The sequence below is a fragment of the Acartia tonsa genome, chromosome 13, assembly GCF_053477335.1.
Source record: "Acartia tonsa isolate MP-2025a chromosome 13, ASM5347733v1, whole genome shotgun sequence".
Classification (NCBI taxonomy): domain Eukaryota; kingdom Metazoa; phylum Arthropoda; class Copepoda; order Calanoida; family Acartiidae; genus Acartia; species Acartia tonsa.
The window spans coordinates 29139682-29193248 of record NC_137272.1 but is presented as its reverse complement, the minus strand read 5'-3'; the positions used below and the strand labels follow the sequence as shown (position 1 = coordinate 29193248).

The window sequence follows — 53567 nt, the reverse complement described above, 5'->3', positions numbered from 1 at the left end:
AACCGCTGAACCGATCGGGTTCTCCTTAACAGGGTAGCTTCTCATAGTTCCCGGGAAGGTTTTTAACTATTTTCTTGGGGGGTGGGACACCCCCAACCCCGCAAAAAATGAAAAATCCCCCACCAAAAAAAAAAAATTTATTTTTTTAACTAAAATTAAAAATGGGGGGGGCCCCCCCCACAAAAAAAAAAAAAAAATTTAATTATTAATTTCGACTCTCCTCCTCAAGTGCCCCTAGAGGCCTCTAGGGGCGTAGCCGCTAGTTATTTCATAAAGTAAACTCTTAGGTATATCTTAAATGAATTATTATTCTTGCACAACTTTCAATGCAAATCATACATCTGCTAGATATACATTAAAAATTTAGTTTGATAAAATTAAATTTTAATTCATTATCTTAACGCCTAGCGGAATATTTTAAAACTAATAATTAATAATATAACATGTATTAATCATAAATAGATATAAAATACGTAAATATATTGACAGGTAGAAATTGTTCATCAATTTATTGGTCACTTCGTTCATTCAGTAGGAGGGGAGCGAGTTATTTTATTTTAGCCAGCTGTGAGTATAACTTTATTAGAGTACATTAAAATCTGGTGCAATATCCAAGAAATATTATATCAATTTAATGATGTAACAGGTGGATAGATATTATTTGTGGATAAGGGGGATAAATAAATAAAAAGGGAAGGCTAGTTTAACAAGGATGACAACATCCATAAATAGAAAGTCTAAAACGGTAGGACAAACGGACATCAACTTTTATATAGTGTCAGAAATGAATAATCAGAATAAAAATTTATAAGAATAAAAGCAAAATTGTAAGTAAATTTGTTGAAAAACTTCTTGATACAGGATAATGTTTATGGACATACTTACATTATTAGGATTTGATTATAGAGTTGTTTTGCTCATAATATTATACGTTGTTGTCCTAGGTATCAGTATACCAAAAATCAGTACCATCAGATAATTAGATCACATAAAAATTTGTTTTTAAAAAAAGTAAAAAATCAACATGTTTAAAATGGACGTACAGACATTTTGGTAATGATTATAGAGTTGCTTCGCTTTCTAAATCGTACCTAACTACTACAGGAATCACCATGCAAAGTATGAAATCGATAGGACAATTCTAAAATGCATAAATTATTGTTAAAAGCTATCAGTCTCGGACGGACTGATCGACCCTATTTACAGAAAAGCTTTCTTTACCCCATCCTCTTTCCTCCTATTCCTTGATAAACTGCCCGACCAATAACTGCGGGGGGAAATTGTGACAATTTATTTCTCGTTATATCATCCAAATTAATTTTGCATCTGATTAAGTTAAATCTTAATCAAAGAGTATATCCTTTTATAATGACAGGATATCTATCTGTGTGTGTAAATCGCTGAACCAATATGGTTCTCCTTTACATTCTTATATAGGACCTGGTTAAGTTTTTAACTATTTTGGGATTGTATCACATCCCTTCCAAAAGAAATCGCGGATCTTGGACAAAGTAGCTTCAGGACATTTACTTAAGAAAAGTAGCTTCTTAAGAAAAATTATTCTCCAATAAAGGTCATGGCCGCAGCGCTCGGCCCCCTAGCCTATAACCTAACCTAACCTAATCTGTTAGCCTCGGGACATTTATTTAAGCAAAATATTCTCAACTGTTAATACATAGGTGATTTGGAATTTCATGGATTTTACAAAAAGTGGTTGGTAGATTTTTACAATTTTTAATATTGTTTTTACAAATTTTTATATGATGTTTTTACAAATTTTAGGTTAGGTTAGGTTATAGGCTAGGGGGCCGAGCGCTGCGGCCATGACCTTTATTAACAGTGGAGGCTACTTTGCCCGAAGCTACTTTGTCTGAAGCTACTTTGTCCTGAAGCTACTTTGTCCTGAAACTACTTTGTCCCGAAGCTACTTTGTCCAAGATCCGAAATCGCCCTATATAAAACCACCTACAATTTTAATTACTTTTTCTTATAAATATCTAAATGGAAAGTGGGAGAGGTGGATCTGCCCGCCTCATCTGAAGTGTCCCTAGAGGCAACTGGAATACCGTTTAAACATATCATGATTAAGCAATGAACAATAACATATCGAGTTCAAGAGTAGCTTTGCCACTAAAAAAACACCACATTTGCCATAATAACATATATTTTACGCAAAAATCAGTTGGAACAGAAAAAAAGGTAGAAAAATATATGGGCATCAAAATAATGCAGAAAAAAAAACTTGAAAACAGCTTTTTTTAATAAACAAGAAATAGTTTACTTTAAATTTCGTTACATTATGATTGATACATAGTACCCAAAGTTTTAAAACACATTAGCTTGTACGTTGGTTTTTAAACTTTGGGTACTTTTAATGAAATATGATTGATTTCTCCAATTCTAGGTGTCCAAACTTTTGAACCAATAAATTTAATCTAAAAAAGGATTAACTTTGTCATCTTTGGGGATTTATTGTAAACTTTTGCTTGCTTAAACCATGCTGTAATTGTTATCAACAAAAAAATTAAATTATTGGTCTGCTTTACATATTAATAAATTATGTTCCTGGAACTAATTTATAATAAATATATCTCTCATTTATTCATTTTTTTACATAGATTATCAAATTGTTTTATTTGTTGTACGGGTCAAAATTAACAAAATAAAATTATTCTTGGTTTTTTTGTGTTATTTTATGGTTTAACTTTTCAGTTAAAACTGAAAATTTTATTTTTGAATTAAATACTTTCTTTAATAAATCAATTCCATAGATGGAACTTGAAAAAAAAAACTTTTTTAATTCACATCCTATTGAATTAATTTTTATTGTAAAATATATCCTTTTTTAAAACATTACTTTCTTTATATTATTAAATAAATGATTTACAACATTTTGTACTTGAAAATTAATGAAATAAGTAACATTTATAATTTTCATGATTTTTTTAGTTTTGCCATATTAGTTGCTTAAAAATTATTTTAAAAGATTTTTTGCAAACATTTTGGGAATTGTAACAAAAAAAATTGTATTTGGCAACTTTACATGAAAAATGATGATTTTTAAACAACATGAAACATATATTATGATATATGAATGAAATAACAAATAATTTCCCCCAAAAAAAGTAATTTTATTTTTAATTTTCATGTTTCCCGTTTTTTTTCTCTCAAAGATTACAATTACTTTTGCATAAATAAGAATATTTTTTTCACTTTTTCATAAATATTTTATTTACGGTGGCTTTTTAGTGCTTTTTAACTCAAAAGTTTTAATAATCACTCTTATAGTTTCTTTCAATACAAAAAATCAGTATTTTCTGTGAAAGTTTTTTTAACATTTTTTTCTGCATTTATTTGCAGTCGTCTTTATAGGGTTAGGTTGGAATTTAACCCTTTAGGTAGTTATTGTTTTTATTTTGAAAAAAAAGATTTCTTTTTTATAGCATGTCTATATAAAGATTTTATAACAAAACATTTTTATAAAATGCTTGTTACTTTACTTTAAACTTTTAACGGATTTTTTTTTCAAAAAAAATCTCCCGTTTTTTTTTCTCATGCACCTCCATTTTTTAAGGGGTGATGGAGTTCAGCTTGTTCTCTTATACGGATGGAGGGGGCGGAGCACCACCTGAGGACTGGGTTCCTGAAAAAATAAAAAAATTTATTTGGGGGAGAATTCTTCTTAGGACAATGGCTGACAAATTTTTCTTTGTAAAACTGTCGGTGGTATAATTAATTTACAACCCTTATTACCCCCCCGCCCCTCCCAAAAAAAAAGACTGAAATTTAGTTGTAGAATTTTTTGAGGGGGGGGGGAGCATTGTCCCATCCCTGAATAATATAATGGTTGGTATACAGGTAGGGTACTTTGGGTACTCAATTAACTTCCCCAATGTTTTAAACCAAGATTTTACCAAGGGGTAATTAGTGGGACTTAATATTAACTTATCATCCATTGTTTTATCCCTTAAGATCCCTATATACCACCTAACGTAACCTATATAAGGAGCTACGAATGCCCGATTTTGATGAGGGTAAGCAAAAGCTTAAAGATATAACTCTTTGATTTCTAGGTTTTACTTTTTGGCCCTTAGGGATCTTTGAAAAGATAGGTTTTTAAAAATTGAAAATATATGTTGGGGTGGGGGGGAGGGGAAAGGTTCCAGTAAAAAATCCGTGTAAGTGTGTTTTTAAACAAATTATTGAACACTGAGGGGAGAAAGGGTTAGGAACTTAGATTTTGAGCATTATAATTTTTTTGTGGGGGGGGGGGGGGGTTGCTATTAGGGGAGTTATCAGTCACTTATTGGAGACTAAACAGGACATTAAAAGTGTACTATTTTCAAATGGGGGGAGAAAGGGTTGCGGACCAAACTGGCCTGTAAATATGTAATGCATAATACCTATGAGATCAAGTGGTTTGAAAGTGGTGTATGAAACTGTATTTCTGGCATCAGCTTCATAACATAAAAATAATAAGGGTTAGGTAGAGTCATACACAGAGAGGGTTCAGGAGCCCCGCATGATGCAATTCTGAAACCTTGCAGGGGCTAAAAACAGCTGTAATCGGTTTCATAACAAAAAAACACAAAATATTTAATACATACAAACGCCAAAATGTAATCGGAGATGCCTGGAGTTAAACTCTAAATATTAAATAATGTTCAGTTCAGACGTACGAAAAGGGTGAATTATAAAGTAGCTTTTTAAATAATACAAACCTATATTTTTTATTAGTAGCGAAGCTACTCTATAACTAACCATATGTTTGTACGTCCGTCTATAATTAATTTGAATAGCTAAGCTGCTTTCAGAAATTAAAGGCTGAAATTTTCATGTCTAATAAACATTTACTCTGCAAAACACATGTCCATTGTTAGGTCTGTACTGCTCTGTGGGCCAATAAAGAGCTTCCAATTTATAAATATGTATGACCGCCTTTTACACTATGCTTAAGCAGAAGAAATATATAGTGATATGTCATTTACTCGGCTGGTTTTTAAGGACAATTATGTAAAAAATTTATGCAATAAAGGGGGGGGGGGGGGGCGAAAGTGACACTTTTTGAAACCAAAACTAAAAGTCAAAGGAACTCAACTAAAAAAAGAGTTACAGGTCTGACATTTTGCATGGCAGTTGCTTTATAGAGGTACAATATGGAAATGTGAAGAAACGGCGGCGCAACCGCCGAAAACCGACGAGAAAAGGCAACAAAAATTACGGCGGGAAACGGCGGTTTTCGGCGGTTGCGCCGCCGTTTCTTCACAGTTCCATATTGTACCCCTATAAAGCAACTGCCATGCAAAATCTCAGACCTGTAACCCTTTTTTTGGTTGAGTTCCTTTGTTGACTCTTAGTTTTGGTTTCAAAAAGTGTCACTTTCGCCCCCCCCCCCCTTAAATGATTAATCAGCACTTCTATAACTTATATTGTCCGTCTGTCATAAACTAACCTCAGACAGATGAAACTGGTAGCAAGGGAACCAAAAAGGACTTATTTTAAATTTTAAAATGCGCCGACTAGCGGCAAATTTTTGAACTACAAACCTGGGGGCAATGAGACTGGAGGTGGGGGACCGGGTGGAGCACTGGTAACACTAACACTGTGTGGCACGTCGTGGCTGGTCGTAGAGTGCGCCTAAACAAATCAATCAATCGTATTTTTAATATAAAATTAGATTTTTTAATAGAAACTTAAAAATATTTTTGGGAAGGGTACCACTAACCCCCCAAGAGAAATCGCCAAAAAAAACAAAAAAGAATATAAAGCGCCATCCAGCGGTTATATTTTGGAAAACAGCTAATCTTAACATAGAAAACTTTTACGTGCCCATAGAGACCTCTGGGGGCGTAGCCGCTAGTATATACATACCGAGGGTAGGCCGGCGTAGTACCCGCTGCCGTTCAGCCCTTCCGGCAGACTGCTAGTTGTCTGGAAATACTCCTTGTTGATACAGTTACGCAGGGTCTCGGGGATACGACCAACAATGGCTCGTCGCACCTGCAAAAAAGTAAAATATAAGAATGAGGATTCCTGTGATGAGTAAGCATTACAAACATTGTATAATAATTAATTAAAAAGTCAATTAAAGCTGATTTTTGTAGCATTTTAGACTCTTAAATTGTATAGGATTAAATTATTTTTATTAATATCACGTGGAAATATGATTCCTAGGACTAAAAAAATTATGTTATAAACGTAACATCTCTGTAATTGCGTCAAAATAAAGGTTCGTCCATATTAAGCTGTGCTATTATTGTGCCGTTTCTTACCTCGCTAGCTGCCATCTCTCGCAGCTCAATGGCGGCCGCCTCGCTGTAGAAGGCGGAGTGCGGCGTGACGATGAGGTTAGGCACGTCCTTGAGCGGCGAGTTGCCGCTGAACAGGTTGTACGGTTCGTGCTCGTGAACGTCGATGGCCGCCGCCCGTATACGATTCTCCTAAAAAAATAGAACATTATTTTGCTATTTTCTCAGCTGCTGTTTAAGATTTTTGGTGAAGATTCCCTGTATCAATGAGCAATCATCAAGTATATAATTTACTTGGTCCGTCGGTCTGTCAGTTATGCATCAAGACAAAATACTTTCTCTATGATTAAATTTTTCTGTAGGTCTAATTTTATCATGTCTATACATCTATCTGTTTATCGGTTTGTTAGTTTGTCTGTCGAACATACCTTTAATGCCGAGGCAAGTGCAGCCTCTTCCACAAGTCCACCGCGTGCAGTGTTCACGAGGAAAGCACCTAAAACAGAAATATAATAAGCTATTTGTGAAACACCTGTCATATACAACAACAAACAACATTGGATTATGGATAGAAAACCAAGTAGCAGATTTCGTCGTATACTTACAATAACTTTTCTTCTATTTCTAACCTCTGCGAGGCCAATTTCCTAACCCAGCGGGGCAATCATTGACATTACCAAACCTAACCTATCAAAAGCTATTGTGAAAATACGACGAAACCAGCTACTTCATTTTCTTTCCATGATCCAAAACATTCGACAATTATGATAGTAAAATTGGGAGATTGGCTATACTATTCACACGTTTTAAGAAACTGAAAAAATTAGTTTAGTCCATTGTGATTTTGGAATTAAACAAGGGAAAAAAATTAAGTCCCCTATCTTTAATAACAGCTGAGATAGATAAATTGCCTCAACAGGAATAGAGGGTCTTCTAAGGGATTAAAATCTGGTCATTGGACAAAATTCTTTGTATAGTAATGCTTTTTGGTAAGGATAGCCTAAAAAAATTAATCTTTCTATATAGACAACAGAGTAACTCTGTGCTTTTTTTACAACAGACAGAAAAAAAGAGTAGCAGTGCTAGGAAGCTACCTCTCAAGGACATCCAAGCTTTTTTGTGGAGGGGTGTAAAAAAAGGGTATTCAAAGGTCTGATAGGGGGTAATCTAATGGTCTTTATTTCAGGGGGGTAAAATAAGGGGTTTAAAAGTGTACTCACCAGGTCTCATTTGCTTAATTGTGTACTCATTGATTAAATGGTGATTGTGCTCGTTCAAATTACAGTGTAGACTCACACAATCACTCTTGAATAACAGATCCTAAAATAAGAATTTATACAAGTGTGATTAACTCGTGATTTACAACATAATACAATATTCTCTTTAGTTCAAATGTGTTAACATCCTTATAGTAAAGTAAAAGGATGTCTTAGGGATATGATTAAATATTAGAGATTGGGGAATGGGTCAAATAGCTGTATATCCCCATCCCAAGGACCTTTTGCCCACTCTCAATTGAGTCTTTGAAAATCAACCGATACTGTCGGGAATATAATATTAACACAGCTAAGTAGCAGAAAACAATTCAGACGAAAAAGGTCCTTGGAAAAGGGGAGGGTAGAAAGTTATCTGTATATACATCTATACAATAGATATTTGTCGATTAAATTGTAATTATACTTTTTAGATACGCAAATTTAACAACAATCTAAACAGTATTAGAAATTGATAAAGTCTGATTAAGTTTAATAGTTAAAACTTTTCTTATTAAACTCATTTGGCTGTTAATACACTAGTCCCCAAAGTTTTAAAATAATGTTATCTTATTCATTGGCTTAACAACTTTGGGTACTTTTATTTTGATTGGTTGGTATATTAAGTTAAGTGTCGAAACATTTTAACCACTGATTGATATCTACAGAAAGGTAAAATTTTGTGTGTCATCATTGGAGATGTACATCAATTTATTGGCCATTGTCTTATACCTTTAGATACCTAGTTTGTCCTACATACCTGTAAGGTATAAACTCGCTCCAGGCCAAGTGATTTCTCAATTCCATCAGACAGGTACGGGTCGTAGAAAATTACGTTGAATCCAAATGCCTTCGCTCGCAGGGCCACGGCCGAACCAATGCGACCTGAAAAACAAAACATTTTGTTTCAATGATGATTATTTACACTAGGTATCTAAAAATAATATAAAAACGATCTAAAACCTAACTTGAGCAGTTTTAGGCAAAGTTTGAAGTCGGAGGGGGGTAAATTATAAACTTTGCCCCCCTACCCCCCTAAAAAACCCTACGCAGCCACTAGTATATAAATTAAAAGGAAAACTTATCTTAAATATTAATAAAAACGCTGAGACTAAACTTTCATCTTTCATAAGCTTTGAATCAATGGCTTTCAAGCCATGATAAACTTTAATTTAAAGGGATGTATATATCAAATTAACAAGGACAATTACATCTAATTGTACCGAAGATCTATTTCAAAAAAGGTAGTTTGGTATTGCTACGCTACTTACAGACAAATTAATCCTTGTTTTTTATATTTCTCCCTGCGCCTCCCATAGTTTGATTACATTTCCAAAAAGTGCAAAAAACTTTGATTATACTAATTAAAGTTGACCCTTTGGCGAGCTTTTTACTTTCAAAACTTTTGCACCCCCCCCCCCTCTCTCTAACTTTCCTGTTATATACATGCATTTATACTCTATACACCCCCCCTTGAAAAGTTTTTCAAGCCTCCCCGTCCCCCCGGGAGGGGAGGGGGCCTTCTGTGAAAGTTGGTGCCAACTTGGAAAGTTATCCAAAAGTTAGACATAGTTGAATAAGATGTGGATTCCATCTTTCAACTTTTAAAGCTTTGCCATTCCCTTGCCGGGGTATGGCAAAGACCGGTGGTGTGCAATCACAGCCGTGTATTTTGTCATATTCGCAAATAGTTTTATAATATTTGCAAAATATAAAAGTATAAATTGTCCGTAGCTTAAGATTTTATTATTACAAAGAAGTGTAAATTATTGTCTGAAGCAAAGATAATGAGATGTGTGTTTTGATCTGACAGTGTATTTTCAGAGAACAAGTTATGGTAGGGTTTTTGACTATTTTTCTTTACCCTGATATTAAGTTCCAAAATACAAAGTTAAAAGCAAAATGGATCAAAGCTTTAAAATGAAGAAGGAACAGTTTATGCTGTAGTAATAATTCGTAATGTGAAATAATTGGTGGAATTAATTGAACACTCAGGAGCTATGAGGCAAGTTCAAACTTTAATTGGGGAAGTGAACATGTGGGGGGGGGGGGAAGAAACTTTGAAATGCCGGTGCAGCAGTAAAAAGGGGAAGGGGGGTGTTGAGAATTGGGTAAATAATATTGCAGAATACGAAACTGAGTGATGGAGTCACGAAGAAAGGGATCAGGTTAGTCAGGGAGGGAGAGATAAGGAGTGTTCATAAAAATCTAAAGTTCTTGGAGAAGTCGACTCCCCACTTTCAACTTTGGTTTTAATTAAGAATTAAATAAAAAAAAGTGGAGATTGGATATTTTATTCTAGGGGTGATTTCTCATGAGAAATGGTGGTACACTTTCCCAAACTAGTTATAAACCTACTTAAGACCTGAGAGAGAACCTACACTTTTAAGGAGAACCATATCGGTTAAGCGTTACAGAGATCATTCGGTACACAGACAGACACAGATCATGTTACTTTTATTTAAGTATGTAGTCAAACATATTGTAACCAGCGCACACAATAAAATTAACAATTTTTCTGTACTTTTGCTATTTTGCCAGATTTTCTTTAGCAGAAGTGAAGTGACACCTTTGAAGTTTCCATAACTAATCTAACTTGTACCAAACTAACTTTGGATACCAACACAGGTGTGCATACACTTCCGCATAACATCATATAACAGGGATTCAGAATCGCAAAATTACACAATAACAAATGAGTTGATGTTAAAGCCAGAGTGAGAATTTGAAGACTTTAGGGAATTAAGTTGAGTGTTCAAACGTTTTAATCTATAGAAGGGGTAATTTTGTGTATCATCATTTGGGGATGTATATTAATTTATCGGCAATTGTCTTGTCCCTTTAGATCCCTGGGAAAAGGTGTCAGCTAATGCTGTTATAATAATATGCGCCTATTATACTTGTATTAAAGAAACAGACTGTCCATCTGTGTGTACTGAAGGAGCTTGCGTACCGCTAAACCGATATGATCCTTCTTTATTATGTAGCTTCTCATAGGTCCTGAGAAGGTTTCTTACTACTTTCGGGAAGGGTAAAAACACCCTTTCAAAAGAAATCACCCCTAGGAAAATTTACGACCCCTATTTAAACAAAATAAATAATAGGTGGATGGTCGACTACCCTCTTCAAAGCCTCCAGGAGGTGAAGCCGCAGTGATTTTATAATATGATACATGTGAGAAAGTGATGGCATACCACAGAAGTAAATATATATAATATATGTATTACCCCGTCCCGGATTTGAAAAATTTTGTTAAAATTTTTGCCCCCAGCCAAAATATGGTTGATTTATGCATAAAAATGACCCATGCAAAATATTTTTTCTGTAATGCAAAAATTGCGATGGTACAAGCACTGCAAAGTTTTAAAAATCTGCAAAAAACCCTGTTTTTATGGCTTTTTTGGGGCTTTTGTACCATCCCAATTTTAAAGATTTTTACAAAATTTCAATTCAAGTGTGTTGATATATACCTGAAATTTACCAAAAAAAATGGGGGCAGTCTCAATTATAACATATGAAGGTGTAGCAAATAATCTTCCAAATACAAAATTGTCAAATTGCATACATATATAATAGGATTGGGCCGGATACTTTTTTGGACGGATACTGGATATCTGGCTGATTTATAATGCCAAATATCCAGCAAATAAATGTTATTTGGCCTGATATCCAGTTATTCGACCGGATATCCGGTTATTTGGCCGGATATCCGGTTATTCGGACAGATATCCGGTTATTCGGCTGATGTTCTTTTATTCGGCCAGATATCCGGTAATTTGCCATATAACGATTGTTTGTCATTAGAAATCAACCGGATATCCGGTATCCAGCCAAAAAAGTATCGGCTTAACCCTATTATATATGTATGCAATTGTTTCTTCTTTACAGTAAAGTTTCTGATAGATCCAGGGAATGTTTTAGTTATTACCACTTAAATAAAATTAGAGGATCGACCCTTCTCTCAGGTGCCCAAGAGTCCTTTAGGAGCGTTAACGCTAGAAAGTACTATGGAGAAGCTCTTCTTGTGAAAATTAGATAATTTTTAACATTATCTTTTTATGTGTCATTATCCATTGTTTATCTCTGTTAATTTGTATTGACTTAATGGAAAAAGATTTCTTAGCTTATAAAAGATGTTCGGTGCTTTCCCTCAAAGTGTCTTTTAATCACTGACAACCCCTCCCTCCTTATATTAACTTGCAAGGGTCCCTGGTACCCAATATAAACTATCTCAACCTGACCTTATATAATTAATAAACAAATTAGAAAGTATCCCTTCCTTTTTTCAAGTTCGGGAGATGGGGGGGGGGGGGATGTGCTCGACTTGGAACTTGGGAAACTGGCAATAATTTGCGTTAAACTTACGTCTTCAATATATCAAAAACTAAAGCTATAAAGCAGAAGTACCGATTGCAGAGTTGCTACACTTTCTAAACCCTTATTGTTACAGGAATCATCAACCAAAGTTTTCAGTCAAAAAATTTCAACTTGCTTAGATTAAATAAAAGAGCTAACCTTTACGGAGTTCGTTCAGACTCATATTATAGAAAAGATTTGCATTTAATAAGTATCAGAAATAGATTGGACAAAATAGGCCGTTTAATACACTAGTCCCAAAAGTTTGAAAATAATTCTTATTCATTGACTTAATAACTTTGGGGACTTTCAATAAATTTTGATGGATTGGTTTATTAATTTGAGTTTTAACTAAATTCTTTTTTAAAAATAGACAAATAACCATAAGTGACCTGAATTTCTTTTTTATAAATGACTCGGCTTAAGGCTTATATTACAAAAATAACGGTTGTTTCAAAAATATTTTTTTATGTTTTATGATTGCTTTTTATTTTAGATCTTCAATTATAAATAAGATTATTTTTTAAATGATGAAAATTCTCCATCGTATTTTGTATATTATTTCTCTAATTATGAATGAAAAAAATGTTTGACTGATTATATTATATAAATAAAGTATATAAAATAGAAAAAAAAAAATTTGAGTGTTCAATCGTTTCTACCACTAATTTTAATCTACAGAAGGGTTAATTTTGTGTATTATTAATGGGGATGTACATCCATTCATTAGCCATAGTCTTATCCCTTAGATCCCTCAGTAACATGTTATTTCTTGTTATGTAATAAAAATGAAAGTGTTATTATTAGACTTTGGGTACAGGGATCTAGAGGGATAAGACAATGGCTGATAAATTTATTTGTATATCCCATGATGATAGACAAACTGACCCTTTTTGTTGATTACATAGTGGTTGAAACGTTTGATCACTAAACCTAATGAACCAACCAATTAAAATTCAATAAAAGTCTCCAAAGTTGTAGAGCCAAGAAATAAAAAAAATGTTATTATAAACCTTCCGGGACTAGTGTATTTGTGGTATCCGCCGAGGATAGGTGGCAGACACCGGAGTTCAATTAGATTACGGCAGTGTGACAGACGTGGACACCTTACTATAGAGAAGCTACGCTTCTCTAGCTTTCACTAGATAATGATCAACATCGATTTTAGTTGTCACTTTATTGAAGGGTTGTAAGATACTGAAGCTATACACAACAAACAATAATTACAATGGATAGGAATAAATAATCATAACATCAAAGCATAAATAATACATATACAATGGTCAGTTTGGGCAATAATGATCCCCCATCCCTGAGAAGGGTGGGGGAGAATAAGAATACAGTTAGCCATAATATAAATACATATGGATTAGGAATAAGGATGGTTAAAGATAAATCATACAGTAAAACATAGATAATTGAAATGGTTAGGTAGATGGCTATCCCTGTCTGGGGCAGGCAGGATAGCCCAGGGAACAACACAATAGGTAGATAAGCATAGAGGGGTTGAGTGGTAGGTCTGGGTACTAAAGAGGGAAGGTTTGATGATTACTTGTGACAACAACAGTCTGTGTGGGGGCAGGTTTAGATCCTTTATCCTCAGGGTTGAGGTGGTGCTGATAACTTGGTGGTTGAAGGGGAAGGTTCCGGTGCTTAAGATGGGGGAGGGAGGGTTAACACCCCTCCCTCCGTTTGCAGGACAACTGAGGGATAAAATCAGTACCGTTATCTGACATCTTTCCAGGTGGCTTCATAATTGTAGAATAACAGGGTTTAACTAGGTGCGTAGCATCACTATAATGTCTTGGTTTCTGCATGGTCCAGAGCTGCCGCATACCACAACTCTCCCCTCGGAAGGCTGGAGGGGTTGTCTGCACCGCCAGACTTCCGACAGTGGTTGCGGCCTTCAGTTGGTTGTCCTTGTGGAATGGGTCCGCCAGGATACCAGTTGCTGGACGGTGGTGGACTCCAGCCCTCCCCAGGTCTAACGGAATCGGCTATATCTGCTGGAGTAGCTGGTCCTGTTGGATCTTCTGGCCGTTGGATGTGTACCTCTGAGGCCACCCTGGCAACCTCCAGGGGTGGCACAGCACATGAGGGGGCTTGGACCAACAGCCGCCTGGTATACACCTCTGCAGGTTTCTCCACTGGGCTGGTGGTCTCCATCGTGTTGGTCACCTTGCTGCTGGCAGGCTGGCTACTGGATGCAGGCGCAGTTTCTTCGCCCTCGGGGCTGGTCAGGTTCATTCGGCTTCCAGGGTCTCTGCCAACGCGGGCAGGTGGTGGTTGCCATACTGTAGGAGCGTTGCCTCCTTCAGGCTCATTCTGGACATTGGCAGGGTGGTACATGGCAATCTGACCTGCGGGGTAGGGAAAGGTAACAGTCCACCCTTGATGCCGGAGGCTGTCTTGGATCTGCAAGGGTGGCTCCGCTCTAGTTGGCTGGGAGACAGGCCCATCCACGGACACTGCTGCTAGTGGACTGGAGGCACAAGGCTCCGGATTTCCTCCCCTAGCCTGAAGGGGTCCAGGCACATTGTCTCCATCTTGGGTAGACATAATTGTTGGGGATCCTCTACTTCTATGGTTAGGCTCGGCACTTGGCGCATCTAGTTGTGTTACTCCCCAGGCAGCGGTCAAAGCTTCTTCAGTTTGGCTGGAAATGGCTGATACCCTGGCTCCTGGGGCAGATGCAGGGGGCGCAGGCAAGTTTGGCCCAGCCCAAACTTCCTGGTACACCAGTGCAATACAATTACTCTGGCTTGGTTGAGGGAGGTAGACAGCTGGATGCAGTTGAGGGTGAGGGACAGCTGGACTCTCCCTGCTGGCTGGGGGCTCTGGCTGGCTGGGGGTGACGGGTGTCACCCCTTCCTCTGGGGCTGCGGGCTCATTCCGGGGTCCAGGTATCTCGGTGGCGGCGACGGTTGTCGCCCCAGGCACCAGTGTGGGGGCGCTGGATAGCACCCCCCAGTCTTCACAGGGGTCCAGGTCTCTCGGTGGCGGCGACGGTTGTCGCCCCAGGCACCAGCGTGGGGCGCTGGATAGCACCCCCCAGTCTTCACAGGTGGCGGCGACGGTTGTCGCCCCAGACATCAGCTTGGTGGTGCAGGGAAGCACCTCTCGTTCCTTCCAGGTGGCGACGCCGGTTGGCGTCCCATACATCGACTCAGACTCGCTGGCTAGCGCCTCTTGCCTCTCCCACTCGGCGGCCGCCAGGGCCTCCCCGTACACCGTCCCGGTGGCGCTGGGTAGCGCCCCTCGGCTCTTGCTGGGGGTGACAGGGGTTACGGACACCGGTCCCCTGTGGTTGCGGCTGAGATCCAGGCCAACCCGGTTGGGTGCAGCCGCTCCTCCCAGCACGTTGATCCTGGCCACCGTGGTCCCAATCTGAGACACAGACTCCTGGGTAGCCGCGGCCCCAGCGGCGGCAGCTAGTTGGGGTGACGGCCGGGCATCTCCCTCCAGGTGGACCTGGGTGGCAGACTGGTTGCATGCAGGTTGTTGGGCGGCCTGGTGTTTCTTCATTGCCCGGTCCCAACCGGTTCTACACTTGGCGGCTGTGTGGCCGTTGAAGCGGCAGCGCCCCTTCGTCCAGCTGGGTCCCATCAGGCCGGCTTCCCCAGGGTGTATCAACCTGCCAGGTCTCTCCTCCTCCAGTTGGGGCACCAGCTGACAAACAGGGTTTCCCCTACTAGGGGTCAGGCGGTGCTGGGCTGCTTGTGGTGGCTCCTTGGTTACATTCAGCCTCCTCCCCATACACACAGGTTCCTTCCATCCAACAGCGGCTCTCCTCCCCTGGGTGGCGAGGCCAGCCTCGGCCTTAGCTTCTGCAGGTGCTTCTCCACATGAGGGATCCTGCCTCTGGGTATGCCAGGTGGTTGGTAGCAAAGGCTGTTGATGGTGCCAGTCGGAAAGGGGGCTATGATCTCTGGGGGGTACCTGTGGCCAGTGTGTGGACAGGCACCCACAGGTGGACCAGCGAGGCCCAGAAGATGCCATACTGATGGTAGCCTGAACTGTATTCCGGACTGTCAGCAGACTGTTGGTAGCCACCTGAGTTGGGCCAGAGTTGCCAGCTAGTATTGCGTCCCTGCCAGGCTCCGTCAGCTGCTGGTGGGGAGCCCCTGCGGTGGTTCTGGTTTTGGCAAGGGGTGGCCTTCTTATTGACTTTCCTAGTTGGAGCTCCGCATCCCGGGGGGCCTCCATCTTCAGCAGCATGGGGGAACTTGGCTGGGACATGTGCAGTGGTTCAACAGAGTAGTGGCATCTGGTCTTGGAGTGTGGGGGAACAGCCTCTCTGCTGCTGGTCAACCCTGCTCCCTCCGTGCTTGGTAAAGTCTTCCACTGCAGCAGGTCACCAGTCCCCATCCTTAGGCCGGTCCCCAGTCGTTCCATGCCTGGGGGCTCCCAGGGAGGCTTGGGTGGCGGCTCCCCCACCCCCAGGTACGCGTCGGGCATCTGGGTGAAGAGCCTATTCCCCTGGGACAGCTCCCCATCCTCCAGATTGGTGAGGCCAGTGCCAGGGAGGACCTTTCCACCCCAGAAACAGGTGGTACTGGCCCTAGGGCTGGGCCCCTTTGAAATCTCAGTTCTGGTAGTAGTGTCCATCTTGGGGCTGGCCACTAAGTCTCTGAAGCTTGTCACCTTCTCATTAGGCTCAGTTGCATCGTTCAACACCCCCAGGAGGACACCTACAGGTTCAGCAACCCCCAGTCCAGTATTGCTATTTCTCGTACGTTGAGCACCAACTGAACAGGAGCTGTGCAGCGGACATTCAGTCACCCTTCCAGACAAGGGCATCTCAGGAACCAGGGGTCTGTGATCTGGCATGTGTTTGATGTTCACTGTACTCAACACAGTAGGCCAAAGTAATAACAGAAGCAGTATCTTGAAGATATAGGAGCAGAGTAGAGTAGCCGCACCGCAGGGAGGTTCGAGCCGGCTCACCCCTAGTATAAATACTATAGCTGTGTAATTAGGGTGGTAGTCCACGTAGCCGTAGGCTCGGTCCTCCTGGCTCAAGAGTTTCTGTGGCTGGCGCGCCCCCATGATAAGTAGTAGGGGGTTGGTTTGTTGGTGCCAGCGTCTTGGTTAACTGTTGAGCCTGAGTTGTTCTCCTTTCCAGTATAGCTCTTGATTTCTGTGGTAACCAGCGGATCTTAGCTTAAAGGTAACAGGAATATGTTAGGGATCCACAGATGTCTCTAGGAGCGTATCCGCTGGTAGATATATGGATAGGTAGGCTAACTATATATATATATATATGGCTACACTCATATATATATATATACGTGTATAAGAATATCCCCAGAGCTAGCTAGCTTTCCTCCTTGCTCCAAAAAAAAATGACGCTTCCTCTGTATAAAGTTCACAAATATGGGGTCGATGGTCCAGGTACACACCACCACTGCCCAGTGTGGGGCAGCAAGTCAGGCTATGTCCACAGGGTGGGCGTACTTTCGTTCAGTTACCATATCAGTTTCCAGTGTTGTTTGGTGAGGTTAGTATTCACTTACTTGTACCCATGATACAAAAAACAACCTCATTTATCACTTGGGTATTTATATATACATATATTTGTTTCACTAACCATTCAGCTTTGAAGTAGGGTTGGCAGGCTAGGAAGATGTTGAGGGTCTGAGCGGGTTTAAGGAACTGGTTTAGTTTTCCTTATCACACTGTAGACAGGGAGGGAGGAGCTTGCAAGTTTTTCTCCTAAAAAAATATCTCTGATGTATGCTACAGAGTGGCCCCTCTCCTGTGTGGGTGTGTGTGTGTGTGTGTGTGTGTGCGTGAAATCTCCTGTCCTTGCAACGCGCGTCCGCACCTTCAAATCCGCGCACACGGGGAAAACGCGCTCTCACCCCTCAACTCGCTCCCTCATTGGTCCGCTTCGTCCGTTGATATTATGATATTTTCCGCACTCTGTTGCGCTACCCGTGAATGGCGCTCTGTGTGTCCGATCGCTAGCCCCACACTACAGACGGACTTAGCCTAGTGTGGTGGGTAGGAAGGGGGAAGCGCGTAAGGGGACGGGGGTAACTCCGTCCGTTCCCCTGTGATGGAGGGGGGTAACTGTGGGCTGGTGTAATATTGCCTTTTCTTCTTAATCCTAGGTTTATCTATTATATCACCCTGATTGTATTTGCCTTCAATGGAGAGGGGCTTCTCCCCTTCCCTTGGAATAAGGGGTGTATTGTTATTGTGCTGTGGGCTTTAGATATTTTGATTGTGTATCAGGGTCCTTGTTTATATTGCATCTAGCTTTTATTATTGTCCTTATCACAATTGCATAACAAATTTGTTTACCAACTCTGTCCTATTTTTAGTTGTTATCACAATACCCAATAATCCAAGCCTGTTCTATTCTTAGATTTATCACAACACAACAATTTGTTTGCCAAGCTTTGCTCATAAATCTATTGTTTGGCCATAACACCAGGGTGGTAATCCTTGCACTGTAATATAATATCTGTTTTTCTAGATGGGTGGCTGCGTTGTAGCCTCTCAGGACACTTATAGTTGACGTAGTTTTTTCTCTGTTCTGGTGCACTACACTCGTATGTTGGCTCGCAGTTTGCAGCTATGTGGCATGTTTCAGCCTATCGGCGGCAGGGAATTTCCCGTCCTGCTAGCGCCGCTTATCCAAATCCAGCTGATGGCGGCAGGGAATTTCCCGTCCTGCTAGCGCCACTGGTTCGGATCCTGCTATTTCTTGCAGTAAAATTGGCCTATTTTCAGCCGTTTACACTTCTTTGGCTTGTTTCAGCCGGTCCGCAGGCCTGTTTCAGCCCTTTTGGCGCTCAATTCTCCGTTAGATATCAGCGCTGCTCGCGGTTATTCATCAAATTTCGCTGTCTTGCTTCCACAACTGCCAGATGCAGAGTTAAACTTTGCTATCCAGGGTGGGTAATTCAGGTTGCTTGCGTCAGTTTTGCCAGATTCACTGCTGGGAGTACCTTCGCCTCAGGTGCGCGTCTGCTCTACACTTGTGGTTCGCCGTAATCTCACACAGCTGTCACCAAAATTGTGGTATCCGCCGAGGATAGGTGGCAGACACCGGAGTTCAATTAGATTACGGCAGTGTGACAGACGTGGACACCTTACTATAGAGAAGCTACGCTTCTCTAGCTTTCACTAGATAATGATCAACATCGATTTTAGTTGTCACTTTATTGAAGGGTTGTAAGATACTGAAGCTATACACAACAAACAATAATTACAATGGATAGGAATAAATAATCATAACATCAAAGCATAAATAATACATATACAATGGTCAGTTTGGGCAATAATGATCCCCCATCCCTGAGAAGGGTGGGGGAGAATAAGAATACAGTTAGCCATAATATAAATACATATGGATTAGGAATAAGGATGGTTAAAGATAAATCATACAGTAAAACATAGATAATTGAAATGGTTAGGTAGATGGCTATCCCTGTCTGGGGCAGGCAGGATAGCCCAGGGAACAACACAATAGGTAGATAAGCATAGAGGGGTTGAGTGGTAGGTCTGGGTACTAAAGAGGGAAGGTTTGATGATTACTTGTGACAACAACAGTCTGTGTGGGGGCAGGTTTAGATCCTTTATCCTCAGGGTTGAGGTGGTGCTGATAACTTGGTGGTTGAAGGGGAAGGTTCCGGTGCTTAAGATGGGGGAGGGAGGGTTAACACCCCTCCCTCCGTTTGCAGGACAACTGAGGGATAAAATCAGTACCGTTATCTGACATCTTTCCAGGTGGCTTCATAATTGTAGAATAACAGGGTTTAACTAGGTGCGTAGCATCACTATAATGTCTTGGTTTCTGCATGGTCCAGAGCTGCCGCATACCACATATTAAACAGCCCAATGTTACCTCCCTCCCTAGTTATTATTAGACTTAGGGGACATTGAGCTGTTTATTAAATTAGTCCCCAAAGTGTTATAATGGTGTTTTCTTACATTTGGGTTAAAACATTGGGGAAATTCAGTAAATTTTATTTGGTTGATTTATTAAGTTGAGTGTTTAAAAGTTTCAACTTCTAGTCTTAATCTACAAAAGGGATAATTTTTTGTATCATTATTGGGGATGTACATCAAATTATTAGACATTGTCTTATCCCTTTAGATTCTTGAATAACATGTTATTTCTTGTTATGTAATAAAAATAAAATTGTTTCAGTTATTATTAGACTTTGGGTACAGGGATCTAGATAGAGAAGACAATGGCTGATAAATGGACGTGTATACCCCATGATTATACGCAAACTTACCCTTTCTGTTGATTACAATAGTTGGTTGGAACGTCTTATTAAACCAATTAAAATTTCAAACAATCTAAAAAGTTGTTGAGCAAACAAATGAAAAAGTTTTTAAAACTTCGGGGACTAGTGTAATTAACAGCCCATTGTGCTCTGCCTCCCTAGTTATTATTAGACTTTTGGTACACTCTGGTATAATTCAGAGAGGGAGGGGAAATTGGACTGTTTATTTCACTTGTCCCCAAAGTTTTATAATTGTTTTTCTAATTCATTAGGTTAACAACTTTTGAGAATTTTATTGAATTTTGATTGGTTGGTTTATTAAGTTAAGTGTATAAACGTTTCAACCGCTAAGTTTAATCTACAGAAGAGATAGTTTTGTGCATAAAACTTATATAATAGAGGTAGCCCGAATACTTTTTTGGCCGGATACCGGATATCCGGATAATGCAACATATTTGGTATCCGGCAAATTACCGGATATCCGGTCGAATAACCAGATATCCGGCCAGATTACCAGATATTTGCTAGATATCTGGCCAGATGTCGAATATCCGGCATTATAAATCAGGCAGATATTCAATATCCGTCGAAAAAAGTATCTGGCCCAACCCTATTATATATGTATGCAATTTGACAATTTTGTATTTGGAAGATTACTTGCTACACCTTCATATATTATTATTGAGACTGCCCCCATTTTTTTTGGTAAATTTCAGGTATATATCAACACACTTGAATTGAAATTTTGTAAAAATCTTTGAAATTGGGATGGTACAAAAGCCCCAAAAAAGCCATAAAAACAGGGTTTTTTGCAGATTTTAAAAACTTTGCAGTGCTTGTACCCTCGCAATTTTTGCATTACAGAAAAAATATTTTGCATGGGTCATTTTTATGCATAAATCAACCATATTTTGGCTGGGGGCAAAAATTTTAACAAAATTTTTCAAATCCGGGACGGGGTAATATGTATACCTACATAGATAGATAGATAGATAATATTTTAAGTCCTAGATTTAAGTTGAATTAATATAACCCAAACCATTATTACATATCTATATTTAGGCTGTGGCTTTACGTCCGTCCGTTCATTCGTTACGGATATTTCTTATTGAAAATTTAGAAATATGATGTTAGAATCATTCCAGCGATTTAAAAGCTTAAATAAGGATTTATTTTTAAAATCCTTGTAACAATTAATGATTTTTAGAAAACTAGGCACAATGTTTCAAGCAATTTTGTGACAGATTGTCACTGACTTATATTTTTTTGCTTTATAAGTTATAAACTGTATATATTTTGCTATTAACCTAGTTGGAAAATTAATTTTCATGATAAAAATCATTTATGTAAAAACTCAAAAGCTTTTATGCGACTTTCTGTTTATGCAATATTTTTTACAAAAGTTTAACAATGGAATTAAATGCTTTTCTACTTTTCTTAGACTCGAAAATTGCTTTAATTGGTTGCTTTAAATAAATAACTTTAATCTACACAAAGTTTTTCATCATTGGGGATGTACATCTATTAATTGTTAATTGTCTTATCCCTTAAGATCCGTGACGGTTAGTAGTTTGTTTTGTAGATGGATTGCATTGATATATATATAAGTATTTTTGCCAACAAAGTATGCAATATTAAACACTGCAAACATGCAAATTTTTATTTTAGCAAAAAAGGAGAGGTAGGTTTCGGGTAAAATCCATTAAGGTGTGTGTTTTAAGGCTTAAAAATAGTAGTAGAACGATAATATTCACTAAATATGTGTATTTCTTATTGAAAAGAACTATAGACAAAATATTTTTATAAAAAGTTAACATAAATTTTTATCGTTCTACTATTGTTTTTAACTTATAGCACATAACCTTTACGGATTTTACCCGAAACCTACCTCTCCCTTTATTAGTCAAAATACAAATAAACTAAAACCAATATAAAGCTGTCCTAAAAGGTATATGTTATAACAGTTATTGGATATAAAAATGTATAATTTTAAGATTTTAAAATCAGTTTTTTAGCCCCGAAATACCAAAGGTACCTAGAAAACTAAAAATAATAAGATGCTATACATAATGTTGCAGTATGGCTGAGAACTAGTTCTAATCCACCGGATATTTGTTGGTTACTAAGCGATACTGGAAAATGTTTTCATATTTTATTGAGAGGTTACCGAACCATTACAATAAAATAGCCTAAAACATGCATTGGACCTATATTATTCTACCAATTAATTAAATGAAAATCAATTTTGGATAGTGAATTAAGAGGATTTTAAACAAAATTTTGCCTTTTGTAGTTTAAATTATGATAAATTTATTGGTGGATTTATATGTTCACCCCAAAATATAACTATGAAAGTATGGCAAAAGTAAGAACTTTCGAGGAGAGGGATGTAGCATTTGAATAGAATTTTTTTCCTCCAATAAAAATTTTTTTAAAGCCTCAAATTTTACTTGAGTAGCTTGATGAAATCTATAATACAAAGTAGCTTGATGTTTGTCTGTCCGTCCGTCTGAAGCTTAAGATCTCGGTAACCACTGAACCGATCGGATTTTACTCTTCAGGGAATATAACTACTGGTCCTGTGGTGGTTTTAGGCAAACCCCCCCCCCATTTTTTTTTTCTTTTTTTTTACGAATTTTTCGAATTCGTTATTTAATCGCAAATTTTTTTTCCTGCTCGGTAGGTGCGAAAATTTGCGATCCGTTCTGCTGGGTAAGTAATAGAAGATGTAATTATACCTCCATTCCTTGGTCCTTTTTTTCCCCTGGTCCTTTTACGAATTTCGCTTCAATTTTTTATCACCTCTTGGGGCAAAGCCCCTAGAGGCTAGGGGCGAAGCCGCTAGTTGATAAAATAAAGAAATAACATTTATTTAAATTCGTTGGTTGAAAAGTGTGGGCATAATTAATTTCAAATCAATCAATCAAAATTCAACAAAAGTAACTAAATTTTTGAGCCCTAGTAGAAGATTCAACGGTTATAAAACTTTGGGTACCAGTGTAATTTAAGTCCAATATCCCTTCCTCTCTCACTGGTTTATATTAAATCAACATAGGACTTTGGAACACTGGGCTGTTTAAAACACAGGTCCCAAAGTCTTATAATAACATTTTCGTATTTGTTGGCGTAACAACCTCGGGGACTTTCATTAAATTTGATTGGTAGGTTCATTTAGTTGAGTGTCCAAACGTTTCAACAACGCATTGTAATCAGGATAACGGTTAATTTTGTGTATCATCATTGGGGATGTACAATGCATCAAATTACCGGCCATTGTCTTATCCCTTTAGATTCCTGGTAGTTATGATGTCTTTGGAATAACGTTAAGTCGATAATAAAACAGCTATGAACACTTAAAAATAATTTTCCATAGCTGTATCCATGTTCTAAAATAAAAGCAGAACCTATACTTTTAAAAAGTATGCATTTATGAAAATACTAAGCAAGTAAAGTAAGCTAAAAATTGGTACATTTTCCCACAAAATAAAAAGAGTACTAAATATTAACTAGTATATAGAATATTAGGTAAAATTGGTCAATTCGAAAAGTACTAAAGGGTAATTTTAAGCAACAATTTTTGTTCTTAAAATAGATTAAAACCTAACCCTACTCCCCCACCCAAATTAAAATCACAAATTTTAGAATGGATAAAAACAGTTTATCCTCCCCACCCCCTCATAACAAAAAAGTAAAAAAATTCTTTTATGAGGATATTTTTTTTTAATAGGACAAAAATGACATTATAGTTTTTGAGATCTTAAATATACAGAAATATTCCCCTACGAAAATTCTTTTTTTTTTACTTCTTTTTGAAATAAGAACGACTCCCACACATAAAGTGACCCTAGTAGCCTCTAGGGGCGTAGGCGCCATAAACTTTTAAAGCAAAGAGAAATATTGTATCTACCCTAACTATTAATATCAGTCTTTCTATAAACTAAAATCTAAACTAATATAAAGTTAAGAAGTTAAGTATGAATGTTAAATTACAGATATCTCTTGGTAACACCCCCTAGGTTGGTTGGTGGACCAACATACTCCCCCCCCCCCCCCACTAGATTTAAGGGTACCCAAAGTTTTACAAACGTTGGGTACTTATACTGAACATAGTAGTCCTTACAATTTTCTACTTCAAATCAACAGAAGGGGTAGGTAATTTTGTTTGTTATCATTGGAGATGTACACCAATTTATTGTCTATTGTCTTATCTCTCAAGATTCCTACATATTGTCGATTATATTCCATTAAGTAAAAGTGATCATGAATGACACAATATTGACGAAAGAAGGGGAGGGCCGGGTGCCCCGACGAACAAAGAGGATTCTCCAGATGTATATTTGTGTGTGTAGTTTCTACATATTGATTTAACTTTGGGGTATTTCAAAACTTTGATTAGCTTTTGCCAAACGAGAGACAGATATTAACCAATAACAAAGGCATATGACAATGGAAGATTAAATAACTTTCCCCATATAAACAATACAAATATAGTTTGTATAGTAATACTATAATATGAAGTATTAAAGTTTTTGTCTAATGCTTAAGATCTCGAAAGCTGCTTGTCTAAATGGGTTGTACTCTTAAGGGAAGCTTCTATGATGTCTAGGGGTAGTTTTAGGCTATTTTTTCCTCCACTAAAAACCAAGAGCGAAGCAACGAGTTTATTAATAAATAACATTTTAATTAAAAAGAAGCCTTTGAAAAAATAACAATTAGATTTAATGTTAATATTTAAAATTAAATGATTACTACTAAAAGAATTAGTATGTTAATCTGTATGTTTGTCATTTAAAAATCTAGCTCCCATGTAAGAAGATGGATAAAAGGCTGGGAGCGCAGCAATATCAATGCATAAACACACACACACACACACATACAAACAATATACATACATGATGTCATATGATTGATTTCAGCTTTGATTTTGGACAAACTTTTGATTTAAATTAAACTTTCTAATGCTTAAGTTTATATGTATTATTAGTAGCGAAGCTACTATTTTTTGCATTGTCTGTACGTCCTTATAAAAAAAGATGAAATCAAACTTTCATATGCTTTAGTTTATGTATTATTAGTAGCGAAGCTACTATTTTTTGCATGGTCTGTACGTTCATACAGATTCAAATTAACTTTCCAGTTAAAATGAACTGTTTTTATTTGTTGTAAGATATTAAAAATCCATTAATTTAACCTGATTAACAGCTAAGACATTGCTTAACATAAACAAAACATTTATCTTTAAAGTCCCTAGTATGACGCAGTGTACAAAAAAAATGGCGCAAACCGGCCAAACACTCACCTAGGCCGACAATACCCAGCGTGTCGCCACGGATGCGGGCGCAGCCGAATGCGGCGTCCTTTAATTGCTCTGGGCCGGTTATCTTGCGGCCCTCCTTGACCATATTGGCCAGCCAGTATGTACGCCTGAAATAAAATTTGATAATTACAGTTGCATCGCTTAACGAAAGAAATTATCCAAATTTTTGCCATGGGTCTTAGGGGATTATATATAGATGTACATCCCCAATTATGTAAAACGAAATTACCCCTTCTGTTGAGTTATTGGTTGAAAACTTTAGACTAAGCAATTTTGAACTAATAATAAAATTAAATTAAGTTCCTTGTGTTTTTAAGCCAACGAATAAGAAAAACTGTTAATATTTTAAGGGACTTACTTCAATATTGACCCATTATTACCCTATACCAGTTAAGCTAGATGTCAAGCTGTTAACCTATATATTAACCTATCACTGGATATAAAATACTTGGATATCATGAGATATTCTCGCATACCCTGATAAAATATTTCTCCCAGCTGACTAATATAACTCTACCCCCCCCCCCCCATGTAACCTCTCCCCTCCCCTGATAATGTAGAAACGTATTGACCAATATTTGCTGACTGTATTAGCAACCTAAATTCTCCTGTCACAATATCCACGTATTCTATATCCATTAACCTATCCCAGTTAGACTAGATGTAACGATGTTAAACACACCTGTATAAGTTGAGTATAAGACAGAGAGTTGTGTCGGCCACCTCCTCTACGCCATACCCCGGCACATTGCACACTGCGATCCCCATCTCGCCGGCCGACTTGACGTCGATATTGTCGAAACCGCTGCCTATCCGCACCACTATCCGCAGCGCGCGGAATTTCTCCAAGTCTTCCTGCGAATAAAAAGAACATTTATGCCTCCAAAATTTTCCACCTCTCAAAATTTAAAATTTATTTTATCTTTTCACATAACAATAACAACATACTATATTTTACTCAGTAATATCAAGGGATAAGAAAATGGAAGTTAAAACATTGGACAACCCAAATTATAACAAACAAAAATACCCCTACTGTACATTGGAATATCTAAAAATTATTTGGAAGCAAAAATAGGCGGATTCGATTGAGTATTTAACTTAGGAATGCTTTATATATAAGTCATGGGCAGGTTTTATCGTATTTATACCTTATTAAGTTGAATGGTGTGCCACATGAGAGCTCCCACGGCCTCGTTCAATACTTTCTCGTGAATTTCCGAGGTGCTCTGCGCGTCACAGAACGCCACTGTCGCAACATCCTAATGATAAAAAAAAATAGAATCATCCTATAGAATTTAAACCTTGATTCAAGATTCTTGGAACAATGAGGTATAATCTAGAATGGGCAAGTCAGTACGTCTATTATACATTTTGAGTTGCAAACAAAATTATTCTGTTAAAACTATCTTAAAACATGACTTATTTTAAAAGTATACCTAACCTAAATAGTTAATACACATTCCCTATTCATTCGTCTATCTATCCATCTATCTATTAAACTATCTGTCAATCTATCAATCAATCCATCTAACCTGCCATATAAAATGTACATTAAAGCCACTTGAGATGTGTCGTTCCGTAAAAAAGTTTGTACAAGATTCTCTAGGCACGCTTGCAGCAGCGGTGCTACTTTATAACAAACTCTTACCTTCAGTATTGGCATCTCTACGGAGCAGTCCCTGCCGTCCAACAGGGCGACCAGCGGCCGCGAGTGCATGGGGCCATTGGGGATGGGGCCGCGGATGGAGCCTGCAAAACAAATAAATAAGTTGTAGCAATGTGTCAATAAACAATCACGCAACCTTCTCTAAAAAGTAGGACATCTGCCGCAAGTTCATTCAAAACATTTTGAAAACAATATCAACAACTTATTTATATGAATAGGTTAATTAAAAATCTAAGTAGGTATATTCGTTTTAAGCATATTGTATTGAAATTAATTTGAGATACATTTTAGATTTTGTGGATGTTGCTATCCATATTTAATATTTATACTATAACCCACTTTGCCTTCAAAAAAAATTTACGAACGACCGGAGCGCAACTACTCTATATTGAATAATAAGCGTAACAACCCAACTCTACAATTATATGTGTCTGTACGTACCTGAGTCAATACGTGGACGCTTTCCTGGTTGCAGCATGTTCACCTTTCGCTGTTTGTCCATCTGGCTGAAATATTAAAATTGAATTAGTTTTTAAATACATAAAAAAAGTGTTTTCCTTAAAAGTGCCTGTCGAACACTTTTTCCTATGCCTAACACAACCTACGGGGCCTAAACCTGTGTTAACTTAATAATAAACTCCTACCCAGTACCCAATAAACAAAGAGGATCATGGAAAGAAAACGAAGTTGCCGGTTTCATCGTATATTCACAGTAGCTTTTGAAGGGTTATTTTAGGTTAGGTTAAGTAAATGTTAATGATTTCCCCGCAGGGTTAGAAAATATGCCCCGCAGGGCTAGAGCCCCCCGCAGGGGCTAGAAATAGGAGAAAGGCTACTGTGAAAAAAAGACGAAACCGGCAACTTCGTTTTCTTTCCATGATACAACAAAGAAATACTCCCCCTTCCCTATCATTTAAATTATTCATTTTTAAGGGGATTGGGTTTCGACTAAGCATTTTAAGTGAAATAACCATATCTTGAAACTGTAAAAAAAAACTATGTAGGTATAATGTAGAGGTTTTTCCTTATCCAAAAATGGCATTAAATTCAATAAAAAGCTTCCGTGAAAAGCATATGTATATGGAAAGACATACAGATAATCATCTAACTACTTAGTATTGCACACTATTAGCGTGTCGGAGCCGTTTAATTTTGAAGCTGCTCCGCAGAGCCGTATCTGGAAATACGGCTCCGGCTCCTACTTTAAAATTAATATATAAATTTTTGTTCAGTATTGAATTTGATAAAATAAAATAAATAATATAAAATATTTTGCTTTTATTTGATTAAAGCTATATAAAAGTAGAAGGATGTGTGTCTTTTTGTTAAGTAACAATAGTTTTTCAGTTTATTATATGGAAATAGACCGTTGCCAAATGATAATATTAATTTAAAAAATCATTTTTAGCTAATCTGGAGCCGGAGCCGTTTTTAACGAAAAATACGGCTCCGGCTCCACCAAAAATATTGCTGCTTCCGGCTCCGGCTCCGAAACGCTGCACACTATACATAAGTTTAATGTTATCAAACTATCAAAATTCCAGTGCAGACAGACAGATAAATATGATAATAAGACAATCATACAAACGAACAGACAAACAAACTTGCCAACAGACAGACAAACAAACTAGCCAACAGACAGATAGACTAACGGACAGACAAACAGACACGAATTTCACCAAAAATAAGTCATGCATCTTAATGTTGCATGACAAACCCCTTTTATTTTCTCTTACACCCCCCCCCCCCCCATTATAAATTCCAACTTCATTTTGCCTGTTTCAAATTCTTTTCTTATGTTAGTAGCGAAACTGAAAGAATTAAATGTCTCAAATCTATAATACAAAGTAGAACGATGTCTGTTTGTTTGTCTGTTTGTTTATCTGTTTGTTTATCTGTTTGTTTTGCTGTTTTTGTCTGTCTGTCTGTTTGTTTGTAGCGAAGGATCTCGCTAACCGCTGAACCAATCGGGTTCTCCTTTACAGGGTAGCTCCTCATATGTCCCGGGAAGGTTTATAACTATTTTCTTGGGGGGTGGGACACCCCCAACCCCCCTAAAAATGAAAAATTCCCCCCCCCCTATTTTTTTCTTTTCATTTTAAAACTAAAATTAAAATAGTAGGGTGGACTACCCCCCCCCCCAAAAAAAAAATTGCCCTCCCCCAAAGAATTTTTTTACATTCTTATTTTAAATCTAAAATACGAAAATTTGGTTTGATCAAACCTCTTAGGGCCCAAGCCCCTAGAGGCTACGGGCGAAACCGCTAGTAATAGTAATAGTAAATTGTAATAATTGTTACCCAAACTTCCCTATTGAAATGCTAACTTTTATACTAATAACCCCAAACTTTATATAAAAGTAACAGGATCTTTGTGTTCGTCTGTCTGTACAGATATGATATCCTTCCTGGGAGGGTTTATAACTATTTGGGGGAGGGTACCGCCCCCCTCCCAAGGGAAAACACCTCTTAGTGAGTACTTAGATGCTAGAGGCGCAACCGTTAATAAGTATTAAGCAATGTGAAACATACTTTACTATTTGATTTCATGTACTAGCGGCTTACATGTAAAAAAATAAAGCATTAAACCATCATGAAGCTTTACTAATAAATAAAACTCAAAAAGTAAAAAAGCTTATGTTTCACCAAATAATCTCCATCCTTTTATCTTTAATAATAGCTGAGTAAATCACATTTCCCCGTTATGATAGACTATAGAGTAGCTTCATTGCTACAATATTAATTAATATTTTCAAATATATCAATTGATACTCCTAACCTATGTACTTTTTTTCCCTTTGACTTGACTTTTTAACATACTTTACTTTCAAAATGTTCTTTTTATTTTCATTATAATGAAATGAAGTACATTAAAGAACAGAAAAAAATGCAACCAAATTGCATTTTTGGACTACAGAGTTTTTATAATGTAACAAAACTGTTGTGTGATAATTTTAGCAATTCCACTTCTTTAAAAATGACATGTAGTTTATAAACAGAAAAAAATACCAATTACTATTTAGTAGACTAGCGGCTACGCCCCTAGAGGCCTCTAGGGGGCACTTGAGGAGGAGAGAGTCGAATTTAATAACCCAATTTCTTATATTAGATTTTAAAAGAAAAATTAAAAAAAAAAATTTTTTTTTGGGGGGGGGAATTTTTTTAAGTTTTTTTTTTTTTTTTGGGGGGGGGGGGAATGCCCCCCCTCATTTTTAATTTTAGTAAAAAAAATTTTAAAATTTTTTTTTTCGTTGGGGGATTTTTCATTTTTTGGGGGGGTTGGATGTGTCCCACCCCCCAAGAAAATAGTTATAAACCTTCACGGGATTTATGAGAAGCTACCCTGTTAAGGAGAACCCGATCGGTTCAGCGGTTAGCGAGATCCTTCGGTACAGACACACAAACACACAGACAAACAGACATCCTGTTACTTTAGTATAAGGATAGTTAAAAATCTTTTTAGTAGAAGAATATTACAAAAAAATTCAATCGTCTATCTTTAATAGAAGCAAAAAATTTATTTTTTATCTTCTTTGATACGTTGAAATTTAACCGTTTCCTTGGAATATGAGGAAAGAGGTTAAATACAAAAATAAAACCTAAAAAATAGAGAGAGAAGGAGAGAGAGAGAGAGTGAGAGAGAGAAAAGAGTAAAAGCATTTATATAAATATTGTTATTTTAAACTTTGTAGAAAGAAAAAAGTACTCTTTGTAGTTGAGTTGGTAATAAATACAAACTTTTCCAGTATGGGTTAGAAACCGATAAATATCCTCTGGATTACAACCGGTTCTCAGCCATACTGATAAATCATGTATTACAGACAATTTTCAACGGATATAGAAATAAAAATCATAAAATAAACACCAGTTTTGTTAACCTGGACGCTCGGCCCCTCGGAGCTAAAAAACTGATTTTAATCTTTAATTTTTCCATTTTAATATCCGCGGAATGCTGTCTAAAATAGGACAATGGGGAATTTGATTTATTATATTTGAGGTGTACAATATTATTTATTAAATAGTGTACGAGAAATGTATACATCCCATTGACAATAAACAAATTACCCCTTCATTGTTGAAAGATAATTAATAGTTCAGAAACAAAATACAATACAAGTACCCAAAGATAAGGAGTTTATGAAACTTTGGGGACCCAGCGTTAATACAAGAAACCAGCTTACCTCGAGACGAACTGTGAGGAGTTGGGTGGTTGAAACATCAACCTTCAAGATATCTAAAAATAACAATTATACAGTATATTATAAAGTTAAAGGATGTCTTTCCGACTGTCTGTATGCACTTTAAGATCTCGTAAAGGGCTTGGTTGAGAGCCTCATAAATTTCGGGGGAATTACACCCCCCCCCCCAAAAAAAATCTTTATATAGTATTGGGGCGAACCAACCAATTAGATTATAGCTGCGCTACTTCTAAGAAAACAAGACAAACTTACCTCTTTGGGAATTGAAGTTATTTTGTTCGTTTTTTATTTGTCTTTCCCAGTCACTCCAACCTATCACTGATCATAACATGAGCGCTGCTCTATGATGACGTCACTAAATCAGCTGATTTGATATACAAGTCACGTGATGCTATCAGCTGTTTTTATTTTGGCGGGAATTTGGTGTTGTTCTCATATGAACTTCAGCCACTGTTAATCAAAATCCATTTCAAACTGAAACAAAAAGAATAATATTAGTTAAAATCTCCAAAACGGCTAAAATTTTATGTCATCCATATTACATAGCAATAGAAAAAATGAGGATAGACACACAGACATTTGGAAATACAAAGAACCTTTGCTGGCAAAAACTTTTGCAGTATAAATTGATAAAAACCAACTTTGTTAATAAATATTAAATGTTCCTTAAATAAAAGTTAAATTTGTCATCAGAAGTTTGAACTTATATCTCGAGAAAAAAACAAGGATGACAAAATTCATAAAGCGAAGCTTAACAAATAACATTCAGCCTTATCTTCCTAAGAATCAGAAATCTAAAATTCGTATTTAAAATGGACGTTCAGACTATCTTTTGAAATAATATAATTTTTTATATCATAGATAACAGGAACCACCAAGCAAAGTTTTAAATCGATAGGAGGATTCTAACAAATGAATCCTTAAAGACGAACGGACTGTACATTTAAAAAGATTCTCTCTAAAAAATCAATCAAAAGTTTTTGAAGGGAGGAAAAAGTATTTTTGTAACCAGCCGCTGGCTAAATCTGTATTTGTCTTGGAGTTTTAATCCAGAAAAAATTGCCAATATAGATCATGTAAGATTTAAAACATGAATTGCTTCCCTAATTATGTCTGTCTTTAAGTAGGTATATCTTCTGATAGTTTGTATGTAACTCTAGATATCTAGTATCTAAAAAGATAGTTGCATAAAGTTAATTTCAGAAAAATGATTTCAAATACAAGTTACGAGTATATCGTTAAACATATATGTATAATGTTTATTAAAATTAATAATAAACTAAATTAGTGTTTTTGTGAAATTAAGCCAGCTATATAAATTGCATATATCACAAAAATACGATTTTCAAGTCTTGATAATTTTATAACTATATGGTAGTAAATTGAAATTCTTTTAAATATACCTATGCACTGTAAATGTAGTTTGAACCATTGAACAGGAAAAAAATTCCCATCAAGCCTAATGTCCCCTCCCACCCTGATATATATAGGAGTTAATTTAATATTCATTTTGTTCAAATGTTTTTATATTCAAAGTTTTCTTTTAGTTTACTAACTTTAATCAAATCTGGCAATTTCCCTCGAGTAGAAAGTTGACCATTTTGCCCCCTCCCCCCTATATAGTTTATATTAATGGAGGTTATTATTGTCCTATCAATTTAAAACTTATCATGGGTATTCTTGCTTAGACGTCCAAAGGGGGGTAAAGGGGTGATTACCCCCCCAAATTTTAGATTATCAATTTTTACCCCCCCCCCCCCAAATAAAAAAGCTTGGACGCCCCTAGAGTCTTGTAACGGTATGGAATATTTTTTAATCGTAGCAACTGAATAATCTATACCATTAAGAAGTCCGCAAGTCCAATTTAAACATGTTTAATGATGGAATTGTCCATTAAACTTAAATATGAAAAAGGGATTCCTAGGACAATTAGGAAAACGTTTTTAAGCATTGCCTTATATTCATTTTAAGCACCCCTAGCTGGATATTTTAAAATGAAAATGTGAGGTATTATAAGTGGTCCAATATTCGTTTAAGGGAATGTTACCACCACCTTTCATTCCATCTTTTTATCTTCCTATCTAATAATGCAGACGGCAAAAACTTTGCTCTCTATTTTTTCTCTTTTTCTCTCTCTCTGGGGAGATAAGAGAGAGAGAGAGAGAGAGAGAGAGAGAGAGAGAGAGGTTGTCAAAACTTTAAAAGTTGTTTTCTAAAAATCCGCAAAAAGTAAACCAGCTAAAATTGTAGAAAAATGATCAGTATGACAAATTTGAGTATTTTTTGGCAATAATGATTAAATTAATCGACATCCCTTTTTTCCCCGCAATATTTTCCAGTTATTTAAGGCAAATGTCTAACAAAAATATTAATTTTGTGCTAATTTAAAAATAGCTATAAAGACAAAACATCTTAACAGTGAGAGAGAGAGAGAGAGAGAGATAGCGAGTAAAAGGAAAAAAGTAAAAAGTTTAATATAAAATATAAAAGCCTGAGCCAAACTTGAAGAAACAAATTTATTTGACGAAAGTTTTTTTTATGTTTATACAAGAATTGCAATTTTTATTGTAATCTTTATATAAAAAGTAACCGCTGAAGAACCGATATGCTTCTCCTTAACAGTGAACCTTCTTATAGGTCCTGGGAAGTTTCATAAATATTTTAGGGAAGGGTACCACCATTCTGTCAAGAGAAATATTAGTATAGTTACTAGTTAGATTGTCGATATTTTGTCATCCATGACCACTTTTGGTTTTAGGCTATTTTTAAGAGAAAATTCTATGCAGGGTTGTGGCAATAGCATGAAAAGTTTATGAAATTTTCTTGGGGGAAGAGTGAGGGAGGGGGGGGGGGTGTTCTAAGTTTGCTTAAAGTAGTACAAAGTTTCACATCTATATGTTTTCACACAGTGAAATATCCCTTCCCTCCCAAATATAAAATGTTTTTAAAAATTTAATACTTAAATTAAAATGTCTTTATTGACATCTGAATGAGGGAGGGGACATTGGATAACAAATTACACTGGTACCCAAACTAATTATCTTATTCGATAGCTTAAAAACTATGGGGACTTATTAATCTTGACTGGGTTGAACATACTAACAATGTTCAAACTTTTCCACACCTAATTTTATAAAGGGGTAATTTTGTTGAGCATAATTGAGACTGTACATTTTAAAAATGCCACTTTTTTGATATTGTGAATTAAAAAGTATAAGTTTTGTGTATGTGTGTGTGTGTGTGTGTGTGTGTGTGTATGTGTGTGTGTGTGTGTATGTGTGTGTGTGTGTGTATTTTTGGTTAGATATACAAGTTAGTTAGTTTTATTTATATACTTTAAACCAGTGTGCCGGAGCCGTATAATTTTGATGCGGCTCCGGCTCCGGCTCCGGCTCCGCGGAGCCGTATTTGGAAATACGGCTCCCGGCTCCGGCTCCGGCTCCTACCTTAAAATTAATATATCAATTTTTTTTCATTATTGAATTTGATAAAATAAAATAAATAATATAAAATATTTTGCTTTTATTTGATTAAAGCTATATAAAAGTAGAAGGATGTGTGTCTATTTGTTAAGTAACAATAGTTTTTCAGTTTATTATATGAAAATAGACCGTTGCCAAATTATAATATTACTTTAAAAAATCATTTTTAGCTAGTCCGGAGCCGGAGCCGTTTTTAACGAAAAATACGGCTCCGGATCCGGCTCCGGCTCCACCAAAAATGTTGCTGCTCCCGGCTCCCGGCTCCGGCTCCGGCTCCGGCTCCAGAACACTGCTTTAAACTTTTGGATAGCGAAGCTACTCTGATTTACTTTGTCTGTCCGTCCGTCCGTCTCTTAAGCAACACTAGGACTAAAATTTTATTTATTCAACTATATTTTCAGATAGACAGCTGATTTTTATAGTGAAGATGCCCTGTACCAATGTGCATCCAGTATATAGTTTACTTGGTCCGTCAGTCTGTCAGTTACTTTGTCAATATTATGGCTGTGCTTCGCTACTTATGGATATTGGCATCCTTGTTTCAAATATTAGTACGTTCATTGCAGATAGATCTTTAGGGAAATTTGGAATAAAGTCATTATCATCATATAGACTTTCAAAATTTTTAAAAGCTTTCAATAAAAAAAGGGAAAATTTCTTAATATATGGACGTATAAACATATCTTATTTTTAGAGAAGATTCGCTAATAATGAGAAAATAATGAATTTAGGAATTAGGAATATTTTGTGTAAAGATAGGATAATTAGACATTTCTAAAAATATACAAATATACTTATGATTATATCATTATATTGATTTTACATCTATGTTTATTTTATGGGTGTATTTAAATATGTAAATAGACTTTAATTAAGTTTTAAAAAGATTATTCTATATTTTTATGGAGGTGAAGGGAAAAAAAGCCTAAAAACATCACCTATGTAAAACTTTACTAAAAGAAAGATCTTAAAGTACAGGCAAAAAACATTACTACTTTATATAATAAATTAAACTTTAAATGGTCTCATACACTTATTTAGTAATACTATACAATTTTATAGGCCCTAGGCAGGTTTTTGGCTATTTGGCTAGTTAATAATTGTAATTTTGAGTGATTTATTGACTATACCTGCCAGTTACTTGTTATTACTGCGCTTTTTATTGACATTATTGGCCTTTTTTAAAAAATTAATCATTATTTTAACTGCTTTTTAGTATTTAATTTACATATGATTGTTTTAAGTATAATGTTTTATCTCTTTAAATAAACATTGATAAAAATATATATGTGGTCGAAAACAAGGATGACAACATAAGAAGCGAAGCTCTTACATATTTTTAATAAAAAATATCGAATAAGAAAGTACAGACTTACGGACAAAGTTAACACAAATAGGTCATGCAATTTAAGACTTCTATCTTTAAAAGCAGCAGAGTTGTTTTCTTTTGATAAAGGGAATATTCATAAAAAAAAGTCTTTAACCTACGTTTAGTTGCAGCCAAAAAAAGGCCAGTCTCCAACTAATTACATTAATGATTATAGAGTAGCTTCACTACTAACAAGACTCATTGAGTACAGACAGAATGAAAATAGCAATTCTTCAAAGAAGGATAGCTTAATATAATATACTAGCAGTTGCGTCCTTAGCATCTAGAGGATCTGAATTCAAAAAGTTAGGAAGAAGGCAGAAAAATCTTCAAAAGGCATAAATCTAAAAAAAATGGGCTAAAACAAACCATGAACTGATGTGAGGCTTCCCTTAAAAAGAACTTAATCACTTTAGTACTTAAAAATCTTATGCGTCAGACAAAAAAAACCTTACTACTTTATATAATAAGATAACTACTTAGGTAATAAAGGTGAGATTATTTAAAAGATGGTTTTCGGCTACTTTTTTGAAAAGCAAAGTCCCTAAACAAAGCTATTATTTTACTGAAATTCAAAGTAATAAATGTTATTGCTAAATTTCATTTATAAATTTTTCTTATCTATCTATAACCGATTCTTTTATGTAATTTAAATTTTTCCAAGGAAATAAGGATATGGCGATGAACAATAAATAATCTTTACAAATGTCTATGTGTAAAATCCTGCAATTAGTAGCTAATAAATATTTGGGTCATTATAAACATAAAATGCATTTTCATTATGGAACTAAATGAATAAGACAATAGCCGATAAATTGATGTACATCCTCAAAATTATCAAAGGTTGAAACGTTTGGACACTCAACTAAATGAGCAAACCAATCAAAATATCAATAAAAGTCCCCAAAGGTTGTTAAGCCAGCGAATAAGAACACGTTATTAAATTAATTTGAGGACCAGTGTAATAAACAGCCCAATGTCCCCTCCCTTCCTAACTTTTATTCTACATTTCAGCATACAATATTAAGATGTAATCATTATCAAAAAAGTAAGAAACTACTCTACAATATTCCAAACGTCCGTTTGTCAATCATTACATATCCCTTTTTCCCTGCTTCTTATTTGCGTCACAATAACATTTTAAGTCCAACTACTTTTTTTCGCATTGTGCATGTATTTTGGATAACAAGGGGAATTATTTCCAATAGTAGCTTTTTTAGAATTATAATAAAAACAGTAAAATATAATACAGTAACAACTGCAATGAAAGAGTAGTATAATGGCAGATACAGTCAATAAATCGACGATTTATCATGGGAGGGTGGTGATACCCTCCCCAAAAATAGTATTAAACCTTACCAGGACCTATGTAGAAGCTATATTGTAAAGTTCAGCGATTAATGAGATCCTTCGATCACGACAGAAAAACAGTCATCTAATCTATTATTTTATTTTAAGGATTACGAACCATTAAACGTACAGACAAACCCTAGTTATAAGAGTAGCTGCGCTACTAATCCAAAATACTATTTTACTACATTATCTTTTGCTGATAAGAACTTTCATGAATTTAAACTTTAACCTAAACAGCAATGATTCAAAATTATGTTAATCCTAATATACTAAAGTAACAGGATGTCTGTCCGTCTGTATGTCTCGTAAATTTAATTTATCGTTCATTCTCCTATCCTTGTATTACTAAGATTATTCAACCACGAAGCTTTAGGAAGGGTTTGATCTTAAGGGATAAGACAATGGACGATAAATTGAAGTAAATCCCAAGTTATGACAAACAAAACTATCCCGTTTGAACCATCTTTAATTTTTCATACCAGCTAATAAGAGAAAGTGTTTATAAACAAACTTTGGGAACTAGTATAATTTAGAATCCAATGTTCCCTCCATCTCTTGCTTTATTCTCCCCCCCCCCCCTTTAAAATTTTCTTGACAGGATGTATAGTAATTAATATTAATCAAAAATTTGGTGGGAAAATTAGGGGAGGAGATTTTTAAATCCCCCTTTCTTAGTAGTAGCGAAGCTTCTATATATAGTAAGGGTCAGTCTGTATGTCTGTTTGTCCACTAAGATTTTGAAAAGTTTTCGCAACTAAATTCAATAGTTTTGACTTGCGGAAAAGATATTTTTCTTCAATTGAAATATCTCTTCCTAAAAAAATAGGCATTGATTTCAAAAAGCTGCCAGGTAGGAAAAATTGTAATGCCTTATGATTTTAAAATGCAGTATTTTAAGGGGTTAATGATTCATATTACATAATTAAAAATAAATCTTAAAAATCTATACTACAAATAAGCTGTGTTTCAAGCTATATATGTTCTTTTTTACTGTTTATTGTATTTCTGATTATTTATCTTTAAAATAGAAGTAAAAACAATGACCTTAAAATCTAAATTCAAATAGGAGAACTTTCTACAGCTTTTTTTTACTTGTTAGTAGAAATAAGCTTCTCTATAATTAGAGTTGGTCCGTACGTCCGGACGTCAGAATAACGTACTACCTTATTTAGTTGCGATTTTAAAAATTGCTTCAATTAAAGAAGACTACGTAAAATTGGACTGTAAATTATACTAGTACCCAAAGTTTTATAACCATGTCATCTTATACATTAGCACAAACACTTTGGGTACTTATAATAAATCGTGATTTGTTGTTTCAAAACAAGTAGGCAGTGTACAATAAGTCTACAAAAAGGGTAATTCAGTTTATTATCATTGGAGATGTCAGTATATCATTTTATCGTCCATTGTCTTATCCATACAAATGGATGAAATTATTTCAAAGTAAGTTTGTAATATTATTTCACGTGTTTAAGTCTGAAACAAGTTTCTAATGTGTAGAGACTTGTTATATAAGTATGTGTGTGTGTGTGTGTATGTATGTGTGTGTGCGTGTGTGTGTGTGTGTGTGTGTGTGTGTGTGCATGTGTGTGTGTGTTTGTCAGTCTCTCTATCCGAGTGTCTGTCTGTTTGTATTGAAGTGCGTAAACGTAGCCGTATGATGAAATTAATAAAATTGTTAAAATTCCTATTAGGGATGGGAATCCGTCGAAATTTTGGGCCGGATTCGGATTCCGGATTCTGAAGGAATCCGTCAAAAAAAGTGACGGATTCTTGCGGATTCCGGATTCGGATTCCGGATTCTAGCAGTATTTTAAAAGGCCGTCCGTCACAGAGGGATAGCTTTTTTCGTTAATTTATCACTATGTTACTTGGTTGAAGCCTTGATTTGTTTAAAGTGTTGACTTCCAGCATAACTAAAACATTTACATCACATTAGTAAAATTATAAATTTAAGTGCTACGTATGTCCTAAAAATGTGCTTGGTATTTTCTAACCTATTTAAATTAAATTTAGCCTACCAATTTAGAATCCGGAATCCGCTATAAAAAAACGGATTCCGGATCCGGATTCCAAAATTGGCCGAAAATTAGGCGGATTCCGGATTCGGATTCCGGATCCGGATTCCCATCACTAATTCCTATAAGACATAACTCAAGTCTTGTATATGTATGTCCTAGCTGATGCACCCCTTAGTATAGGATACAGATCTATAGTATAAATGTATATACAGACATCCACCTCCCTTCCTTTTTCAACGACATTCTTCGTCTGCTATTTAATTATTTTCTGCTACTTGGCTATGTTAATAATGGTTGATTTTCAATGACCCAATAGAAAGGTTGCACAAGGTGGTTGCGATGGGAAGATACAGATATTTTAATTTAACCCTTTCTACTATTCTAGCTATAGTGTTTTACTCTAATGGATAGAAAATGGGTATAAAAATAGCCTAAAATCACCTAAATAATCCTGGGACCTATATGAAGCTTTCTAAAAAGTCTACCTGTTCAGTGGTTCGCGAGATCTTAATGAATAAGTAAAATAAAACCTCACCACTTTATATTCCACCTATCTAAAAAAAATCTCAAAACGTCTCTGGAAAAAAATCCTTCAAAAAAGAATTTTTATGCCTTTTCATTCTAAACTATCTTATTTTGAATTATTTATCTGTCTATCCGTATGTTTGTCTGTCTGTCTGTCGGTTTGTCTGTCCGTATGTCTGTCTGTCTGTCAGTCAGACAAAGTGTTATTATTATAGTCTTTATTGCAGTTTTGTTTCACGCTAAACCACAAAAACCAGACACCAATTATGTTTTCGTACTACAGCAAAAATTTAGGTTTTATGTAAATGAGAAAAAAATGTGTTTTAGGAGGAAGGGGCATATTATTGGGGGCGATTTTCTTTTATAGGGTGGTGGTACCCTCTGCTAAAATAGTTATGAACCTATGATCGAGAAGTATGCAAGAGAGCCATATCGGTTCCGTGGTTAACGAGATCCTTTGGTAAAAACAAACAGACAAGACATTCTGTTGATATTTTAAGGGATGTGTTTTAAAACAATAGCATTTTGAAATCACATCAGCCATAAACACTTTTATTAAATATTCGCTAAAAATTATATATTTTAAATATTTGAAAAACTTTCCATTTACTATTCTTCAAAAGTTTTAGGAAGATTTTAAACAATTTTCTTTAAAGAATATTTTAACTTTTGCTTATAATTTTTTTTCCATAAGTAGCGCAGCGATTAAAAAATAATATCTAAATAATGCAAAACAAACATTTAATTCTTTTAAATTAAATAAAAAGGATTATTAAAGCTTAAGATCTCAATAACAACTAAACCGATTGAGTTATCTTCTTTAGGAAAGCTTTAAATAGGTCTTATATTGATTTTAGTTGATTTAATTTTCATCTTATAGTCTTGGGAAGGTTTTAAGCTTTTTTCTTTATATAGCTATTCTTAGCCCATAGATGCTAGAGACGTAGCCGCTTGTTTAACATAAATAAATATATATTTTAAACCTTTTCAATCTGTTCTTTAAAAAGTTAATAACAGATTTTTTAATTTATATGGTGAGACGTTTTTTCTACCTAAAGAGTAGATTCACCTCAAGAAAAAAATGAATATAATTTTCTCTCTCTCTGTTTCTATTAAGTAAAGTTACATATATCAGCAAATATATATATATATGTGTATTTTCTTACGTTCTCGAGTCTGTGTGTGTGTGTGTGTGTGTGTGTGTGTGTGTGTGTGTGTGTGTATGTGTGTGTGTATGTATGTGTGTGTGTGTGTGTGTGTGTGTGTGTGTATGTGTGTATATAAAACTCTTTCTTTCTCTTTAACTTACAAGTGTCTAAGTCAGGAATGGATTGGACAATGACAACAAAAAATTTCCACAATCCTTTCTCCCCCCCAATTGTTAACATTCTCAAAAGGTACAACTATTAGGAGGGGGGGGGGGGATTAAATCAACAACCATTGCCCTATTCCTGTATTCCTAACGAGGTTAAACTACACTATGTTTTTATATTTAACATATTTGTAAAATGTAGACTGTTTTATTGGGGGCGTATTTTCGGAATATTAGAGAGGGGGGTTTAACAACCTTTCCCTCCCAAAAAAAGTATTTTTCATATTCCTCGTAAAAACCATTTATATAGCATTCTAGTGACGAAGGGGGTCTCAAAACTCTCCTTAAAAATGTTTGAAAAAAACTCCCTTTATTAAAAATCCTACTTATGCCCTTACATTGATAAATGTATAGTATTGAATAAATAATAAAGTATATACTTTTAGTAGCGAAGCTACTCTATGTACAATATATTTATGTACGTCCGTCCTTTTCATTATGAGTAATAGTAAGAGGAATGCCTTGGCCCATGAACAGGCGCAACTCATTACCATTCACAATTATTGCTTCAGACAAAAGTCAATCAATAAATAAAAAGGGTTGGTTGTCTGATGGATGTTACTTCATCTAATACTATACTAGATGATGCCTTAGTTAACTATTAAAAATCAGTTAGCTTATTATTGCTACGCTACTTATGGAGAAATCTATCCTATCAACTTTTTATATGCTTTTTCTTGATATATTTATTTATTTTTGTCCTTTCTTTCAAAAGAAAAACGTCATAGAATATGCTCTATATTAAAAAGTATAGCTTTTCTATTTTTGTGAATGTTTACGTGTCAGTCCGTAACGAATAGCTTTGATTATTTCTATGATGATTAGATATAATAAGTAAATTAATACTTCTGTTAAGATTGGTAAAAATTTCAATGTTATGTTGATATAAATAACAGAAATTTTAAAAATAGAAATATTTATAATATTATGCAAAATATATATATATATATATATATATATATATTTATATATCGATTTATTCAATACAAATGTTCTATAAAAATAAAATGACAACATCCATAAAAGCGAAGCTCAACTTATATTATATGGAAGTCAAAATATATAAAAAATACTATTAAACCAGAGGTGGATTCTTTAAAAAATGGTTTTAGTAAAAAAAAATCCTCTAAAATCACATAAAAAATCTACAAATATTAAACAAAATCTTGTGTTAATACCTAACCCTTTTATTATTTAATTTAATTTTTGTAAATATCTATGCTATTTTGGAGGATTTTTCACAAAAATAATTTTGCCTCACCAGCGAGCAGCGACCCTATTTTTTTTTTTAAAGAATCCACCTCAGTGTATATGACTTGATAGTATTATAGAATTGCTTCAATATTAACCAAATTGATACGCGAATCATTAAAAATTGAAATTTCAAAAAACTATTCTAACATGCTCACTTAACAGTCTGAGCTATCCGTTAAGAACGAAACGGACATACAATACATAAGTATAGAAAAGTTTCACTTTGTACTAAATATTTGAAAATCTAAATGAATAAATATTTTATTCAGAAATGACGATTGAACCTAAATTACTAAAAATTATATGAATTAAAATATTTGCTAATATTTTTACAAAAATAGATAAGGTTGTTAATGTTCTTTAATTAGTCAATATTTTTGACAGACAATTTAAATCTATCAGTTCCCTTTAGTAGGGAAGCTCCACATAATTTTTGGAGCCAAAATAATACAAAGTCTCCAGATTCTTGGAGCATAGCCGCTAGTAAGCAAGAAAGACGTACAAACAGACCACAATTAAAGAGTAGCTTCGCTATTTTAAAAAAATAAAGACGCTTAGTAATAACAAAGATCGTTTTAAAGACAGCTTTCATTTTGTTAACTTAACGTAAGGTCAGACAAAAATATAATAAACAAGGATGACAACATCCATAAGTAAACTAATTTAAGTTAAAATCTAGGCTTAAACCGCGTTATAGCTAAAGATATTGAAAATGAAATCCCCGCCTCTGCTGCTAAGTCAGATGGGTGACAATAAAACTACGAGTAAAAGATATGGTTTGGCAATCAAAGTATTGAGTATCATCATAATAGAAAATATGAACGTTATAATTTAACTATCAATTATAGAGTAGCTTCTAAAAAGCCAGGAAACGCTTCACTAAGAAACTTAAGAAGGGGGGTGGGAGCATATTTAAAAGTTAGGGGTGTGGGGCTATGGCTTAATTGTATAGTATAAGAAAGTGGATTTTTTGTTTATAAATTTGAAGGGGAAAGGGGTTTAAAGGTAATTTAAAGAAACATATATCCTATTATATAAAGTAGCAAGGTTTTTTGTTTGTTTGTACGTTAAGATTTCGATAGCCACTGAACCGATTAGGTTCTAATTTTGACTGAATCTTCATATAGATCACGGAATGGTTTTATGCTATTTATTTGGTCTTGTGTGATGGTTTAAGGCTATTTTACTCCCCTATAACACGATGACCACTTTTATTTAAAGCTTTATAGTCGATAAAGAATTCATGTAACTTTCATTAATCCACGAAATACTGTAAATCTATCAACCTAAGAAAAAGAGGGGGGAGGACGTCTAAGCGTATAAAGGGAAGGGAGGAGACAACATAAGGTGGCCATTTAAGGAAGACCCAGGGAGGGAGAAGACAATGACTAATAAATTATTCTACAACCCATTCATTCCACATTTTTCCCAACTAACAACAGTAGAAGATTACATCAATAAATCAAGATTAAATTATCATCCATTGTCTTATCCCCTGGTCCCTGAAATAAAATCTGAGTATTTTGGGTCAAAATAATTTCTAAGATTTTTTTGGGGGTGTTTTGTTGTTAAGGCTAGTTTATATAGATAGATGGAGAGATAAAGATAGATAGATAAATTGGTCGTTCAAAAAAATAGCATTTTCTTACATTTAGAAAACTCGTAATTGCTGCGTTGCTCATAAAACATTATTATCCTTAGTTTCTAGAGAATTTCTCGTTGATAAATAGAACAATCGAGATTGGCAAGCAGGAATTGAACACTGGAAAAATCTAAAAAAAAAATTCTGTCTGGGGTAACTAATAAATATTGGCGGAATGAAGATATGTAAATATATTTAAAAGCCATTATCCCCTTCCTACCTGCCTGTATTATTTTGAAACGTGTACTTTCAACTCTATATATTTAATATACATATATGTATAATATACATAAAACTCAACTTAGGGAATTTTATAGTATGCTTTTATGTGTGTGTGTGAGTTGGATGCGGAAAAAAGGGGGGGAAAGTGAACAGCATAGGAAGGGGTATGAATCATCCTTTTTTCTCCAGGGAGTGAGGGGGGGGGGGGACAATTGCAAAATATTTTGTGTACAACCCTTTTTCCAAAATAACCATAATAAACTGTTTATTATAAAGAGTATTAGTTTGTCAGCCATTGTCATATCCCAAAATTCCTGCAGACTTTTTTTCTTTCTTTCTTTGTCTACGAAAAATGTGTGTTAGAGATATTTTTACATGGCTACACACACACACATTTGAAATGAAATGAAATGAAATATTTATTTTATGACACATACAAAAAAAATATATATACATTACATGGTATAATCACAAACAAACAATAAAATTGATCATGATTACTTATAGTTTAATAATAAAGATAATAGTATTCACATTCAAAATTCGTGTCAAAGGACTAATTAATCTCTCTCGAGGTAATATTAAGTAGCCTTTGCAGATAAGAAAAAAATGATAAAAGAAAAATATAATAGATAACATGAAGCTTAATTATTTAAAATAAGAACTTACGCGTTATATATGATGGGGATTATAATGTGGAATTGTAAGGAAGGGAATTGGAGGGGAAAGTAACATGATGTGTGTTTGTAATATTGACTATAAACATTTATAATTAATATGAGGGGTAAATCAGTGAAGACTTGTAGAACAGACAGAATAAATGTTTTACATTCTTAGGTGGCAAGAACGGCAAAGAAGTCTATAACATGTTATGTCTATTTTTGCTAGAAGGCATTTTTTTAGCTTACTCTTAAATTGATTTAGGTTTAAGGCATTTTTTATATTAACACGGTCGTCAAAACTGTTCCATATCTTTGGAAATGAACAAATAGGAAGCCTCTCTACTAAGTTAATTCGAGAAAATGGGACAGTTAAATTATTATTGTTTCTCAAAACGAAGTTACCATTTAATTCACCTCGTCTAGGCCACATATTATTAAAAGACCTTGGCAACAAATTATTTTTGTACTCATACATAAATTTTAGTTTGAAGTAATGAGTTAGAGATTCAAAGGGTAAAATATTGAGATTTTTAAATAAAGGACTAGAATGGCTATAGTAGGTTGCTTGCTTAATACATCTCACAGCCATTTTTTGTTTAGTGATTATGCCAGTAAGATTTGTGGGTGATGCACATGAGTAGATAAGGATTCCATAAACTAAATGACAATGAAAAATAGAGTAATATAGAGCTTTGAGAGCTTTTTCAGTGAGTAGACCTTGACATTTTCGGAGACAAAATAATGATTTTGAGAGCTTTTTGTTTAATTCATTTATATGAACCTTAAAATTCAAGGCTGGATCCAAATAAATACCCAAGAATTTTATAGCTGGAATATCACTTTCATGGTTGACAAAGTCAATTCTATGTCTAAGTAAAGGGTTAGGGTTAAGGGTATTTGGATCATTATCATCAAAATATAGATTGATTTCATTCCATGGAATAAGGGAGGGAGTAGGATAAAATATAGTGAATTTTGTTTTGTTGGGATGTAAAGACATTTGATTAGCCCTAAACCACTGGGAAATATTTTTGAGTTCTGCATTAACAAATTCAACAAGCTCATTTAGGTTTTTACCAGAGGCTAATATAGTAGTGTCATCACAGAAAAGTAGGACTTTTAAAAGTGTTGACTTAGGCAAGTCATTAAAAAATATAAGAAACAAAATAGGACCTAATATGCTACCTTGAGGCACTCCACTATCTATCTCTAATGGATCAGAGTCAAAAAGGCCAAATTTAACAAATTGATTTCTATCTGTTAAATATGATTCAAACCAATTAAGCAAGTTCCCATTAATACCAAATTTCTGTAGCTTCATAAGAAGAGTATTTTTAGGCACACAATCAAATGCTTTGCGAATATCACAAAAAATTCCAATAGTATACTCCTTATTATTCATAGCTTTACTTACATGATTGAGTAAATGAATCATAGGATGATATGTTGAATTATTTGCCTGGAATCCAAATTGAAGTTCATCAATAAGATTATTATCAGAAAGATAAGCTTGCAAATTAATGGCAATGAACTTTTCTAGAATTTTTGAAAAAATAAGAAGAAGAGAAATTGGCCTGTAATCATTAAGATTGAAAGGATCTCCGCCTTTTTTGAAGACAGCTGTTACTTTAGCCATTTTGAATTGTTCAGGTACAGAGCCAAGTTCAATTGATTTATTGAAAATATGACATAAAGGATCTAGAATTTGTGAAATGACTTTTTTCAATAAAAAAGATGATATTCCAAGGTAGTCACAGGATTTTTTTAGGTCAAAATTATTAACAATTTCAGTTATAATTGCAGGTGTGATTGGGGGAATGTTAAATAGGTTGCCAGATTCTTCAAGATAAGAGTTAGGGGATCTCTCAGTAGGGGGTATAGCCTGTCGAATGTTAAAAGCAATGCTAGAAAAATGCCTATTAAATGCCTCTCCTATGTTCTTATCACCAATGATCTCATTACCATCAACAATAATCTTATTAGTTGAAAATTTTCTTTTTGAATTCAAACCAGCGACATCTTTAATAATTTGCCAACTCTTTTTAAGATTGTTTTGGTTGGAGACAAGTAGATTACTATAATATAACTTTTTTGCAGTTTTCAGAACTTTGTTATACACGTTTTTATATTTAGTATACAATTCCTTATTTTCAGTTGTTGGAACTTTTGCTAATCTAGATTGTAAATCAAATTTCTTATTCCTAGACCTTAATATGCCTTTGGTCATCCAATTTTGGATCATGTGGTAGTTTTTATTAAATCGAATTTCCTTAACAGGAATATTTCTCTCAAAAGAAGCTTGAAATAAGTTTTGGAAGATAGCATAGCTTTCTGTGGGGTTATTTTTGGCATAGACTTCATTAAAAGACAAATTACTTAAGTCATCTTTAAAGCTTTCAATATTAACGTCAGAAAAATCTCTAGTGGAAATTACTTTTGGGTTTGTCTTATGTTTATTAGTGCTAATGAAATGAAAAGTTGAGAAATGGTCGCTCAAATAAGTAGTTATTACTCCAGAAACCATTTGATCCTTAATATCATTTGTCCAGATGTGGTCAATAAGCGTAGCTGTATTGTTATGGGCTGAGACTCTTGTAGGGTTAGAGATCAGCTGCAAGAAGCCAGCGCTAAAAAGCATGCTGACAAAATCAGCTGTATAATTATGTACATTGTAAGCAAACAAATCTAAATTAAAGTCTCCACAAAGAATTGCTTTACATTTTCGCTCCGTGATAGAGTCTAAAATGCCTTGAAAATGTTCCAAAAATAACTCTATTTGCATATTAGGTGTAAGATTGTTTAACCCAGTGCTAGGGGGTCTGTAGAAATTACCAATAACAAGTTTTTTCCTGTTGCTAAACTCCAATTCTATGAACAAACTTTCAATAATTTTTTCATGAAAAATAGAATACTCATTTAGAACAGAAAAATTTAAAGATTTGTTAATATAGAAAGCTACGCCTCCACCCACAAAAGTTGTTCTTGTTTTAAATAGAATAGGATGATATAAAGATATTTCAAAAATGGATGGAATAACAATGGAATAACATTCTTGTAAACAAATGATGTCAAAAATAACCCCTTTCTCTTTCCAAAAATGAATTAGATCAGAAAGGCTAGAAAATTTAGAATTAATAGATTGAATATTTAAACTGAGGATAGAAATGTTTTTTGAATTTTTAAATTTTTCACAAAATTTATCAGGAGAATAGTATGAGCTCTGTATGTCTAATTCTCGATAAATATCAACCTCTTCATTTTCTTCAAAAAGCAATCTGTGAAAATTGTTGTTACTTAGATTGTCTGTCCCAAATCTATGAAATGATTCATTCATTTATAATAAATCCAATGTATGAAGAAACAATATACAAACACACAAACCAAAAGTAAGAAAGGATAGAGAGGGGGTGCAGGGAAAGGAGGGACTGGATAGGGGTGGGAAAAAGGGGGGGGGAGGTGAAAGTCATAAATACATACATACATACAGGTGTACAAGGGGTGTAGGGGTTGTAAGAAGGGTAGGCGAATGGGAGGGGTAAGGTATAGATCTTACACTTCCGGTAATACGGACAATTTTTACTATTTTTCATATCCTATATTTGGGGTGTCCAACAAATTTTAAAATATTAAAATCATTAAAGAAAAACAAATGTTTTTTAGAAGAGGTATACAAGATAGTTTGTATGGTACTGAATAAAATCCTAATTATTATAATAAAATATTTTTTTATCTAGAGCTAAAATTATTGTATATTGAGAAAAAAACAGAGGAATCAGATAAGAATTAATGCTAAATTTAGGAGAAAAAAATAGGTTTTTTTTTTTATTTAAAAGAAGATTCTTGTAGGAAAATGTTGATATATCTAATCTTTAAATGAATTTACATTAAAGGTAGAGCAGGCAAGATCATTATCATTTGGCAATAGACCTTCACCTTTTTCAATTTCACCTTTTGTAGCTCCATTCTTTACCTCCTGCCAGCTGCTTTCCCCTGAATCCTTATGTTCTCCTTGGGCTCCACCAGCATGCTGTCCATCCCGACCAGAAAACTGTCCACCACGCCCTCTACCACGTCCTCCAGGAACACCTCCACGTCCACCAGGAACACCTCCACGTCCAGCTGGCACTCCACTACGTCCACCATGTCCAGATGATTGGCTCCAAGGCCCTCCATTGCCTCTAACTGGGCCCTTAGATCTCAGTTGGCGATTATTTGTAGGAAGATCTGCTCTACTTTTTCTGGAGGGTGATGAGTCATTGTGGGAGGCAACAGCTTTGTCAACCTCTGCTGTGGGATCTGTCCTTATATCCTCAACAAAGAATACCTCTGAGAACCCAGCTCCAGTTTCATTAGACTCCTCACCTTTGCTGTCAGCCAGAGAGAATCTCAGGTTCCCATCAAATGCCCAAGCAGCCTTAACCCTAGGGTCTTGTTTCAGGGCCATCAGATATTTATGGTTCATTGCTGTAAGATCAGGAAATGCAGAATAAAATTTAACACCCATTGTTGTCTCTGCTGCCGTTGGATTTGGCATAAATTTTCTCTTATATTTGAGAAACAGATTTCTCATATACCTTGACATGAATCTTATGATGATAGTTCTTGGAAGATTATCTCGTTTTTTACCAACAAAATGACCATTAGAAAGGAGATCAAAAACTTTAGGAACAGAGTCAATCTTTGTAGGGCCCCATTCTGTGTTCACATCAGTGTCTTCAGGCTTTGGGGTAAGCTTCCTCAGCACAGGCTCAATGATAGCATTGTAGGCAGTAGTTATGCATGCCTCATCAGCTCCCACTTTCTTAACTAGCTCAGAAGAGACAGATAGCCCATGAATTCTAATGGTCCAATTGCGATTATACTGCTCATTACTGTTGCAGTATAACTTTAAATCACTGCAACATTTTTTGAGGTTTGACTTATCCAGAGATATTTTTGAATCACTTTTGTTAGCATTGCATAACAGTTCTTTTAGTTTTTCTGGCGTCACTTTATTGTCAATGAGAATTTTAGTTAAATCCCCAATATTACTATCACTTTGTTGTTGTTCAACTTGATTTGTAGCCATTGTTAAAATAGAAAATTGTTGGACACCCTGTCACCAATAATTTCTATTTATAGGTCATACGGGATATGTTTATTACACGTCCGTTCAGTCTGGCGGTCAACTATCAACATTTACACACACACACACACACAGACATTTACACACAGAAATTCCAGCGAATTGTTCCTTATAAATATTTTAACATTAGATTAGACGGACTGATAGAAATGTACTGTCAGTTTAAAACATTTTGATATGCTTACATTTTAAAGATATATCTAATTATTTCATCATGCTAATATATGCTTTGACCCTTAAACAGGGTATGCTAATAATATGATTGCTTTAGAATATATGACTATTAAGTTAAAAGTTAGTTAAGTTATCAATTTCCTCATAAAATTAGTTAAAGTAGTAAGGTTTTGTCTAGGATGGTTTTGAGCTATTTTCATTACACAATAAAAAGAACTTCATAATATGAAATGAGGGCGCCTCGAGCAACTAAGAGCTATGTGTTCCAAGTGATACAAAATACAGAACAATGGCCTAAAACCATCACAAGACTTAGCTTTTAAAACAATATAGCATAAAACGTGCCTATTTATTATAGGAATCGCTATTTAATAAATAAAAATGTCAAAAAAATCCTGACATTACCATACGATACAATAATTAATTGTCATGCTAGGTTTTAGTTAGATAGTACGACTCTAACAGCAGACCTTAATTTAAGATAATGCAGCAATATCCGTATGTGGTCGAACGGACGGGTTCAGTAAAATATTGAGTAGCTTCGCTACTTAAGAATTGGTTATACAAACTTTTCTCTGATTATCCGGCTTTTTTTGTACATTTTAATATACATAAAAATAAATCCTTACCTCACAAAAAGCCTCTAAAGTTTGAGGCCGGTAGGACGTGTTCACCAACGTATATATCAGCAATTAATCACAAGAATTTATAACAGTAATTAACTGTAACAGGTTTGTAGCTATTTTTAATATATGTAGAACAAATAGTTTTATTTTTGTAGTTATGCACGATGTTACACTCGGAAAGAAACTATGATCATCATATTAGGAGAGAGAGAGTTCTTTCTCCCTCCCCTCCTTTTTTGCTATCTCCCTCTATCCCTCTCTCTCTTTGCAAGTTTGCTTCTTGAATTTGGGTGCAACTCTCTCTCTCTCTCTCTCGTTACCCTGTTACTTTCTATCCCCCAAACCACTTTTAAAATGGGAGGATCTAAAAAATCCTAAATTTCTTTCTTTTACTTTTTATGTTTAAAAAATGCAGGAAATTATAAATTAAAATTTTTACTATTTCTGAAAAATCTTCGAAATCTTTTTTAAAAATCCTCCAAAACTAAAACAGGCAAAAGGCGGCAAAAGATGCGCCTTCCCTTTTAAATGGAATAATCCTATTTCCTCTTCCCACCTCCCCCCACTTTGCAGCGTGTTGTATTTATATATCATTGAGCCTACCCTGTGCGATTGTGTCTGCCTTTGCAGCCCCCCACTTCCCCGCTTCTTGTTTAATAGAAGCCTCCTTTCTTCTTTCTTTGCTTATGCTATGCACGAAGCTAGTGTATATATCAGGGATATAAAGGGACAAGATAATGGAAGATTATTTGATCATAATCCATAAAAATTATAAATTTTCATTATGCCTGATTTGAATTGAATTCCAAGCCAGTCAATGAGAGAAAATATTTTTATATTTTGGGGTCAAGTAAAATTATAATACATTGTCCCTTAATTCCTGGTATATATAAAGTGCTCCCCCCCACCTCCCTTTATTCGAGCATTTTAGTCCCCACCTCCCCGACCACGGCCCCGCTCTCTTTCTCTCTTTCATATCTCCTAAATTCAGCTCAAACTATAAACCTTGTTACATACTATTTCGTGGAGTTTTATTTTCGCGTATCCTGATTTAAAAATACATATTTACACCCTTATTAATAGATAAAATTGTCGATAATTAATAACGTTGTCGAATTGTTACATTTTTAAAACTTGTCAAAGTTTTGAATCAATGAAATATAAAAAAATTCGCGAATTTAAAACACCGCGAAACTTAATGAAAACTGGTTTCTGAGAGAGTGAGTTAGAGAGACGAAACCTCTTATAAAGTGTGGGAAGCAGGCGAGAGAAGGAGCCGGGGGGCAGAACAGAGGAGTGTGGGAGGGGTAGTATAAGGAAAGAGAGAGAGAGAAAGAAAGAAAATTCAAGTCTTGTAATTCATATATAAACACACACACACACACACACACACACATACACAACCGCTCCTCACCCCTTTCTCCCCCCTTTTTATCAATACACATTATACATGTAACCTTTTCAAATAAATTGCATTCAAAATCAGGCTCTAAATTTCAAATTTCGATACATATGTTTAGTATCGAGGTACATGCATGAAACCTGCCAAAAACGAGGAATTTTGCGAACAATTTCGATATCGTAAATATGTTTATAATGAAACTTAATCTTCAAATTATTATATAACTATGGTTCTATATAATTGCAAATATTTCCTAGCTTGGACGTGCGAACCGAAGGGGGCATTTGGGCAATTGCCCACCCCCCTTTAGGTGAACAAAAATGTCAAGTTATATTCAAAATTAAAGATGTAATTAAGGCCGGGTAAACCATTACCGCAAACAATTTTTGGCAGCTTCGCACCAAAGTTAGTTAAATAATATTACCTAATTTTATCCTTATATAAAAGTAACAGGATCTGTGTCTGTCTGCACCAATTTGGATCTACCTGTAATCTCTGAACTGGTATATGGTTCTTCTTTACAGTACGTAGCTTCTCATAGGTCCTAGGTAGTTTTTTTTAACTATTTTGAGGGGAGGGTGTAGTACCTCCCAAGAGAAATCGAACCTAGAAAAAAATCCCCACCCCCCCCCCCAAAAAAAAATATTTCAATGCTTCTTTTTAAAACTACAATTTAAGGTGGGGGGGGGGGGGTCGAATCTCCCTCCTTTAGGACCCCTAGAGGCCTCTGTTTGCGTAGCCACCTGTAACTTCAAAAGTGTTATGCTTTCTACGCGGCTGAACATACCAATCCATGGAAATTGAAAGCATTTTTTTGTAGATACATTATTTTTGTACAATCCCCATTAACGCTTATTTTCTTTACAAAAATTGTATATTTCAGAATTTTAGAAAAATAGAAGATTTTTTTTTTGGGTGGGGGTACGGGTGTCCCACCACCCCAAGAAAATAGCTTACAACCACCATTGGACCAATAGCTATATTCTCTGAAGGAAGAGTAGAGCCTTATTTGTTCGGCATTTGCTTTTTGTTTACAAAAAAAAAGGGA

General features: G+C 35.3%; 1 protein-coding gene across 2 annotated transcripts; it reads right to left on the bottom strand.

Moving 5' to 3' along the window:
- Positions 1–2146: 2146 nt before the first annotated feature.
- CtBP (C-terminal binding protein) lies at positions 2147–51416 on the bottom strand. 2 transcript variants are annotated; one of them, XM_080180785.1, is made up of 16 exons: positions 51121–51416; positions 31540–31761; positions 31270–31322; positions 27531–27595; positions 27072–27172; positions 26572–26682; positions 26103–26275; positions 25403–25527; positions 8262–8386; positions 7469–7568; positions 6677–6744; positions 6273–6440; positions 5872–6000; positions 5547–5637; positions 4404–4457; positions 2147–3643 (listed from the first exon to the last, which is right to left on the bottom strand). In XM_080180785.1, the coding sequence occupies exons 3-16, from the start codon at positions 31305–31307 to the stop codon at positions 3600–3602; spliced, it is 1392 nt and encodes a 463-aa protein (XP_080036911.1). In that variant the 5' UTR covers positions 31308–31322; positions 31540–31761; positions 51121–51416; the 3' UTR covers positions 2147–3599. The 2 variants fall into 2 exon arrangements, with proteins under 2 accessions (XP_080036911.1, XP_080036912.1); XM_080180786.1 differs by lacking the exon at positions 4404–4457 and having other exon boundaries at positions 51121–51365.
- Between the last annotated feature and the right edge of the window lie 2151 nt (positions 51417–53567).

Excerpts from the sequence above, each read along its gene's own strand:
- CtBP (XM_080180785.1), bottom strand. The coding sequence starts at position 31,307 with ATGTTTCAACCACCCAACTCCTCACAGTTCGTCTCGAG. Across the intron at positions 26,276-26,571 it reads ACACCATTCAACTTAATAAG|GAAGACTTGGAGAAATTCCG; the intron begins GTATAAATACGA and ends TTTTATTCGCAG. Across the intron at positions 4,458-5,546 it reads TCCAGTCTCATTGCCCCCAG|CTGATGCCAGAAATACAGTT; the intron begins GTTTGTAGTTCA and ends TATGTTATGAAG.